Raw genomic sequence first — 72089 nt, 5'->3', positions numbered from 1 at the left:
TTCAGAAGGAAAATATTTCCCCTGATGAGTCTCACCCCATGGATACAGCTTCAAATTCCTTAGGGTTGGGGACAGACATCAGTTGTTAATTTCTTGATGTCCGGCAATGCTATTATGTTATGGGATGATGACCTCAATGGCTTTAAATCTTACATCAAAATTGTGTTTATCTCCTTATGCCCAGCAATGCTATTTATGATTATGTAGTGGGGATCTAAACTGTTTTCAAACACATTTCTCCTATTGAGCCCCTCCCCTTCTGTCCTAGGGGGCCCGAGATCCACCATTTTTAAAAATTGATTCCCCTTCACCAAAACATAATTCACATCAAATTTGGACAAAGTCCAATCATTCCTACAGTAAGAGTAGGATTTCCCGGAATTTGCCGTATTTCCCCTATTGGATCCTGCCCCTCCAGCTCCATGGAGCCAGATCTCTTTACCTAAAGATGCTTCAGAAAAAATTTGGGTAAAATGCAATCATTTCTATAGGAGTAGGATTTTAAAGAACTTACATAATTTCCCCTATTGGGCCCCGCCCCTCAGACCATGGAAGCTATTTATGCAAAATGTTTCTATTTCCCTCAAAATCCCCTGTCGTAATGACTAGTAGTGTTTTGTAGAAAAAGTTGACAGACGGATGCTGCATTATCCCTATAGCTCACTTGGTCCTTCGAGCCAGGTGAGCTAAAAATTTAACTCTCGCTTGGTCCTTTGAGTCAGGTGAGCTAAAAATTTAACTCTCGCTTGGTCCTTTGAGTCAGGTGAGCTAAAAATTTAACTCTCGCTTGGTCCTTTGAGTCAGGTGAGCTAAACATTTAACTCTCGCTTGGCCCTTCCAGTCAGGTGAGCTAAAAATTTAACTCCATGAAAATTCTGGAACAACAAAAGCAAGGAACAACATATTATGAAAATTTATGTCTTTATAACAAATATAACAATTACATGGTACAGTGAAATACTTTCTTTGACAACTTCAAAACTATTGGGGCTAAATACAAAATGGTTTACGCATGTAGTCATGATGGGAGTCTATCACAATAGGTACACACAAGTAAGCCATCCTAACGCAATTTATCTCAATAATCTTCTGAACTGAAATACACAGTATTTACCATGTAAATACCAGTATAACCAAACATCTACAACTTCTCAAACACCTCTCTCAGCATTGTACAGCCCAGATATTGGTTTCCAAAGTTTCAGTGTACTGTTTCATGTTGAACTTTATTTATATGTAAACCATACTTAAGTTTCAATGCTGAATGTTTTCATAAAAACTTGATATCTTTTTGTAAAATTAAGTGAAATCAACTGAATAATGCATGTGAACAAAATTTTGTACGATAAATACTGTATCAATTAAATTTAATGCTTATGTGGTCAGTCCTATAATAAACCTTGATTGCTGAGAGTCTATTGACTTTTGACGAGGTTCACAATGATATACCATGCATTATGAAAAATTCTTTACAAGTTGTTTGTAGATTGACATCTGTTTTCTAACCAGACACTTGTTCTGTACTAGCCTAAATACAAGCACTAGAGTTAAGTGTACAATCATCATTATCATTCTGTACAAGCTATACATAGATACAAGAACACCCAACAGAATACACAATGATTAAACATGATTTCTACGATGAACACCATCACCTCTTGTCCTGTTCAAAATTGTTCCATTCATTGTACAATAACAATGCTTTATGTCTCATTATATACACATTTTATATTATCACATATTTTACTCTTTTGCACTTTTCTCTCCAACTCCACTCATGTATTATACTATCAAATTCAACTCTACACATTTTTTTCTCTTTCGACTCTTATACTTTTCTCTCAAACTCCACTCAAGTATTTTTCAGACTCTTGTCCCTTGTCTTCCTCAGCCTCTTTGCCTCTCTCACTGGAGTGTTTTCACCATGCCTGGCCAACACTCCATGTTGTGTTATAAATGTTTACCCACAGATGAAGTGTTTGAGTGAGCAACCTGACTGGAAGAGGGGATCAAATTACAAGAGTCCAGAACACAGTAGCTACTACTAGTAGTAAGAGATTCAGAAATATCACCGAAGCTCACAGATTGTGTGAACTGAGCATCGGATATCACAGTGCAGTTCATAGATTGTGTTGATGAAACTCCGTCAAAGCTGTGTGGTGGAGTTAGAGAGTCTAAAGAAGTGGTGGGAAGAATCTGATAAAGATCTGGTAAATTATAGTCCTGTACATCAACCTGTTTAGCTAGACTGTCAAGAAGACTGTCGGACAGCATGTGGTCTATGGTGAGTTGACTAGATATAGAATTCTCACTTTCGGCCATGATACTATCCACAATGATGGTAGAGGTGTCAAGCTGCTCATCAGATTGATGCAAGGAAGTCCACAAATCCATACTATCATCTGTGCTGGCCTCGTGGGCTGGCAGGATGGGAGAGTGGGGGACCACAGAAGGGCCAGGGGATACTGCAGGACTTGAAACTGATGCTGGTATCTGTGGTGATGTTGGGCTTGGTGGTGCAGGAAAGGGGAATGCCTGGGTATTAGATAATGCCTCCTCTTGCAGACATTCTGGTTTGGTCATGATGCTGGTCTTTTTACACAGTGATGTCAACGAATCAAGCATTCCTAAACAAAACGATACATGTCAGTTAAAAAAAACAGCGACTGAATTCTAAAATTTCAACAAAAGATGATCAGCAATAGATAAATTGGCATTAAAACTCAATATATGAAATATCAATCAAATACAACTAGTTAAGAGACTTGTGTAACATTTCCATGACTTCTGTGGCTATACTGACCTGGACGGAGACTTGTGAGAGACAAGTGATCAGCTGCCCACTGCAGCACTGATTTGACCAGGTTATCTCTTGTGGCTGAGGCTGTCAGACATTTGTATGCCTTGTACATTGGATTCATCAGGAAGCTGAACTAAGTCTACTTAAGGAAAGCAAAAGTTTAATGGAAATGTCCATCCCCTTCTGGTCACATCAAATATTTTAGAATATTATCCATCCTCTCCCAACTTTATATAAGTGCTGAATTCATGCACATTTCATTTTTACCATCAGAAATAAAATCATACATCTGAAATTGTGTTGGTTTATTTCTACCCTCAAATATTTCAAATTGTGGAAAAATGTCTAAATATAAACAATGAACAGCAAAACAAAAGATTATGTAGAATGATTTACCGTCATGTATCTGATAAGGAGGTGGGGAATGATTTACCGTCATGTATCTGATAAAGATGTGGGGAATGATTTACCGTCATATATCAGATAAAGATGTGTGGAATGATGAAAAATGATCAACACCACAGTGGAATCGAAAATTGTTTGGGATGGGGAGTTCTTAAATAAAGTTTTCAAATTTTAAGATAAAAAGGTTGGGAAGTAGTAAAAAAAGTTATTGTCCCCTCACCCTACCCACTGCTGATTCCTTTATCGTGTTTAGACAAGAACAAATGTTTTAGCATCCACTCTTTTGTTTCACCTAGACAAGAGTGAATACCATTTAGCATCCACTCTTTTGTTTCACCTAGACAAGAGTGAATACCATTTAGCATCCACTCTTTTGTTTCACCTAGACAAGAGTGAATACCATTTAGCATCCACTCTTTTGTTTCACCTAGACAAGAGTGCATTTAGGGTCTGCTCCTTTGTTTACCAATAAAAAAGAGTACATACTTTATAGCATCTGCTCCTATGTCACGACTAGACAAGTTATCATCAGTAGCCTCTGCTTTTTGTTGCAGCTAGGTTGCTCCTATACATGACAGGGTTCTCACACCCCATTATGGGACTGGGGCCCGGGGCCCTTAGAATTGGGAAAACTTGGGGTCTGAATTGGGAAAAGATACTATTTTTGCATTGGGATTCGGCCCCAAATCTGGCAGATCGAGAGCCCTTCATGAATAAATATCTTGCAGAAAATTGATTTCACTTAGACATCTGGAGTAATTTTCTACATAGCAAGTCCTCAAAGGCATTCTCTTCTCCTGTAGAATTGTGTGACTTAAAGCAAGGATACAATCCAAAATTTCCAATTATTTGAGGTACGTTCACGGACGTAGTCTGCATACAGCTTGTCAAGATCATACTGAGACTTGTCCTGGCTCTTTATTCCAGATGCAGGCAGTTGACTCTGCAGCATACTACAAAACAATGATAGTAAATGTTTTACATTTGAACAATTCCAATATATCCTTTAACATGTTTACAAATATTCTGTACGGTGTACCCTGATGACAATAATACTAGCCTCAAAACTTTCAGTCAATTTCTACAAAACCTTCTTATCCCTGACTGCAATAATTTTTGAGCAATTTGTACAGAATATTCACTAGTAGAAGAAGTGATTCCTCATCTTTTCCCATAGTTGTTTACATGAAAATTTTAGTTTTGTACTTATCTCAAATCCATTGTATACTGTACATAAAGTACATATGTATTCCAAACAATATGGCAGATGAGGAATCATTAAGGTAGAGAGTTACCAAAGTGTTGGATATGTGGACTGACAGGCAAAACTGTGGTAGGGTTTCCATAAAACTACAAAGCTTCAAAGCAAAACAGATATATATATATATATACAAGCCATATCTCTAGAGCAAGAATTTGCCCATTAAACAAACATTTTGAAAGGATATATCTTTATTCTGAAAAGAAGATGGAAATATGAAATGCCAATGCTTAATTAATGATTGAATTACAAATTATAATATACAAAATACCTATTAAAAAGAAACAAATATTAACACATATAAATTACCACACTTGTTTCCAGAAGAATCTGCAAGTAAATCAGAAAGATTAATCAAGAAAAGCATGTGCAAAAACTAGACCTACATATCAGAAACATACCACAGTTTGAGAATACTAATATTGCCTGTCAGCCCTTCAAATCAAACTGAAAATAAATTAACTTATCATTAAATAGCATGCATGCCATTACTTAAATGCAAAATATAAATGAGCACCTGAATTTGAATTCAAACTTTAAAAGTGAATATTAATACTTCATCCAATCAAATCCAACACTTTGATAGGATTCGCCTGAAAGTGACAAGAAATTGACAAAATATTAATCAACAATTAAGAGTACACTATAGAAGTTACATAACTAGAGAACTGACGACTTATGGCTAACAACAAACTTTACACGTTATTGATAAAGTTTCAGGACTTACTGAATGTCAGACCCCAAGGCTTGTATTTCTTGCCGAAGGACACTGATCTCGTCTTGTCGAGCCTTAGACTCGGCCTTACCCTGGCAGCAATGCACGGCAGCTACAATATGGAGATGTGTCAGAAATTTGGGTGAGGGCACCCCCCACACAATCAGGGGGGCGTCGACCTATAGCTAGACTAATAAACAACACATACAGTTCTCTTTCCACAAGTCAACACAGCACTTATGCCATTCTGCAGGGCAAAAACCTTGTCATAAATGACAATTTGTCAGAGATCTCTCCCATCCTTGATATGGTTTAGGAACTTTCATGCAGGCGTGAGGTATGGAAAGAGGATTGCAATAATTGTATTGTTGGTTCCCTAACAGACCCTACTCTAGGGAAACAGGAAAACTTACTGACTAATCATACATTAATGTAAGTAGGAAAAGTAGCAAGGGTACCTACTTTTGCACAGCATAGCCGACTTGCTTTCTTTTGGGGAACAATCTTCTAGTGCCGGTACCAATTCTCTCAGGGTATCAAAGCCTTTCTGCAAGAAAGAGCAACTAACAGATGAACAAAAATAGTAACTCAAATAAAACATTTATTCTGGAAGAAATGAACATGGTCAGTACCATCAGCTCATCATGCTATATAGACAGTAGACAACCACACTTTCCTGCACAAAACAATCTACAGTGACTTGTAAAATATACACCACGAGTAATTTTGCATCAACTAATAATTTGACAAGATTTTCAGTGTTATAGTCAAATTACTTAAGAATATTTAATAATACCATGAAGGATATTATTTACTTCATAAGGAAATTAAAAAGTTATTATAGGCATAAAAAAATGACTTGTGTGGATAAGGTTCACTGTAAACCATTGTGAAATTAACATTTCTTCTGGAATAGTTTTTAACAGGTCCGTGTTTTTGAATCTTAAATAGAAATAGACAAGAGTCTATTTAAATCTACTTAATAAGATACATTAGTCATTTATTAACTAAAGATGTGACCTTTCAAATAATAAAATAAGCAGTCTTTCAGCAGCTGACCCACCTGTTGTATCCATCTTACCTGGAAGACCCATCGTTTAATTGTCATTTCTTACAAAGGATAACAGGCTCATGGACTACTGACCATATCTATTATCATTCCGGGAAAGGTCAAATTCCTGTTTGCATTGCCCAATGGCTGGAAAATGAGCTAATCTGTTTATAAATGACAACCACTCTTAACCATTGAAATACAGGTACTAAAACCCAATAACATTAACAAATAATTTGCAGATAAATTTTGTAACTATCGGCCAAATCGGCACGATGCAAACCTGTATTTTGTCACGGCGTTTGTATTCTGCCTTGATGTGAGAATCTCTCTTGTGCCTGGGAACTGGGTTTGCAGGACGACCACATTTGCGACCTTGTTTTGGCGAAGTTCCAGAGGAGGAACAGTTGCCATCCGAATTCTGTCTCGAGTTTCGATCATAGTGACCATTATTCACCTAGGACAAACAGAAACCAACATAAACATCCAATAGTTATATCACAGTATATATTGTAGTAATTTATTTCAAATTGACCATCCATCAAGGATTGTCCAGCCCTAAAATACCAAACACACTTTCAGACGAAAGGTATTTTATATATCATAACATGATTACCTTGTGATAATTTTCAATCAAACAAATCCTTTGAAAGGTGAAAGTCTTGTACACTAATACCATCGGCAAATATGGTAGAATTAAGTGAGTTAATTAGTGTTTAAATAATTCTTCAAGTTAAATTTAAACAATTACTATTCAAATGAAATGCATCTATACCTTATTTAGATTCAAACATGTCTATTTACTGCTATTAATACTGTTTATCACAAAGAATTTTGACACACTTGTGACAGTGACGATTTCTTTTCATTCTAATTGCTAAATGAACACAGAATATTGAGAGCCACTAACGTTTTCTCTTTGAATGATGTGTAGTGGACCGAATCTGCTTACGTTCTAGATAAAGGTCCAATTCAAGTTATAACAAAAATAGCAACTCCTATTAAGTTGAGTTGTTTCCCTTGTTCTATAATACATTAAATAAACAAGAACTCTGAAATAGGCTATATACCGCTTCGTGAGTCATAGAGTTTTCTGAAAAACACTTTAAGCTTATAAAGACATTTCATTGGTGGCTCCGAAACATCCATGCATTTCATTGGCCGACCTATTTATCGCGCGATGATGTCATACCTAGGTATAAAAGCTTTTGCACACAATATTTAATTTCTTGCCAGTTCAGCCGTCGATAGGAACGCACCCTCATGTGATCGTTCCATGTGCTTCAATCGCTGTGATTGTGCAAATTATGCTAACTGCATAGTTATTCCAATATTTGGATACTTTACAGTGACAGTGGTTGTCAATGACAAAAATCGCAGTGTTTTGATGAAGAATAACAAAGTAATTCAAAGAAGTCTTGTTGAATGTAGAACAATTGACCTGGACACAAAATTGCCGACAAGGAACCTGATCTTAAAATTTGCTAAATTCAAAGAAATCAAAAAAAGAAACATTACTTGAAGAAAAATAATAAATTAAATACCTTTAACTTTGTTGATATCTCCTTATCAAGCTGTGTAATGACATCGTTAATGGTATAAGTTGTTTCGTAATCGTCGACAACCTTCATCGTGGCTGTTGGTTCGCCTGATTGATACCGCGCGGGGCATATATATACCCATATCCCACAATGCATCGGCGATGGCTAAATTTAGCGTTGAACCCAAAGTAGATTTCCCACGAAATTGAACATTTTTTAAGTAAATGTTTTGAAAACATTGTCAGTTACTCGTAAATGAAGTTATATAACAATGCCATAATTACATTTCAGAAAATAGCAACGGAAAGAATGCTTATTTTGCCCCAACAAGCTGTGTTGTTGTAATGTAGTTCAAGATGGTGGACACGGTAAATGTTTGTTAGCAAGTTAAACCAAATATATAACTGATGATTGCACGAGCTGCTTATGTAACTAGTGTCGTAATATTTGAAATACTGTAGGACATCAGCATACAATTAACACCTGCTTAACGTGTATTAGATCTATAAAGCAGGAATACAGGTCAGGTAGACACTGACCATGTAACTAGCTAGAATATAGGTAGCCAGAATGAAGGAAATGTCGATTCTTCATTTTATTTACTCGTGCAAATATAAATAAGCAATGTTGACTGTGAAACTGGCAAAAGTGATGCGGAGAACTCAGTTAAATCGCCTCGTTCCTCATGACGTTATGTAATGAGTCGGACCGATGACCATTCGATCGGACGTCACGGTCGCTCCATAATTCCAGTGCTAGCTGGTTCGAGCCGGTTTTACCGAGTCAAATGTAAGCGTGCCTGTGTGTTGCACACACATTTTAAAGATGTATGTATACTCGGTTGGTAAATTATAGAAATAATTAAATGAAATGAAGAACAATTTTAAAGCAAACTTTACTTTCTCGAGATATTTATTTACCCTGTCTACCACAAATCGCGCGTCATCTTGGTTCACTACATTTAGTGGCCTAGAAACCATGAGTATTTTTAACGGAAATTAAACAGTCAAAAACAAGCCATATGCCTAATAATAATGAATTCACAGAGAGTTATCTATCTCATCTACACCTTCCTTTCCTATGATCACAGAATCATTCATCAGAGATCATTAACAGTGAACTTTAACTTCGGGTTTGTTTTTGTGTGTTTTCCTTGTTACAGACCTTTGCCCATTCCAGTGCCACATAAACAGACCACATCGACATGCTGCAATATAATTATATATTGTCCGAATGCCCTACTAAAAATGGACAAAATACAATCAAGTATATCAAACTTATCATACAGTGTAATAAAATATATACTGTAGTACAACACACTAGTGTTATATATACTGTTGTACAACACACTAGTGTTATATATACTGTACACAACACACTAGTGTTATAGATACTGTAGACAACACACTAGTGTTATATATACTGTACACAACACACTAGTGTTATAGATACTGTAAACAACACACTGGTGTTATATACACTGTAGTACAACACACTAGTGTTATAGATACTGTAGACAACACACTGGTGTTATATATACTGTAGTACAACACACTAGTGTTATATATACTGTAGACAACACACTAGTGTTATATATACTGTACACAACACACTAGTGTTATAGATAATGTAAACAACACACTAGTGTTATATATACACAACACACTGTGTTATAGATACAACACACACTAGTGTTATATATACTGTACACAACACACTACTGTGTTATATACACTGTAGTACAACAGACTGGTGTTATATATACTGTAGTACAACACACTAGTGTTATATATACTGTAGTACAACACACTAGTGTTATATATACTGTAGTACAACAGACTGGTGTTATATATACTGTAGTACAACACACTAGTGTTGTATATACTGTAGTACAACACATTAGTGTTATATATACTATAGTACAACACACTAGTGGTATATATACTGTTGTACAACACATTAGTTTTATATACAACACATTAGTGTTATATATACTATAGTACAACACACTAGTGGTATATATACTGTTGTACAACACATTAGTTTTATATACACTGTAGTACAACACACTAGCGTTATATATACTGAAGACAACACATTTGTGTTATATATACTGTTGTACATCACACTAGTGTTATATACACTGTAGTACAACACACTAGTTTTATATATACTGTAGACAACACACTAGTGTTATATATACTGTTGTACAACACATTAGTGTTATATACACTGTAGTACAACACACTAGTGTTATATATACTGTAGACAACACATTAGTGTTATATACACTGTAGTACAACACACTAGTGTTATATATACTGTAGACAACACACTTATGTTATATATACTGTAGTACAACACATTAGTGTTATATACACTGTAGTACAACACACTAGCGTTATATATACTGTTGTACAACACATTAGTGTTATATATACTGTTGTACAACACATTAGTGTTATATACACTGTAGTACAACACACTGGTGTTATGTATACTGTAGTACAACACACTAGTGTTATATACACTGTAGTACAACAGACTGGTGTTATATATACTGTAGTACAACACCCTTGTGTTATATATACTGTTGTACAACACATTAGTGTTATATACACTGTAGTACAACAGACTGGTGTTATATATACTGTAGTACAACACACTAGTGTTATATATACTGTTGTACAACACACTGGTGTTATATACACTGTAGTACAACACACTAGTGTTATAGGTACTGTAGACAACACACTGGTGTTATATATAATGTAGTACAACACACTAATGTTATATATACTGAAGTACAACACATTAGTGTCATATACACTGCAGTACAACACACTAATGTTATATAATACTGAAGTACAACACATTAGTGTCATATACACTGCAGTACAACACACTAATGTTATATATACTGTAGTACAACACACTTGTGTTATATATACTGTACTCTACTGACACAACCGTATGTTAGGGCTCACACTGTCCTCCTTTTCGTCAGATCACAAGCTATGATTCCTATGTTTTGTTATATCACCGTTTTTCTCTGGCTGTATCATAATTAACGAATATTTCTATTTATTATTGGATTCGGTACATCACTTCCTCCTTTGTTGACAATAGATTTTGTTTACATACATTTGTTTTCTTTGTGTTCTGTTCTTATTTACCTAATTTTGTTTACATTTATTTTCCTTTGTTATTTATTTATGTTACTTCTATTTTTAGCTTGAAAGGAAAATTCCGGTTTTAGTAAACCTGTTGTTTTAAAGGAAACTAACACTTGACCCTTACTAATGGAATTAGATCAAGGCCATTTAATCTCCTTTGTGTTAAGGTGTATGTTTTGATTAGCTGTGTTAACGATACTGTTAGTTTTGTCTTTCTGTTGTTTTTATCAGTGAACGTGGAGGTATATTTTGACTTTGTCTATTGAACGGGTGGTTTATTGTCTTTTTTATTGTATAAATTTTACTTAAAGGCCTCTTGACAACAGAATGTTCTCAAAAGAATTGGAGTTTTTTTTAACAAAGCAAGGTAGACGGGTCATAAACAATTCATTTATTATATCCAGTTTTCATTTGTGTCCTTTAGTTTGGCATTTTACAAGTATGAAAAGTGTGAGAGAGATGGAAAACATTCAGAAGGGTGCACTGAGATGTGTTGCGTGTGGTTTTTATCTCACCTGTTAATCCTCTTTTAAAAACTTTAAATACTACTCTTTTTCATGTCAAGAGTCTGAGAGATATGGATGATAAAGCTTCAAAATACTACCAAAGCTATCCCCTGAATACACACACGATTTAGTAAGATTTTTGAAAAAATCTGCTTATGATTTCAGGAGAGACTACACAGTCAGCATTTCTTGTATCAACACTTCAAGGTATGGACAGAACTCGTTCTCTTATGAGCCTGTCGGGGTGTGGAACAGCCTCCCAAATGAATTGCGGAGATGTGAATACTTCCCAGAATTCCGGAGTCTGATCCACACCTAGGAGGGTTCCATTTGCCCTCTCGGTACAAAGATAAATTGGTTGATCACTTTTCGCTGTTATACTTAAAATTGTTTTTAATGCTGCTTAGTCTGGTCAAGGATTTTAGTCGGTAGGGAGTGGCCCAACCACCTGTTCTTTGACCTTCAGTAATATTGTTGTTTTACTAAGATGTGTTTTCACTATTGTACCTCTCTTGCTTTATGTGTTTTAAAACTAGGTTTTTTTTTATTTTTCTTACTCAAAACTCTTTTTACTTCCAAAACAAGTTCTTGGTTATTTCCTGATTTTTGCCAAAATCAATTTCTAAATGAAGTGTTTTGTGATTACAATTTAATCTTGTATCACCGTGTCTTGTTTCCCCGTGTCTTGTATCTTGTTTCCCCGTGTCTTGTATCTTGTATCCCCGTGTCTTGTATCTTGTATCCCCGTGTCTTGTATCTTGTGTCCCCGTATCTTGTATCTAGTATCCCCGTGTCTTGTATCTCCGTATCTTGTATCCCCGTGTCTTATATCTTGTATCCCCGTGTCTTGTATCTTGTATCCCTGTGTCTTGTATCTTGTTTCTCCGTGTCTTGAATCCCCGTGTCTTGTATCTTGTATCCCCGTGTCTTGTATCCCCGTGTCTTGTATCCCCGTGTCTTGTATCCCCGTGTCTTGGATCTTGTATCCCCGTGTCTTGTATCTTGTATCCCTGTGTCCTGTATCCTCGTGTCTTGTATCTTGTATCCCCGTGTCTTGTATCTTGTATCCCCGTGTCATGTATCTTGTATCCCCGTGTCTTGTATCCCCGTGTCTTGTATCTTGTATCCCCGTGTCTTGTATCCCCGTGTCTTGTATCTTGTATCCCTGTGTCCTGTATCCCCGTGTCTTGTATCTTGTATCCCCGTGTCTTGGATCTTGTATCCCCGTGTCTTGTATCCCCGTGTCTTGTATCTTGTATCCCTGTGTCCTGTATCCCCGTGTCTTGTATCTTGTATCCCCGTGTCTTTATCCCCGTGTCCCGTGTCTTGTATCCCCGTGTCTTTTATCCCCGTGTCCCGTGTCTTGTATCCCCGTGTCTTGTATCTTGTATCCCCGTGTCTTGTATATAGTCACTGGTGTTCTGATGTAAATATTGCCTCTATGTGTGAAAGCTGTTTTATGTTGTTCTATGTAGACACACTATAGTTTCCTACACGTAGTGTATGTAGTCAGATGTACTGTCGCTATGTCACTACGCCAAACAAATTGCTGGACGGGCCAATGCTAGGTAAAGAACTACCCGTCACTTCTGCCAACACTCATGGTAATACAAGCTAGTTACGATCTAGGTCACCAGTGTAGTAGTATATTAGAATCCCCAACTTCCTGTTGTAATACAAATAACTTGGCTTTTTCTCAACCGCATAATAGTTTTGCTTACTACATATAGCAACAGTGACGTATCTAATAAGATCAGATTATAATTATAGAATATAGTGACTTTGTATGTCCCTGATGTCTATTTATAGAGAGAAACAAAAACATTACCATGGCACTTCTTTGGGGATTCTTGTTTGCCAAGAATGGCAGTAACCTTCAGAAGTAACTTTAAAGTAAAACCTCACGGAATCCCGGATGTATCGTCCATGAGTGAATATCAGAATTTAAAAAAATATATTTGTATGTCACTGCTGACTATTTCTATCACACACAGTAACTGTTTACGTCAATACTGATTACTTCTATCACACACAGTAACTTTGTATACTATCAATTTTGACTATATCAAACATCTGACTGACTTAGTATGTCACTGCTGACTATTTCTATCACACACAGTAACTGTTTATGTTAAAACTTACTATTTCTATCACACACGGTAACTTTGTATACTATCAATGTTGACTATATCAAACTTCTGTCTGACTTAGTACGTCACTGCTGACTATTTCTATCACACACGGTAACTATCAATGTTGACTATATCAAACATCTGACTGACTTAGTACGTCACTGCTGACTATTTCTATCACACACGGTAACTTTGTATACTATCAATGTTGACTATATCAAACATCTGTCTGACTTAGTATGTCACTGCTGACTATTTCTATCACACACAGTAACTGTTTATGTCAATACTGATTACTTCTATCACACACAGTAACTTTGTATACTATCAATTTTGACTATATCAAACATCTGACTGACTTAGTATGTCACTGCTGACTATTTCTATCACACACGGTAACTTTGTATACTATCAATGTTGACTATATCAAACATCTGACTGACTTAGTATGTCACTGCTGACTATTTCTATCACACACGGTAACTTTGTATACTATCAACGTTGACTATATCAAATATCTGTCTGACTTAGTACGTCACTGCTGACTATTTCTATCACACACGGTAACTTTGTATACTATCAATGTTGACTATATCAAACATCTGACTGACTTAGTATGTCACTGCTGACTATTTCTATCACACACGGTAACTTTGTATACTATCAACGTTGACTATATCAAATATCTGTCTGACTTAGTACGTCACTGCTGACTATTTCTATCACACACGGTAACTATCAATGTTGACTATATCAAACATCTGTCTGACTTAGTACGTCACTGCTGACTATTTCTATCACACACGGTAACTTTGTATACTATCAATGTTGACTATATCAAACATCTGACTGACTTAGTACGTCACTGCTGACTATTTCTATCACACACGGTAACTATCAATGTTGACTATATCAAACATCTGACTGACTTAGTATGTCACTGCTGACTATTTCTATCACACACGATAACTATCAATGTTGACTATATCAAACATCTGACTGACTTAGTACGTCACTGCTGACTATTTCTATCACACACGGTAACTATCAATGTTGACTATATCAAACATCTGACTGACTTAGTACGTCACTGCTGACTATTTCTCTCACACACGGTAACTTTGTATACTATCAATGTTGACTATATCAAACATCTGACTGACTTAGTACGTCACTGCTGACTATTTCTCTCACACACGGTAACTTTGTATACTATCAATGTTGACTATATCAAACATCTGACTGACTTAGTACGTCACTGCTGACTATTTCTATCACACACGGTAACTTTGTATACTATCAATGTTGACTATATCAAACATCTGACTGACTTAGTACGTCACTGCTGACTATTTCTATCACACACGGTAACTATCAATGTTGACTATATCAAACATCTGACTGACTTAGTATGTCACTGCTGACTATTTCTATCACACACGGTAACTTTGTATACTATCAATGTTGACTATATCAAACATCTGTCTGACTTAGTATGTCACTGCTGACTATTTCTATCACACACGGTAACTTTGTATACTATCAATGTTGACTATATCAAACATCTGACTGACTTAGTATGTCACTGCTGACTATTTCTATCACACACGGTAACTATCAATGTTGACTATATCAAACATCTGTCTGACTTAGTATGTCACTGCTGACTATTTCTATCACACACAACTTTGTATACTATCAATGTTGACTATATCAAACATGTAACTTAGTACGTCACTGCTGTTTATGTTACTATTTCTATCTCACACACGGTAACTTTGTATACTATCAATGTTGACTATATCAAACATCTGTCTGACTTAGTATGTCACTGCTGACTATTTCTATCACACACGGTAACTATCAATGTTGACTATATCAAACATCTGACTGACTTAGTACGTCACTGCTGACTATTTCTATCACACACGGTAACTTTGTATACTATCAATGTTGACTATATCAAACATCTGACTGACTTAGTACGTCACTGCTGACTATTTCTATCACACACTATTTCTAACTATCAATGTTGACTATATCAAACATCTGACTGACTTAGTACGTCACTGCTGACTATTTCTATCACACACGGTAACTTTGTATACTATCAATGTTGACTATATCAAACATCTGACTGACTTAGTAGTAACTTTCACGTCACTGCTGACTATTTCTATCACACACGGTAACTGCTGACTATTTCTATCACACACGGTAACTATCAATGTTGACTATATCAAACATCTGACTGACTTAGTACGTCACTGCTGACTATTTCTATCACACACGGTAACTATCAATGTTGACTATATCAAACATCTGACTGACTTAGTACGTCACTGCTGACTATTTCTATCACACACGGTAACTATCAATGTTGACTATATCAAACATCTGACTGACTTAGTACGTCACTGCTGACTATTTCTATCACACACGGTAACTTTGTATACTATCAATGTTGACTATATCAAACATCTGACTGACTTAGTACGTCACTGCTGACTATTTCTATCACACATGGTAACTTTGTATACTATCAATGTTGACTATATCAAACATCTGTCTGACTAGTACACTGCTGACTATTTCTATCACACACGGTAACTGTAACTGTTGACTATATCAAACATCTGACTACTTAGTACGTCACTGCTGACTATTTCTATCACACACGGTAACTTTGTATACTATCAATGTTGACTATATCAAACATCTGACTGACTTAGTACGTCACTGTCACTGCTGAAACAACTATTTCTCTCACACACGGTAACTTTGTATACTATCAATGTTGACTATATCAAACTTCTGTCTGACTTAGTATGTCACTGCTGACTATTTCTCTCACACACGGTAACTTTGTATACTATCAATGTTGACTATATCTATCAAACATTTTGGGAGTGATTATTTGATGACCACTCTGTATTAAAATATGATTTGTTTGGTGATAGCAACCGAGTGTAGTCATCGTCATATACAATTAACCTGTCGTGACTTACCACTGGTGGTGATATGTATTCCTCTATGTCTGTCTGTCCGTCCGGCTGTCTCGCCGTCCGTCCGTCTGTCTCTGTCTCTCTGTCCGTCTGTCTGTCTGTCAGTCCGTCCGCCTCTCTGTCTCTGTCTGTCTGTCTTTCTTTCTCTAACTATCTTTGTGTGAGCATTCCGACATGATGTATACAAATGGAACTAAAAAAAGTACATGTATTGTGAAAAAACCTATCGTGCAGTTTGTGTCTATGTGACGTAGGTAAATTCGCCGCAATATATATCATACAGACATTGAACACAATGACATGTAACTTTTCTGATATTAAGTAACACTTTAAAACATGTTTATTTTGTGTTATATACGTCAGAAGAAAAATGTACATCGTCGTGAACCATTCTAGATAATTAACCACTCACAACTGAACAACCCGGAACTATACATAAAGAACGATAAAAAATCAATATTGTTAAATAATTGCGTCGATATCAAATACAGGATCATCAAAATACGTACCGTCCGTCACGTGTCTTCTGTCCGGTGTACCATCCATTGTTTTGTTTTGTCATTTTGGACACAGGACGCAGGTGCATCAACACAAAATCGTTGTTTTATTTACTATATTATATAAGCAATGCATTACTGCTTGGTTAATCTGGGCTTAAAGAGAAGTGTATTTTTTATATCAAGATTTCAATTACGAAGCAAGTGTGTATGACCACAAGACAGTAAACATCTTTGTGAGATGTATATGACAGATTGATCTGAGTCTATCACTAATGCTGCACTCGTGACTCACTGATGACACCTGAGATCCCTTACCAAGACTTACGTTATAAAACAGTGGTAAGGGGCCAGACGTATCATCATCAGCTCCTCACTAATCTATCACACATCACGTGGTCCTAGTTCCATTCAGAAAGAACTAACATCAAGGTCAGTGCTGCGTGATCAGATAATATGGGTATGTGCAGGTAGATATCTAATGATAGATCGCGTGAATGTGTTCATTCAACTTAACACATCATCAATTTATCATTCGCTGATCGATATAAAAAGAAAACAATCTGTGACAGCAAAAAATATGAACACGAAAGTCGCACGAAATGTCTTTTAGTTAAACATGGAACATATGTCTGGGTCCACACCAGTGTCCTTGTTGTGACGTATAACGGTGTGGTGTCATTTCTGTTCTCTTAGGTCACAGTTTACCTCACCAGAGGGTCTTTTGGCATCTTTTTCAAATATAGCTATGACTTATATAACTGTCTCCAGATTATTGAAGAAGTCTGTCCATATGTGCTCCAGAAGTCCTGTTTATAGTATTGTGTTCCTTCCGTGACTATGTAAACTATTTAAACATTTCATATAGTGATGTGTTCCTACCGTGATATATGTAAACTATTTAAACATTTCATATAGTGATGTGTTCCTACCGTGACATATGTAAACTATTTAAACATTTCATATAGTAATGTGTTCCTACCGTGACATATGTAAACTATTTAAACTATTTAAACAGTTCATATTGTGTTCCTACCGTGACATATGTAAACTATTTAAACATTTCATATTGTGTTCCTACCGTGACATATGTAAACTATTTAAACATTTCATATAGTGTTCCTACCGTGACATATGTAAACTATTCAAACATTTCATATTGTGTTCCTACCGTGACATATGTAAACTATTTAAACATTTCATATAGTGTTCCTACCGTGACATATGTAAACTATTTAAACAGTTCATATAGTGTTTCCTACCGTGACATATGTAAACTATTTAAACATTTAAACAGTTCATATTGTAAACCTAAACATTTCATATTGTGTTCCTACCGTGACATATGTAAACTATTTAAACATTTCATATAGTGATGTGTTCCTACCGTGACATATGTAAACTATTTAAACATTTCATATAGTAATGTGTTCCTACCGTGACATATGTAAACTATTTAGACTATTTAAACAGTTCATATTGTGTTCCTACCGTGACATATGTAAACTATTTAAACATTTCATATTGTGTTCCTACCGTGACATATGTAAACTATTTAAACATTTCATATAGTGTTCCTACCGTGACATATGTAAACTATTCAAACATTTCATATTGTGTTCCTACCGTGACATATGTAAACTATTTAAACATTTCATATAGTGTTCCTACCGTGATATATGTAAACTATTTAAACAGTTCATATTGTGTTCCTACCGTGACATATATAAACTATTTAAACATTTCATATAGTGTTCCTACCGTGACATATGTAAACTATTTAAACATTTCATATAGTGTTCCTACCGTGACATATGTAAACTATTCAAACATTTCATATTGTGTTCCTACCGTGACATATGTAAACTATTTAAACAGTTCATATTGTGTTCCTACCGTGACATATGTAAACTATTAAAACATTTCATATTGTGTTCCTACCGTGACATATGTAAACTATTTAAACAGTTCATATTGTGTTCCTACCGTGACATATGTAAACTATTTAAACAGTTCATATTGTGTTCCTACCGTGACATATGTAAACTATTTAAACATTTCATATAGTAATGTGTTCCTACCGTGATATATGTAAACTATTTAAACAGTTCATATTGTGTTCCTACCGTGACATATGTAAACTATTTAAACTATTTAAACAGTTCATATTGTGTTCCTACCGTGATATATGTAAACTATTTAAACATTTCATATAGTGATGTGTTCCTACCGTGACATATGTAAACTATTTAAACATTTCATATAGTAATGTGTTCCTACCGTGACATATATAAACTATTTAAACAGTTCATATTGTGTTCCTACCGTGACATATGTAAACTATTTAAACATTTCATATAGTAATGTGTTCCTACCGTGACATATATAAACTATTTAAACAGTTCATATTGTGTTCCTACCGTGACATATATAAACTATTTAAACAGTTCATATAGTGTTCCTACCGTGACATATGTAAACTATTTAAACATTTCATATAGTAATGTGTTCCTACCGTGACATATATAAACTATTTAAACAGTTCATATTGTGTTCCTACCGTGACATATGTAAACTATTTAAACATTTCATATTATGTTCCTACCTTGACATATGTAAACTATTCAAACATTTCATATAGTGTTCCTACCGTGACATATGGAAACTATTCAAACATTTCATATTGTGTTCCTACCGTGACATATGTAAACTATTTAAACATTTCATATAGTGTTCCTACCGTGACATATGTAAACTATTTAAACAGTTCATATTGTGTTCCTACCGTGACATATGTAAACTATTTAAACATTTCATATAGTGTTCCTACCGTGATATATGTAAACTATTTAAACAATTCATATTGTGTTCCTACCGTGACATATGTAAACTATCTAAACATTTCATATTGTGTTCCTACCGTGATACATGTAAACTATTTAAACAATTCATATTGTGTTCCTACCGTGACATATGTAAACTATTTAAACAGTTCATATTGTGTTCCTACCGTGACATATGTAAACTATTTAAACATTTCCTATAGTAATGTGTTCCTACCGTGACATATGTAAACTATTTAAACATTTCATATAGTGATGTGTTCCTATCGTGACATATGTAAACTATTTAAACAGTTCATATTGTGTTCCTACCGTGACATATGTAAACTATTTAAACATTTCATATAGTAATGTGTTCCTACCGTGACATATGTAAACTATTTAAACAGTTCATATAGTGATGTGTTCCTACCGTGACATATGTAAACTATTTAAACAGTTCATACAGTGTTCCTACCGTGATATATGTAAACTATTTAAACAGTTCATATTGTGTTCCTACCGTGATATATGTAAACTATTTAAACATTTCATATAGTGTTCCTACCGTGATATATGTAACTATTTAAACAGTTCATATTGTGTTCCTATCGTGACATATGTAAACTATTTAAACATTTCATATAGTAATGTGTTCCTACCGTGACATATGTAAACTATTTAAACAGTTGATATTGTGTTCCTACCGTGATATATGTAAACTATTTAAACATTTCATATAGTAATGTGTTCCTACCGTGACATATGTAAACTATTTAAACAGTTCATATTGTGTTCCTACCGTGACATATGTAAACTATTTAAACAGTTCATATAGTGTTCCTACCGTGACATATGTAAACTATTTAAACATTTCATATTGTGTTCCTACCGTGACATATGTAAACTATTTAAACAGTTCATATAGTGTTCCTACCGTGACATATGTAAACTATTTAAACAGTTGATATTGTGTTCCTACCGTGATATATGTAAACTATTTAAACATTTCATATAGTGATGTGTTCCTACCGTGACATATGTAAACTATTTAAACTATTTAAACAGTTCATATTGTGTTCCTACCGTGATATATGTAAACTATTTAAACATTTCATATAGTGATGTGTTCCTACCGTGACATATGTAAACTATTTAAACAGTTCATATTGTGTTCCTACCGTGACATATGTAAACTATTTAAACATTTCATATAGTAATGTGTTCCTACCGTGACATATGTAAACTATTTAGACATTTCATATAGTGTTCCTACCGTGACATATGTAAACTATTTAAACAGTTCATATAGTGTTCCTACCGTGATATATGTAAACTATTTAAACAGTTCATATTGTGTTCCTACCGTGATATATGTAAACTATTTAAACATTTCATATAGTGATGTGTTCCTACCGTGACATATGTAAACTATTAAAACATTTCATATAGTGTTCCTACCGTGACATATGTAAACTATTCAAACACCGTGACATATGTAAACTATTTAAACAGTTCATATTGTGTTCCTACCGTGACATATGTAAACTATTAAAACATTTCATATTGTGTTCCTACCGTGACATATGTAAACTATTTAAACAGTTCATATTGTGTTCCTACCGTGACATATGTAAACTATTTAAACATTTCATATAGTAATGTGTTCCTACCGTGACATATGTAAACTATTTAAACAGTTCATATTGTGTTCCTACCGTGACATATGTAAACTATTTAAACATTTCATATAGTGATGTGTTCCTACCGTGATATATGTAAACTATTTAAACATTTCATATTGTGTTCCTACCGTGATATATGTAAACTATTTAAACATTTCATATAATGTGTTCCTACCGTGACATATGTAAACTATTTAAACATTTCATATAGTGTTCCTACCGTGACATATGTAAACTATTTAAACAGTTCATATTGTGTTCCTACCGTGACATATGTAAACTATTTAAACAGTTCATATTGTGTTCCTACCGTGATATATGTAAACTATTTAAACAGTTCATATAGTAATGTGTTCCTACCGTGACATATGTAAACTATTTAAACTATTTAAACAGTTCATATTGTGTTCCTACCGTGATATATGTAAACTATCTAAACAGTTCATATAGTGATGTGTTCCTACCGTGATATATGTAAACTATTTAAACATTTCATATAGTAATGTGTTCCTACCGTGACATATGTAAACTATTCAAACATTTCATATTGTGTTCCTACCGTGACATATGTAAACTATTTAAACAGTTCATATTGTGTTCCTACCGTGACATATGTAAACTATTTAAACAGTTCATATTGTGTTCCTACCGTGATATATGTAAACTATTTAAACAGTTCATATAGTAATGTGTTCCTACCGTGACATATGTAAACTATTTAAACTATTTAAACAGTTCATATTGTGTTCCTACCGTGATATATGTAAACTATTTAAACATTTCATATAGTGTTCCTACCGTGATATATGTAACTATTTAAACAGTTCATATTGTGTTCCTACCGTGACATATGTAAACTATTTAAATATTCCATTTGTATTGCCCCTAAGAAATAATCCATTAAATAAAATAAAATGAAAGTAACTTCCTGTGTATCACTAGGAATGTGTTTTACCAATACTGAAAACACACTAGTGAAGTCATTACATATAGCAGTAATACAGCGTACCATTAAGAAAACTTCACTCAAAATGGAGTTTAGTGACGTGAACCAAATGCTGTCATTTAACGTTGATTTGGTGATGATGATTTATATGTTTCAGATTCAAGCAAGGGTACCCTAGACCTTGACATCAAATATATTGGTCTCAATTGAAGAGTAATGACTGGCAATTGTCCACAAACAAGAACGATATACAATGATTTTAACATTTCTATGGGACGTTTTTACAAAATATTTGCCTACGTGTGCCATATTTTACAGAACGTCAGAACCTGTATGTATCATGTTTTACACATTGTCGGGGACCAAATGTGTCATATCTTACACCATATTTCACAATAAGTCGGGGACCACACGTGTCATATTTCACAATAAGTCGGGGACTACACGTGCCATATTTCGCAATAAGTCGGGGACCACACGTGTCATAATTTACATAAAGTTTGACGGGGACTTAATGATTCGTGTTTAACACAATGAAGGGACTTGATGTTTCGTGTTTTACATAATGACGGGGACTTGATGTTTCGAGTTTTATACAACGACGGGGACTTGATGTTTCGTGTTTTATACAATGACGGGGATTTGATGTTTCGTGTTTTACACAATGACAGGGACTTGATGTTTCGTGTTTTACACAGTGACGGGAACTTGATGTTTCGTGTTTTACACAACGACGGGGACTTGATGTTTCGTGTTTAACACAATGACGGGGACTTGATGTTTCGTGTTTTACACAATGACGGGGACTTGATGTTTCGTGTTTTACACAATGACGGGGACTTGATGTTTCGTGTTTTACACAGTGACGGGGACTTGATGTTTCGTGTTTTACACAATGACGGGGATTTGATGTTTCGTGTTTATAACAATGACGGGGACTTGATGTTTCGTGTTTAACACAATGACGGGGACTTGATGTTTCGTGTTTTACACAGTGACGGGGATTTGATGCCGGAGCCTGCATGCCAGATTGGGCTTTATACATTGTTAGGGCCTACATGCGCCATGTTATACACAAAGTTGGGCCTGCATGTCAGGTTGGGCTTTATACATTGTTAGGGCCTACATGCGCCATGTTATACACAATGTCGGGCCTGCATGTCAGGTTGGACTTTATACATTGTTAGGGCCTACATGCGCCATGTTATACACAATGTCGGGCCTGCATGTCAGATTGGGCTTTATACATTGTTAAGGCCTAAGTGTGACATTTTTCTGGATGATGAGAGACAATATCACCAGCATTACCCCTGCCACACGTTTGTTTGTGTACACGTGTACTGTACTGACTATATCTTCTGTTTCTTTCCTATTTCCTGACTCGACTCTGTAAGTTTAATTACTATAAATGTACCCATATTTCAGTCCTAGAGTGTAACAAACCCTCCTATACCTCGTGTTATTTCTTTGTTACACAGGCTGTCAAAATTATAGGTTCCCTTTCCACATAATCAACAATAATCATATTTTGATTAATTCTACAACGATGACATCAATAAGTACAGAGGGAAATCGTTTTATTTATTTATTTGTTTACTTACTCGTTGTATATTTTTTATTTTTTCTACTTTTTAAAAATACTTAACAAGTACATCAAAAATACATCAACACATATTCACAGGTATGGCAAATCATCATCATCATCATCGTCGTCATCATCATCATCATCATCATCATCATCATCATCATCATCATCGTCGTCGTCGTCGTCGTCGTCATCATCATCATCATCATCATCGGCGGCGTCATCATCACCGTCGTCATCATCACCATCATCGTCGGCGTCGTCATCATCATCGTCGTCATCGTCGTCGTCATCATCATCACCATCATCATCATCACCATCATCATCATCATCATCATCACCATCATCATTATCATCATCGTCGTCGTCATCATCATCATCATCATCATCATCATCACTATCATCGTCGTCGTCGTCGTCATCATCATCATCATCGTCGTCGTCGTCATCATCATCATCGTCGTCATCATCATCATCATCATCATCGTCGTCGTCGTCGTCATCATTATCATCATCATGTGGATGCATTCACCATCAATATCACTTAGCGTCTTACTTTCCTTAGCATCATCATCAATTTCATCCCGATGGAAATTTAGCAGCAGCTAAAAAGTAAGTATTGTAAAGAAGGTGGCCCAGATTAGATTTCGTAATTACTCGAAAAATAAGACCACATGGTCAGGACACTCACATGATCATCACAGGTTCGTTTCAGATGAATCCCACTGGTAGAACTTGAGCATTTTACGGTAAGTAGTTGTTCAGGGAAAGCCATATTGAACTTTCGGCGAGGCAGTAATTTTGAGGTGGAAGAAGTTATTTTTTTTTCAAGATGGCGGTCGTGATGGATTTGGGAATGACCCAAAAAATAACATCGCTTGGTCGAGAAGTTTTATATGTATTGTTCAGGAAAACCATAATTGTGTTTTCATATTGCTTTATCTGCCATGTTGAACTTTCGTGGAAATAACTGTACTTTTTTGCTTTCTTTTCATAATATTCCCTTCAATGTTTAGCTCCATGGCACCAGTAAAGCTTCTGCAATATAGTGGCCATATTGAATTTCCTAACTGATCCAGAAAATAACAACACTTGATAAAAAAATAACAACACTCGACCAAGACCATTTCAGAGACATTTTTAAGAAAACATTAAACCGAATCTCATTGATGGAACATGAAAAGTTTGAAACATGAGTTTGAGGACACGACGCCAGAAGAAACACGCTAGTCACCCAGATCTTACATGTATATGATCTGGATATAAATTCACCGATACAGGGGTGATTGAGAGTTAAATTTTAATCTGTTTATTTCAAGGATAAGTTGGTTGATAACTTATAGAGTGAGAGTAACATAGGTCATTGATATCCGCTCCTCGATCGGCTCATCGTTTCAATTTGACCGTGGTGGTGTTTTGACATAAATATCATCATGGACAGATATTGTACACATCAAATCCACATCAATATTCATGGAACTTTCGAAGTTTGACAACTGATCGTGACACGGCCTAAACATCACAAACATCGCCTACACAGCCAGTGTATCGTTAACAATAGACACAGCTGTACTGGAGTATTGTTACACAACACTGACTCCATATCACCGACGCCTGGTCTAATCCTCAACCTAATCTTCAGAACAGTGTTAGGTTGACATGTAACAATGTTATATAATAATACAAGTGCACGCGCTTACTACAAATGGTATCAGCTTGGTTACCACTCTGATATAACTAATTATCTAACACCCACCTATGTAAGTAACAAGGTATTTATTACACTGTACCGAAAGTCTATATGACAAATTAATTATCTGTGATGAAATCACCCGTAACTACCTGTCACATCTAAATTCATATACATTTACGTGAGTTTTATTTATTAATTTATCTTATTTTTTTTTATTAATTTAATTATTATAGATAAAGATTACAAATTACATACTTAGTGATTTTTAGTGGTAGGACAGCTTCCGATCTTGTAAAAGACATCAATTTTGACTGATGCTCTATAAATAAGCCCTTAGCACCCCTGTGGAGTCGTGATATGACGAAATAGCAGTATGACGTAGTTTAATTATTTGGATCTACAGTATATAATTCTAACTTTGCAGGGATTTTCACTGGTGTCGTGTGCACGATCTCTATGTGTAACCTAAAAAACATTAGGCTGTTCATCGATACGTGTTATCGAGCATTGTAAAATTTTCTATCAATACAGATCAAATCTACACGTTAAAATAAAATGTTCTTTAATACTTTAAATAAGTGGTATGTTGAAGTTGAGTTAATGGCTACGTTAGGTCACAGGTCAAACTGAGATCTGTTCACTGTCGTGTCGTATGTCTGGCCACAACAGAGGTTAGCATATATGTCAGGCGTAGAATCCGTTACACTGTTCAAAAATCAACGTAAAAGTTCCGTTGGTAGATCTAATAACGCTGTAACATCACATCAATTAACATTTATTTAACGGAAAGTCACAGGTCAAGTAGTTGGTGGTGGATCCCCGACATGTACAGCTAGTGTGTTGTATTATGATATACTACTGCCGTAGGCTGACAAACTAACGAACAGCAGAGGCAGGCACATGTCTAAACATGTGCATTCCAGAGCGCACAGCCTGGATATTTTTAGATTCTCTAATTGATATGTGACATCTGACATAGACGGATAAAAAGGACATTCCGTTTATCTTAGGTAACATTGAGAAAGTCATAACTATCTCATACTACATTACAATTGTGGACAGTCTGTAAAATATCTTACCAAGAATACATCGTGTTCGACACTCAGAATTCTACACAAATATCTGACCCAGAATACCTGATGTTCGACACTCAGAATTCTATACAAATATCTGACCCAGAATACCTGGTGTTCGACACTCAGAATTCTATACAAATATCTAACCCAGAACACCTGGTGTTCATTAATCAGAATTCTATACAAATATCTGACCCAGAATACCTGGCGTTCGACACTCAGAATTCTATACAAATATCTTACCCAGAATACCTAGTGTTTGACACTCAGAATTCTATACAAATATCTGACCCAGAATACCTGGTGTTCGGCACTCAGAATTCTATACAAATATCTGACCCATAATACCTGGCCCCACTTGTATAAAATATCTCAATTTCAGATTTCCTCAAGCCCAGATTTTCCTCAGCGAATATCTCCTTGAAAATATCTTGTATGAAAATTCCTCAAGGAATTTCAGGACATCCTAGCCGAGGACTTCCTCCTGTTCCTTAAGAAAATTTTATACAAGCCGTTTTTGAGGAGATATTAGCAGACGAAAATCTCGACTTGAGGAAATCTCAAGTTGAGATGTTTTAAACAAGTGGGGCCAGGTGTTCGACAATCATAATTCTATACAAAAAGGAAAAGTCACAGACTGTTCTGAATTGTCATTTAACTGTTTTCATTTTTGTGCCCAGTTTTTTTCCTTCTAGTGGTCAATATTTCTTTAAACAAAACAGATGCTTTCAAATGTCTATAAGGTCACTTGCATTTTAATGGATACAGTTCGTGATGCCATTGTTAAATTGACAGAGCTTCTGTACAAAAGTCGAGAAAATGACAATCTGTGTTTGAGAATATAAAAAAAATCGAATTTTTGGATAAGAGTTTGAAATCGGACTTTATTTCATGTCAATTTGTTGGAAATCTTACTGCACTTTTAACATCTCTATTCTTATATATCAATAATAAAGCAAACACTCGAGTGTTTAAATAGACCTGGCCGTCTAGGTAGGCCTAGCCACTATTTTCTTTACTCTAGGTTACATGTAGGTCATCCCGATACAAATATATTCTATATATACATGGCAGTGGTGGTCTATGACCTTCGACAATATAATGGCCATTCTGTTTACATATTTATTTTTAAAAAACTGTGAAAAACGTACGACCCAACTAGCGCTGTACAGGGTGAACAGAGTGGAGTCGGTACACGGCATCTGTTTGGGTCCGAGGTCGATGTAAAGACAGCATCCGTTAATCACAGATATAATGTTTCATATCATATCATTCACGAATCACATGCAGAATACCTGTGACGGTCAAGGTCACACTAAACTTACGTAAAGACTGTCCTATAATGGCCATGGTGAATGCAAATGAGGCTCGAAGCCGGCAAACATATCAATCCCACCACTGTGGTGTAGATTCCAACTCACTGCTGAAATTACATACAATATTGAAAATAGTTTCGCAATAGTGCAAAAGTCAGGTAGAAATACCCTGTTATGAATGTGTTTCTTTCACGTGCACCAGATTTTGTTACCGAAGACTAGACAAAGTGATTCTTGTAACGTTAGAGGTTTGAAGTTATTATCCGTCATGTCTACAAGTGAGGTCTGAAGTTGATATCCCTGTTGTCTACAAGTGAGGGCTGGTATCCCTGTGACATCAGAAGTTTGAAGTTGATAGCCCTAATGTCTACAAGTGAGGGCTGGTATCTCTGTGACATCAGAGGTTTGAAGTTGATATCCCTGATGTCCAGAAGTGAGGGCTGGTATCTCTGTGACATCAGAGGTTTGAAGTTGATATCCGTGATGTCTAGAAGTGGAGCTGGTATCTCTGTGACATCAATGGTTTGAAGTTGATATCCCTGATGTCTAGAAGTGAGGGCTGGTATCTCTGTGACATCAGAGGTTTGAAGTTAATATCACTGATGTCTAGAAGTGAGAGCTGGTATCCCTGTGACATCAGAGGTTTGAAGTTGATATCACTGATGTCTAGAAGTGAGAGCTGGTATCCTTGTGACATCAGGGGTTTGAAGAAGTTGACATCCCTGATGTCTAGAAGTGAGGGCTGGTATCTCTGTGACATCAATGGTTTGAAGTTGATATCCCTGATGTCCAGAAGTGAGGGCTGGTATCTCTGTGACATCAGAGGTTTGAAGTTGATATCCGTGATGTCTAGAAGTGAGGGCTGGTATCTCTGTGACATCAATGGTTTGAAGTTGATATCACTGATGTCTGGAAGTGAGGGCTGGTATCTCTGTGACATCAGAGGTTTGAAGTTGACATCCCTGATGTCTAGAAGTGAGGGCTGGTATCCCTGTGACATCAGAGGTTTGAAGTTGATATACCTGATGTCTAGAAGTGAGGGCTGGTATCCCTGTGACATCAGAGGTTTGAAGTTGATATACCTGATGTCTAGAAGTGAGAGCTGGTATCTCTGTGACATCAATGGTTTGAAGTTGATATCACTGATGTCTGGAAGTGAGGGCTGGTATCTCTTTGACATCAGAGGTTTGAAGTTGATATCACTGATGTCTGGAAGTGAGGGCTGGTATCCCTGTGACATCAGAGGTTTGAAGTTGATATCCTTGAAGACTTGAGTAACACAAGATTGAACAAAAATCAGTTATGTGTCAACAAAGAATAAGGGATAACACAGGACTAAATAAAACATGTTAATGAAGACTAAAGAATGACAGTATGAAATACAGTGACACAGAACATCATAATAGTCAGTGATGTGTTTATATAGAATACAGAGTGACACAGGATGACACAATAGTCAGTAATGTGTTTATATAGAATACAGTGACACACTACGACACTATAGATAAAAGTGTGTTTATATAGAATACAGAGTGACACAGGATGACACAATAGTCAGTAATGTGTTTATATAGAATACAGTGACACACTACGACACTATAGATAGAAGTTTGTTTGTAAAGAATACAGAGCGACACAAGACAACACAATAGTCAATAGTGTTTATATAGAATACAGAGTGACACAGAACATCATAATAGCCAGTGATGTGTTTATATAGAATACAGAGTGACACAGGACGACACAGTAGTCAGTAATGTGTTTATATAGAATACAGTGACACACTACGACACTATAGATAGAAGCTTGTATAGAATACAGAGTGACACAAGACAACACAATAGTCAATAGTGTGTTTATATAGAATACAGAGTGACACAGAACATCATAATAGTCAGTGATGTATTTATATAGAATACAGAGTGGCACAGGATGACACAATAGTCAGTAATGTGTTTATATAGAATACAGTGACACACTACGACACTATAGATAAAAGTGTGTTTATATAGAATACAGAGTGACACAGGATGACACAGTAGTCAGTAATGTGTTTATATAGAATACAGTGACACACTATGACACTACAGATAAAAGTGTGTTTATATAGAATACAAAGTGACACAGTACGACACAGTAGTCAGTAATGTGTTTATATAGAATACAGTGACACACTACGACACTATAGATAGAAGTGTGTTTGTACAGAATGCAGAGTGACACAGGATGACACAATAGTCAGTAATGAGTTTATATAGAATACAGAGTGACACAGGACGACACAATAGTCAGTGATATGTTTATATAGAATACAGAGTGACACAGGACGACACAATAGTCAGTAATGTGTTTATATAGAATACAGAGTGACACAGGACGACACAATAGTCAGTAATGTGTTTATATAGAATACAGAGTGACACAGGACGACACAATAGTCAGTTATGTGTTTATATAGAATACAGAGTGACACAGGACGACACAATAGTCAGTTATGTATTTATATAGAATACAGTGACACACTACGACACTATAGATAGAAGTGTGTTTGTACAGAATGCAGAGTGACACAGGATTTATATATAGAATACAGAGTGACACAGGACGACACAATAGTCAGTGATATGTTTATATAGAATACAGAGTGACACAGGACGACACAATAGTCAGTAATGTGTTTATATAGAATACAGAGTGACACAGGACGACACAATAGTCAGTAATGTGTTTATATAGAATACAGAGTGACACAGGACGACACAATAGTCAGTTATGTGTTTATATAGAATACAGAGTGACACAGGACGACACAATAGTCAGTTATGTATTTATATAGAATACAGTGACACAGGATGAAAATCAGTAATGTGTCAATGAAGAGTGGTAGAACTTGTCTTTGATACAAGAGAGCAGTGTGTAGTTGGTTACATCTCAATTAAGAACTGCAGAGTTATTTCCCTTGATTGCAGTCAACCGACTGTGAGTTTCATAACCTATACATGCTCGGACAATAAAACAATTCTGATGAATAGTTATCAGATTGTCTTTAACACTTGAATATGTAATAAATTAAATAGTTTGCTAGTGGTAGGATTGTCTACAGGAGATCCAGGGGCTAAGATGGCCGTCTGAATCAACTATAAAGGTGTATGTGCAACACTGGTATTATGGTAGGAACAATTAGGAAGCCATCAAAATCAATCTGAGATTTCAGAAGCAGTATTTTACAACAAAATGTTTGATCTTTCCTCTGGTAACTTTCCCTTAGGGTAGATCAAATCTTCATTGTTGTTGGTTTGTGTAGTACTTTAAGGGAACTATCAAATTCCTGTCATTGTATTTCAGTATCATTTGGGTGGGAATGACATTTCTGGTTGATAAGAATATAGCAATTTCACATTTAATATGTGAACAAAATTATGGTTGTAAGGTGTTTCTTATTAACTACATATTGTTTCCTCATGGAAACAGACCCTTAGTACTTATCAAGTTGTCAGTTATCAGTATTGATATTTCTAGTCGTTGAGAAGAAACTTAGAATGTTTTGACCCATTTGAGGCTCTAAACTGGTTCCTTTGGGGCAGCCAGACCCATAGATTTCACAATATTGACCTTCTTTGTCCCATGATGCTTGGCAAAATAATGCACGATGTTAAATATTATTAAAATCAGCCTACAAGTTTTTAAGGAGATGTTGAAATTAAAAGTTGATGTTCATCTGCCTGCCATGCCTCTATGGGGTTTGAGATAGAAGAAACAGGATCTCCATAAAGATTTAATTTCCCTCATTCCACATTAAAAAAAAAAACCCACACAAATTCAGTAACAATTTTAATATAGAAAAGAAGGAAAGAAAGTGCTGAGAAGAATCCAATTTGACAGAACACAAAGAATTAGAAATCAAATCTGGAATCAGGAGCTACAATCTCTTTGATATTTACATGTTTTTATTGAAGGATAATGTAGTAATTTATATTGCCAATTCTTAAAAAACAACACAATTCCATACGAGTATTCCAAACCTCCAGATATGTCCTGATTAGTGTTGTACAAACTTACTCATTACTTAAGTCACTTGCTGTATAAATTCTTCAGTAAATATGCCCAAATAACACACTTAAAAAAAAATTCTTACAAAAACATGATAAGCACTATTCACCAGAACAAGGCATTTTCATGAAAGTTCCTATAAAATTTATAGTAAAGTTAACCTCATCCCAAGAGAGAAGTGCGAGACCCGTTTTGGTAAAGCACCTTAAAATGCTTCCATCCTTGAAGAGCAATTAATTCAAACATATATGGGTGTTAAGAAGCAGATATTTGAAATAAGAGTCGATTTGACCCATTTTGACCCTGCTCATCAGCCCCTGGGGGTCAGCCAAGATCAAAATGGGCATATCATTTAACTGTCATCCTTCGTTCATAACTCTAACCAAGTATTTCAAATGGGAATGAAACTAAAGTAAACTTGACCCCCTCCCTACGGAGAAATGTATCTGTATCTGGGGCCATGAAATTTCCAATTTAGAAAAAGCATCCTAAGATACTTCTATCCATGAAGAGCATTTGATTCTACCATATCTGGCTTCTGAGAAGAAAATTCTTGAAATCCAAGTCAATTTGACCCCTTTTGGCCCCACCCATCAGTCCCTGGGGCTCAGGAAGGATCAATATGGGCATGCCATCAAGCTTTGCTCATAGTTCTAACCAAGTTTGAAATATTTCCAATGGAACTGAACCAAATTATGCTCAAAAATCTATTTTTTTCAATATCAACTATAGTTAAATTTACCACCTCCCTACGGATAAATGTGAGACCCTGGGGGCATGAAATTCAAAATCTTTGTAAAGCACCTCAAGATTCTTCCATCCATGAAGAGCATCAGATTCTACCATATCTAGGTGTTCAAAATGTTTTAAAATTTGAGTCAATCTGACTCTTTTGGCCTGCCCCTCAGGCCTCTGAGGGGTGGAGACCGTGTAATTCATTATTTTACTTCATCCTTTGGTCAGGGAAGGTTTCTGCAAATTTTTTAAAAATTAGTTCCAAGGAGAAGCCAAAAATGTTAAAAGATGGAAGCATGATGATAGACAAAGATGATTGCAACAAGTCACCATGAGACTTTGTCTCAGGTTACCTAAAAAATACACTTAGTCCTTAAAGTATCTGAGTATCTAATTTAAAAGTTCCTGAGAATTATTTCTTTTGTCTGATATAAGATGACCATGTATAAATAAACTACCAACTAATGACAATATGTCACATGACTTATAAGTACCAAATGACAACAATATGTCACATGACTTATAAGTACCAAATGACAACAATATGTCACACGACTTGTTTATGAAGTAAAAAATAATGACAATATGTCACATGACATGTAAGTACCAAATGACAACAATATGTCACATGACATAAGTACCAAATGACAACAATATGTCACATGACATATAAGTACCAAATGACAACAATATGTCACATGACATGTAAGTACCAAATGACAACAATATGTCACATGACATGTAAGTACCAAATGACAATATGTCACATGACTTGTTTATGAAGTACAAAATAATGACAATATGTCACATGACATATGTAAAGTATCAAATGTTAATGATATGTCACATGACATGTACTGGTATACAAAGTGTTATATGGTGAAAAGATGTCACATGACATGTACTGGTATACAAAGTGTTATATGGTGAAAAGATGTCACATGACATGTACTGGTATACAAAGTGTCATATGGTGAAAAGATGTCACATGACATGTACTGGTATACAAAGTGTTATATGATGAAAAGATGTCACATGACATGTACTGGTATACAAAGTGTCATATGGTGAGAAGATGTCACATGACATGTACTGGTATACAAAGTGTCATATGGTGAAAAGATGTCACATGACATGTACTGGTATACAAAGTGTCATATGGTGAAAAGATGTCACATGACATGTACTGGTATACAAAGTGTTATATGGTGAAAAGATGTCACATGACATGTATATAAAGTACCAAATGATGACAATAATACATTGTCCTATGCCAAGGTTTACAAAAACAGAAACTTCCACGACTGGTATTATAAAATCTCATATGACATGAAAACTCATTTAAGATCCTGTAAACTGTCTTCTATATCCTTTATACCATGAAATTTTTCAGCCACGTTATTTTAGCCCTTGTAGTATGACATATCAATTCACCTCATGTTCATTTCACCCTCGGAGGATTATATGAAAAATTACATTAGTGTAACAAATTTTTTACCTCATCTTAAATGAGCTTCCTTGCTCATGGACGAAAATGGCAAAAATTAAACGAGGGCAAAATTTCCCGATATACTGTGTATGAATTACATCACTTCACAGTGGGTTTACAAATCACTGTAAAAAAATGTGATAAATATAAGCTTTAATAAGGTATACTTAACTATATCAGTTTTTGGCTATGTACATAATTGATGATTTAAATAAAAGTAATATATATTTCAAGAATTTACAAACCAAAATGGCAATGTTGTAATATAGAGTAGTTAAAATAACATTATACAAGAATTTCGTCTTTTCCTTCACTCTCCAAATATCAAATATATATAAACTTTAACTCAGAAAAACCTGTACCTGTGTAGGAGTATATATATGTTAAAGGACTGTACAAAACACATATGACAGAATAGCACTTTCAAATACAAAGAAGCGTTAGATAGCCAAATAATGAATTAAACTGCATTCTACAGTTGTTTCGTCCTTCTAGGACTGGTCAAGACTGTTCAGGACTGGTCAGTGACACTAATGACCTGAAGTGTTGAAATCTAGGTAGCAACTTAGGAAAATAAAAATTGATAAAAAAAAAAAGAAAAAAATTAAGAAAAATAAAATTGGAGAAGGAGATGAATTAGAACCATAAGCAATAAAATCTATAATTTTCAAATATCAGATGATTTTCAAAAAATGTAACATCAAAATTTTAAGTAAATCTGAAAATTCATGATGTTCTTGCTAAATTTCCAGTTATACATAATATTATATGTTTTCAGCTGATCAAACAGATTTGAATATTTCAAGCCTTTATTATTTGACCTGATTAAATAATACATCATCTCATGAGCATTATATTTGGTACTTGTATTTTCTGAGAAACTTGAACACAACTGGCATAAGCATTGATGCAGACGTCTACAGAATACCACTGTCTGTTTCTACTCCTTCTAAATGATGTGACAACAATTACTATAGGTACAATGTATATATCTTATATATATATCAACAATATACAAAGGGTATAAATATGACAAAACAATAGTTACATCCCCTGTTTAACAAAACGCTGAACCAATTTGTGATATCAGTCAAAAGTACATAATAACCACATCCTACCTCTTGATGAGGGATAATAGTTAAAAAAAAAAAACAAATAAATGAAGGAATGATTATCATATCAGGATCATGGAAGTCAAAGATAACAAACTACAAAAGGCTTGATAATCCAGCACTTGATATTTAGACACCCTTAAGGAGTATTTCAGAAATACACACTAAGATATATATATACACCCTTGAGAAGTATTCCAGAAATACACACTAAGATATATATATACACCCTTGAGAAGTATTCCAGAAATACACACTAAGATATATACACCCTTGAGAAGTATTCTAGAAATACACACTAAGATATATATATACACCCTTGAGAAGTATTCCAGAAATACACACTAAGATATATATATATACACCCTTGAGAAGTATTCCAGAAATACACACTAAGATATATATATATACACCCTTGAGAGGAGATATATATATACACCCTTGAGAAATACACACTAAGATATATATATACACCCTTGAGAAGTACACACTAAGATATATATATACACCCTTACGGAGTATTCCAGAGAATACACACTATACACACTAAGATATATATATATACACCCTTATTTAGGAAGTATTCTAGATATACACACTAAGATATATATATACACCCTTGACACACACTTATATATATACACCCTTGAGGAGTATTCAGAAATACACACTAAGATATATATATACACCCTTATATATATATACACCCTTAAGAAGTATTCTAGAAATACACACTAAGATATATATGCACCCTTACGGAGTATTCCAGAAATACACACTAAGATATATATATACACCCTTAAGGAGTATTCTAGAAATACACACTATATATATATATAGACATATATATATATATACACCCTTAAGGAGTATTCTAGATATACACAATAAGATATAGATATATATATACACCCTTAAGGAGTATTCTAGATATACACAATAAGATATATATATACACCCTTAAGGAGTATTCTAGAAATACACACTAAGACATATATAAGCATGCCTTGTAAGTATTCAGATTACTTTACATTTATAACTTTTATAAATACACCAGCAGCTCCTTATCATTATCATATCAACTGTTTATTACCAAATGATGGTCTCTGAAGACTCAGCTCTCTTTAGTTTCCCTTCTACATGTTTGTTAGGTGATCCCTGGAGTTCAGATTTCCCGAGTGTCTGTCTGTCAGGTAATCCGTGGAAGTTAGGTTTCCCCTGTGTGTGTTTGTCAGGTGAGATCTGTTGTTTGGATTTCCTAGGAACCTGTTTGTCAGGCAAGCTGTGGCTAGATATAAACACACTATCAATATCAGTCTCCAGCACTTTTGTCCCATCGTCCATAGCATTCCTCTGACAAAAAGTCTCAGAGTTTGGTTTACTCAGCTGGTTTGGAGCACCAGGTACCTGGGGGGAAATGGGTTGACTCTGACTGTCTTGAGTTTTATAATTATTCTTTCCAGAAACTTTTGATGATATGCGATCTCGGAAGTTCTGTAACTTTCGTGGACTCTGGGTGAGCAGTGGGAGAGAGCAGGGTGTCATTGTCTGTGGTGAATGAGGACCTGACAATAAGGGATTTCTCAGATGATCCTGTTGAACTGGTGGACATTGTCTTTTAATGTTATTTGATAATTTATTTTGCTCAAGAGCTGATACTACTGGATTTTTCACCTGATTAATTTTACTTGGTAGGTCAGGATTATGTAAGGAATGCCCATTGCTAGGGACCCATTTAGGTGCTGATACAGAGGCGTTTCTCATATGGCCACTTTTTCTTGGTGGATCTGAATTGTGTTGTGAGTTTACATTACTCTTGACTGACAAAGAAACTGAAGTACCTGTTTCACCTGAAATTACACTTTTGCCTGCATTACTGTTGCTTGAAGGGTAAAACCTAGCTTGATTCACTCTCGGAGAACTCTTTTGGTTTGTGCTAAGTGACCTTGGTGCCTGCTGGTCTGTGTTGAGTGACCTTGATATTTGCTTGTCTGTGCTAATAGATCCTGATGTTTGCTGGTCTGTGTTAATTAACCCTGATGTTTGCTGGTCTGTGTTAATTAACCCTGATGTTTGCTGATCTGTGCTAATTAACCCTGATGTTTGCTGATCTGTGTTAATTAACCCTGATGTTTGCTGGTCTGTGTTAATTAACCCTGATGTTTGCAGATCTGTGTTAATTAACCTTGATGTTTGCTGGTCTGTGCTAATCAACCCTGATGTTTGCTGATCTGTGTTAATTAACCCTGATGTTTGCTGATCTGTGTTAATTAACCCTGATGTTTGCTGATCTGTGTTAATTAACCCTGATGTTTGCTGGTCTGTGCTAATTAACCCTGATGTTTGCTGGTCTGTGTTAATTAACCTTGATGTTTGCTGGTCTGTGCTAATTAACCCTGATGTTTGCTGGTCTGTGTTAATTAACCCTGATGTTTGCTGGTCTGTGTTAATTAACCTTGATGTTTGCTGGTCTGTGCTAATTAACCCTGATGTTTGCTGGTCTGTGTTAATTAACCCTGATGTTTGTTGGTCTGTGCTAATTAACACTGATGTTTGTTGGTCTGTGTTAATTAACCCTGATGTTTGCTGGTCTGTGCTAAGTGACCTTGGTGATTGCATGTTTGTGCTTAGTGATCCCTGACTATTCACTATTCCATGTAACTGCTGTTCTGTACAGCATTGTTTTGCACCAATAGATGATAATGCTGATTTTGACGCAGTATTTGGTAAATCCTTCAGGATGTTCAGCTTACAATACTCTCCATCTTTTCTCATATCATTAAGTGGATTTTCTCGAGTTACCAGGTGATGTTTCTGTTGAAGCAAAGCACTCCTACACTTCTGCACATCAACGGAATATGTTTCTGATGTAGAATATGACTTTTCAGAATGGTGTCTATTGTTCACGTCAGTAACCATATCAATCTTTCTTTGCTTTTCCATGGGTGTGAAAAGTCCCTCTACTTGAGACAACTTTGTGGATGTGAGGGGTCCCTCTGTCTGGGGCATATCACCTGTCGCTTTATCTCTTGACAAGTTGAGTTCCTCCAGTGTAGGACAGCTGTCCATTGTAAAGTCGCTGCCCTGCTTCAGTGTCTTGCGTCGTCTGCCCCGTCTGGTTGTTACATTAGGGCTGACCTCTATATCAGCTTCTCTATGTATATTGCCAGTAAAGCCAGGAGAGTCCTTGACCTCTTGACCCCTCATTTCCATACTTCTGTTATCAGACACACTGGACACCGTTTCTGTGCTCTGCCCTGGGATAGAAGGCAGAGACACTTCCTCAGTACACATCAGTGGGTTAGAGGCAGCAACACCATCAGGACACACGGTCCGAATACTGTCTAGTTCTATGTAACCAGGGGACACAACTCCATCCTCATTCCCTGTATTTGTAGTACATTGGCTGTCCTGTCTATCAGCAATCTTTTCAACAGTTGTGTTTTTGATTCTGTCCATTTCCATGTAACCTGGGGACACAACTCCATCACCATTTCCTGTATTTGTGGTACCACGGTTGTCCGGTCCATTAGCAATCTTTTCTACAGTTGTGTTTTTGATTCTGTCCATTTCCATGTAACCTGGGGACACAACTCCATCATCATTCCCTGTATTTGTGGTACATTGGCTGTCCTGTCTATCAGCAATATTTTCAACAGTTGTGTTTTCCTGTCTAGTAATGTGACTTACAGCTTGTTCCACTTCTCCATAGTTCATTAGATACTTGTTTGTTGAGATCTTATATGGCATACCAAGCTCCCTTTTTTGGCCCACCTGTGACCTTTGACCCTGTAATGGTATGCTGGTACTTTCTGTGCCTTGGAGCAAGACTTTGGACACAGTACGTGATGGAGCTGAGTAGGGTTTAGCTGTCACAGCACGACACCATCCCAGACTGCCTTTTTGTGGACTGGCCAGTGAGGAGAGCTGGATGCCTCCTATTTGGGGAGGGTTGACTGAAGAACTGCCCGTGTGATTTTCAGTCTTGCATTTTGTCCTTTCAAAATTATTCTTTATGTTGACATCCATCGACACATTAGTGACTTGATGCTGTGGATCCATCAGTTCAAAAGGGACACTTGGAAATTCTGGGCAGCTGTTGGTGTGAGGGGAGTCTGGGGGAGGAGGTAGGTCTGACTGTGTGTAGTCCAGGAGAACTGATGGTAACTCTGGAGGTGGAGGTAATGGTAGGTCTTCATCACTCTCTATAACACAACAGGACTTGGTACTGCTGTCATCTGGACGAGATAGGTTAGCATGTAAGCCAGGATCTGATTCAAAAGAGTTCAGACTGATGGAGTCCATGGTTGGGTAAACATTTCTTTGACCAGGATCAGATATTGATGACCTGTTGCTATGGAAATCTACCAAAGACCCTGGTCTTACGTCAGACTCTCCAGATTGGTCAGAGTCAATACTAAGGGAGTCTGGAGCTGACCTTGGGTAAATAACACTATAACCAGAGTTGGAATCAACAGAGGAGCAGTAATTTACTAATCCAGAACGAGGCTTCGGAGGAACTGGAGGAGGCCGCGAGGACTTCTTCACTTGTACAACACTTTTCTTGGTCTGAGTTTTTCGTGGCAGAGCATATACTACAGAAGTAACTGGAGCTGTCATTTTGGAGTGATCTTCGTCATCAGTAATCTCTGATTTTACAGAAGATGTGTCGCTGTCCGTAACCCATGGTAACGGTGTCACAGAGTATGGTCGGATCAGACTGTAATGTTAAATAAACATACCATTAATTGACAGCTACATTGTATCAAGTGAAGACCAGTATAAGTTTATTAAGGTTTTTGTCTCATGAAAACGAAACAATAGAAATATAGATACAGCTTAGATGTAGGTGTATGTTTTAGATGACAGAGTGAATGAGTTGGTGTGTCAGATATGTGAATTGATCTCTTGATGGGAAGTAATTTGTTTGTTTATTAAGTTGTGTATGTGGAGTAGTATCAGGGGTTGTGATATTTCGTACCTGCCTCCAGTCACACAACTAACATCCTCGCTGCTGCTGAGTGAGGGAACACGGACAGAATTGAGGGGGATTTGGTATTCACTCAATTCCTGCAAAACAATATAAATAACGTATTTGAGGTGATACAGAGTACTTCAGTATATCACTTCAATATAGCTTACATAATTTCATCTTTTTTATCAGTGACAGTGTTCACTCCATCTGAGTCAATTTATGTCTGATGCCCTCTCAACCACTCTTTATCTGTCTGTCACTCCATTTGAGTCAATTTATGTCTGATACCCTCTCAACCATTCTTTATCTGTTGTTTACTCCATCTGAGTCAATATATGTTTGATACCCTCTCAACCAGTACATGTACTCTTTATCTGTCTGTCACTCCATCTGAGTCAATTAATGTCTGATACCCTCTCAACCACTCTTTATCTGTCTGTCACTCCATCTGAGTCAATTTATGTCTGATACCCTCTCAACCATTCTTTATCTGTTGTTTACTCCATCTGAGTCCATTTATGTCTGATACCCTCTCAACCAGTACATGTACTCTTTATCTGTCTGTCACTCCATCTGAGTCAATTTATGTCTGATACCCTCTCAACCACTCTTTATCTGTCTGTCACTCCATCTGAGTCAATTTATGTCTGATACCCTCTCAACCATTCTTTATCTGTTGTTTACTCCATCTGAGTCCATTTATGTCTGATACCCTCTCAACCACTCTTTCTCTATCTTCCACCACTGAAAGTCATCCATCATTTTAACATATGAGGTAGAAATATTTTTTACAGAAACATACCAGAATAGGTGACACGTGGCTGTTCTTGTTGGTTTTAACTTGAGGTGATGCAAATGTATGGATAGGTCTCTGCAATTTTAAAAAGATTTATCTTAGAAACCATACAGTGTAATATACATGTTCATTTTTAAAAGTTTAGACATTTTACAGTAAATGGCTTCTCCAAGTTACATTCAGAGTGTTCGACTTTTCATTTCTTTGGTCCACATTTGTTTCTCTTCAAGATAACTTATTTTCTTAACCTGCAGATATTTAAACTAGAAACATGATTGTAATAATGTATTCCTCATGTTTGAAGGAAAATTTAGCAAAAGTTTATTACATGTCAATTGAAACAAAAATAAAAAGTGGACAAAATTGAGGACAAAATCATTTTATATTCTGACTGCACAGTATTGATGTTTGACATCAAATAAAGATTTATATAAACTATTAACATCCAATCACTATCAGTGAGTACCTAACTGACCAACTTCTCTACTGTGATGGACTGAAGGGATGGACAGACCCATATATGGACAGAAAAATGACAACTATTCACATCTGCAACTGATTTATGTTAAAGCATTAAAATATGCTCTCAATGTATTCAAATGAAGAAACGGGCTAGGACTAGATATCATTTCACAATATTTCAATATTTCAATAATGTACAGCTTGCTAGAAGTAAGCCTACAGCCAACAGCTACACTTCTAAGTTAGAAGATAAAAACAGTCATCAATAATTAAATATCCAGACACATCCCATGTTTATACTGACTAAACAACCCATCAACAGGTCACAAACACCTGTCAATAGGTCACCAACACCTGTCAACAGTTATCAACACCTGTCAACAGATATCAACACCTGTAAACAATTACCAACACCTGTCAACAGGTCACCAACACCTGTCAACAATTATCAACACCTGTAAACAATTACCAACACCCGTCAACAGGTCACCAACACCCGTCAACAGTTACCAACAATTAAATATCCAGACACATCCCATGTTTATACTGACTAAATAACCCATCAACAGTTATCAACACCTGTCAACAGGTCACCAACACCTGTCAACAATTATCAACACCTGTATCAACACCTGTAAACAATTACCAACACCTGTCAACAGGTCACCAACACCTGTCAACAGTTACCAACACCTGTCAACAGGTCACCAACACCTGACAACAGTTACCAACAATTAAATATCCAGACACATCCCATGTTTATACTGACTAAACAACCCATCAACAGGTCACAAACACCTGTCAACAGGTCACCAACACCTGTCAACAGTTACCAACACCTGTCAACAGATATCAACACCTGTAAACAATTACCAACACCTGTCAACAGGTCACCAACACCTGTCAACAGTTACCAACAATTAAATATCCAGACACATCCCATGTTTATACTGACTAAATAACCCATCAACAGTTATCAACACCTGTCAACAGGTCACCAACACCTGACAACAGTTACCAACAATTAAATATCCAGACACATCCCATGTTTATACTGACTAAACAACCCATCAACAGGTCACTAACACCTGTCAACAGTTACCAACAATTAAATATCCAGAAACATTCCATGTTTATACTGACTAAATAACCCATCAACAGTTACCAACACCTGTCAACAGGTCACTAACACCTGTCAACAGGTCACCAACACCTGTCAACAGGTCACTAACACCTGTCAACAGTTACCAACAATTAAATATCCAGACACATCCCATGTTTATACTGACTAAACAACCCATCAACAGGTCACTAACACCTGTCAACAGTTACCAACACCTGTCAACAGGTCACCAACACCTGTCATCAGGTCACCAACACCTGTCAACAGTTACCAACATTTAAATATCCAGACACATCCCATGTTTATACTGACTAAATAACCCATCAACAGGTCACAAACACCTGTCAACAGATGCTGCAAACACAAAGTAGAGTCTGAATAAAGGAGCCTCAAACATCATCTTAAGTCTGGATTATAATTCTAAATGGGGTAAGAATGCTAAGTTTGATCACCAATATTGCACAGTTACAGCTTCAGCATAGTTATATGTATGTAGATAATTTAACACTACATTGTAATTTACATACCAAGGGTGTACAGTTTTCCTTGTCAAAACTGTCTTGATGCTGCAGTTTAGGAGGTGTCTTCCCAAAAGTCGAGAAAGGTGAATCAAGAAATCCACCATTTTCCACAGAGAGTCGCTTTGACTTGGGTCGTTTGATGGCGGTAAGGTGTGAAAATTCATCTGGCTCATCAAACACATTAAAGTTGACGTTGTTCTGTGATAGGTGTGGGCTCTGAATCTCTTCTGATCCCCTGTAATATTTCTGTCAGGCAGTTTGGTTCAGTTAGACGTATTACAGCATATAAATTTGCATGGCCATGTGTTTTTATACAATCAAATTTCAAAAAAGTGTTCAAGTCTAATTCAAAAATCAGAACAGACATGAAAACAAAGAAACATCCTTGCATTAATATATAGCAGTATAACTGTTGAACTATGAATAACATTATCCTTACTTGTCAAACAAAGAACAAACCTGAGGCAGTTTTCTTTTGTTCCAAAGCTTCATAAACGTCCTAAAGTAAATCTTCTTCTTGGGTGAAGATATCTGATTGTAAGTCTTATGTTTCTGACAAAATAAAAAAAGCACATATATAAGAATAGATCCCATATTGTGTTCACTATGATACAGTTGTCTCCCTTCATCAGCAACAGAACACATTCATCACTATAACCAGAACACTCATAGTGATCACCATAAATCAATCTCCATCTAAGTAATTATCAAAGTTGATACTGTAAAATTATGTTTTTTTGTGGGCGTAAAATTTTGTGGTTCCCTAGCATTGGATTTTGTGGATAAAACAAGCTCACAAAATCCACTAGTACTATAATCCATGTCTACTTAATGTTTATCATTTCTTGTTCATATCAAATTTACCGTAGCAATTATTTTACTTATTAACATTTACATTCATCTTTGTTATGCTAAATGTATATTAAATGGAAAGCACTTCAGACTTAATTGGATCTTTATAGACTGATCACCACTACATAAATCCTATCACCGCTACTTAAAACCTAACACAAGGAACGATTAACACACAAACAAGAGGTCTAAAGGTCTTGACGGTCACCTGAGATAAGTAATATTAAATATAAAGGTCAAAGGATATTAATCAAGTGTTAGTGCCAGTATCAATACATGCATACCATCAAAACTGTCATCCTATACTGATGATTCTTATAAAATTATTTCCAGTAGGATATAACCAAGGTTATGCTCAAAAATGCTATTTTCAATGAAAATTACAGTAAATTCTAAAAACCTTATTCCACCCCTGGAAGAAATGTAAGATTCATTTTGGTAATTGAAGCACCTTAAGATGCTTCCATTCATGAAGAGCATTTGATTATACCACATCTGGGTCTTGAGAAGATTTTTGAAATTTCAGTCAATTTTACTCCTTTTGACCCCGCCCTTCAGTCCCTGGGGGTCAGTCAGGACCAAAATCGGCATACCATCAAGCTGTCACCCTCCACTTATAATTCTATCAAAGTGTGAAATATTTCCAATGGAAATTAAAGAAATTATGCTCAAAAATCTAGTTTTCTATAAAAACTAGTTAATTTTACCCCCTCCCCACAGGGAAATGTTAAACCCTGGGGCCATGAAATTCACAATTTTGGTAAAGCACCTTAAAATGCTTCCATTAATGAAGAGTATTTGATTGTACCATATCTAGGTTTTGAGAAGAAGATTTTTGAAATCCAAGTCAATTTTGACCCCTTTTGGCCCTGCTTCCAGGCCCCTGGAGGGTGAAGACTTTATAATTCACAATTTTGGTTCATCTTAAACCTGGGGAGGTTTCACTGAAATCAGATCAGGGATTTTTGAGAAGAAGTTGAAAGTGTTAAATTATCTATGGATGCAGACACCGTGTGAAGGATATTAAGGTACTAACAAGGAACGATAAACACACTCAAGGCAATATGATGAACATATACAAGGAATGATAAACACACAAGGAATGATGAACCAGGGTTTTCCATAATTTTGTTAGTAGTAGGCTGTGTAGTGAAAGTAGGAGGCTGGCGAAGCAAGCTCACCCCAGCCGCAACACGGCGAGGTGGGGGTAGCCTGCCTTGTACGTGTAGTCGTGTACGGAACATTATTACGGAAATGGATTGGTGTAGGCAGCCAAATGATCAAAGTAGCTGGTTAAATTGGCCGGCGACCGACTCTTATGGAAAACCCTGATGAACACACACGAGGAATGATGAATACACATGAGGAATGATGAATCGAGGAATGATGAACACAGACACAATGATCTCAATATTTAATCTATGTTAAGTTTCTTACCTAAATTATGACTTATAGTCATAAAAATCAATAACATCAGTATTAAACTGGGGATATGTTGGGTTTTTTAGACTGTATTACATAGCTGTGTCTGTTGAAACTTAAATGTTTAAATACCCTAAAATGTCAGAAGATTGTATTGAGTTTGCATAGAATTATTCTCTCTTTCAACCTTTACTGAGTATTGAGTTTGCATAGAATTATTCTCTCTTTCAACCTTTACTGAGTATTGAGTTTGTGTAGAATTATTCTCTTTTTCACCCTTTACTGAGTATTGAGTTTGCATAGAATTATTCTCTCTTTCAACCTTTACTGAGTATTGAGTTTGCATAGAATTATTCTCTCTTTCAACCTTTACTGAGTATTAAGTTGGTGTAGATTTATTCTCTTTTTCACCCTTTACTGAGTATTGAGTTTGTGTAGAATTATTCTCTTTTTCACCCTTTACTGAGTATTGAGTTTGTGTAGAATTATTCTCTTTTTCACCCTTTACTGAGTATTAAGTTTGTGTAGAATTATTCTCTTTTTCACCCTTTACTGAGTATTAAGTTTGTGTAGAATTATTCCCTCTTTCAACCTTTACTGAGTATTAAGTTTGTGTAGAATTATTCTCTTTTTCACCCTTTACTGAGTATTAAGTTTGTGTAGAATTATTCCCTCTTTCAACCTTTACTGAGTATTAAGTTTGTGTAGAATTATTCTCTTTTTCACCCTTTACTGAGTATTAAGTTTGTGTAGAATTATTCTCTTTTTCACCCTTTACTGAGTATTAAGTTTGTGTAGAATTATTCCCTCTTTCAACCTTTACTGAGTATTAAGTTTGTGTAGAATTATTCTCTTTTTCACCCTTTACTGAGTATTAAGTTTGTGTAGAATTATTCCCTCTTTCACCCTTTACTGAGTATTGAGTTTGCATAGAATTATTCTCTCTTTCAACCTTTACTGAGTATTGAGTTGGTGTAGATTTATTCTCTTTTTCACCCTTTACTGAGTATTGAGTTTGCATAGAATTATTCTCTCTTTCAACCTTTACTGAGTATTAAGTTTGTGTAGAATTATTCCCTCTTTCAACCTTTACTGAGTATTGAGTTTGTGTAGAATTATTCCCTCTTTCACCCTTTACTGAGTATTGAGTTTGCATAGAATTATTCTCTCTTTCAACCTTTACTGAGTATTAAGTTTGTGTAGAATTATTCCCTCTTTCAACCTTTACTGAGTATTGAGTTTGTGTAGAATTATTCTCTTTTTCACCCTTTACTGAGTATTGAGTTTGTGTAGAATTATTCCCTCTTTCACCCTTTACTGAGTATTGAGTTTGCATAGAATTATTCTCTCTTTCACCCTTTACTGAGTATTAAGTTTGTGTAGAATTATTCTCCTCTTTCAACCTTTACTGAGTATTGAGTTTGTGTAGAATTATTCCCTCTTTCACCCTTTACTGAGTATTGAGTTTGCATAGAATTATTCTCTCTTTCAACCTTTACTGAGTATTGAGTTTGTGTAGAATTATTCTCTTTTTCACCCTTTACTGAGTATTGAGTTTGCATAGAATTATTCTCTCTTTCACCCTTTACTGAGTATTGAGTTTGTGTAGAATTATTCTCTTTTTCACCCTTTACTGAGTATTGAGTTTGTGTAGAATTATTCCCTCTTTCACCCTTTACTGAGTATTGAGTTTGCATAGAATTATTCTCTCTTTCAACCTTTACTGAGTATTAAGTTTGTGTAGAATTATTCCCTCTTTCAACCTTTACTGAGTATTGAGTTTGTGTAGAATTATTCTCTTTTTCACCCTTTACTGAGTATTGAGTTTGTGTAGAATTATTCTCTTTTTCACCCTTTACTGAGTATTGAGTTTGCATAGAATTATTCTCTCTTTCACCCTTTACTGAGTATTAAGTTTGTGTAGAATTATTCCCTCTTTCAACCTTTACTGAGTATTGAGTTTGTGTAGAATTATTCCCTCTTTCACCCTTTACTGAGTATTGAGTTTGCATAGAATTATTCTCTCTTTCAACCTTTACTGAGTATTGAGTTTGTGTAGAATTATTCTCTTTTTCACCCTTTACTGAGTATTGAGTTTGTGTAGAATTGTTTTCTTTTTCACCCTTTATGTAGATATGTCCTGCAAAGGTTTTCCACGTTTTAACAGAAGTTCTAGTATCCATTGTATAGCTGTCATTCTACTTGTTTGATCAGGTGATATTCACTATAACTATAACTTATCTGCCTGTCCTTACCTCCTCCTCTATCCATGTGTGAAACTCTACTTGTTTGATCAGGTGATATTCACTATAACTTATCTGCCTGTCCTTACCTCCTCCTCTATCCATGTGTGAAACTCTACTTGTTTGATCAGGTGATATTCACTATAACTATAAGTTATCTGCCTGTCCTTACCTCCTCCTCTATCCATGTGTGAAACTCTACTTGTTTGATCAGGTGATATTCACTATAACTATAACTTATCTGCCTGTCCTTACCTCCTCCTCTATCCATGTGTGAAACTCTACTTGTTTGATCAGGTGATATTCACTATAACTATAACTTATCTGCCTGTCCTTACCTCCTCCTCTATCCATGTGTGAAACTCTACTTGTTTGATCAGGTGATATTCACTATAACTATAACTTATCTGCCTGTCCTTACCTCCTCCTCTATCCATGTGTGAAACTCTACTTGTTTGATCAGGTGATATTCACTATAACTATAACTTATCTGCCTGTCCTTACCTCCTCCTCTATCCATGTGTGAAACTCTACTTGTTTGATCAGGTGATATTCACTATAACTATAACTTATCTGCCTGTCCTTACCTCCTCCTCTATCCACGTGTGAAACTCTACTTGTTTGATCAGGTGATATTCACTATAACTATAACTTATCTGCCTGTCCTTACCTCCTCCTCTATCCATGTGTGAAACTCTACTTGTTTGATCAGGTGATATTCACTATAACTATAACTCTGCCTGTCCTTACCTCCTCCTCTATCCATGTGTGAAACTCTACAGGTGATATTCACTATAACTATAACTTATCTGCCTGTCCTTACCTCCTCCTCTATCCATGTGTGAAACTCTACTTGTTTGATCAGGTGATATTCACTATAACTATAACTTATCTGCCTGTCCTTACCTCCTCCTCTATCCATGTGTGAAACTCTACTTGTTTGATCAGGTGATATTCACTATAACTATAACTTATCTGCCTGTCCTTACCTCCTCCTCTATCCATGTGTGAAACTCTACTTGTTTGATCAGGTGATATTCACTATAACTATAACTTATCTGCCTGTCCTTACCTCCTCCTCTATCCATGTGTGAAACTCTACTTGTTTGATCAGGTGATATTCACTATAACTATAACTTATCTGCCTGTCCTTACCTCCTCCTCTATCCATGTGTGAAACTCTACTTGTTTGATCAGGTGATATTCACTATAACTATAACTTATCTGCCTGTCCTTACCTCCTCCTCTATCCATGTGTGAAACTCTACTTGTTTGATCAGGTGATATTCACTATAACTATAACTTATCTGCCTGTCCTTACCTCCTCCTCTATCCATGTGTGAAACTCTACTTGTTTGATCAGGTGATATTCACTATAACTATAACTTATCTGCCTGTCCTTACCTCCTCCTCTATCCATGTGTGAAACTCTACTTGTTTGATCAGGTGATATTCACTATAACTATAACTTATCTGCCTGTCCTTACCTCCTCCTCTATCCATGTGTGAAACTCTACTTGTTTGATCAGGTGATATTCACTATAACTATAACTTATCTGCCTGTCCTTACCTCCTCTATCCATGTGTGAAACTCTACTTGTTTGATCAGGTGATATTCACTATAACTATAACTTATCTGCCTGTCCTTACCTCCTCCTCTATCCATGTGTGAAACTCTACTTGTTTGATCAGGTGATATTCACTATAACTATAACTTATCTGCCTGTCCTTACCTCCTCCTCTATCCATGTGTGAAACTCTACTTGTTTGATCAGGTGATATTCACTATAACTATAACTTATCTGCCTGTCCTTACCTCCTCCTCTATCCATGTGTGAAACTCTACTTGTTTGATCAGGTGATATTCACTATAACTATAACTTATCTGCCTGTCCTTACCTCCTCTATCCATGTGTGAAACTCTACGTGTTTGATCAGGTGATATTCACTATAACTATAACTTATCTGCCTGTCCTTACCTCCTCCTCTATCCATGTGTGAAACTCTACTTGTTTGTTCAGAAAATCATCCATGGATATCTTGTCTGTAAAATAAAAAGATATTAAAGTGATTTTTTAAAATTCAGCACAAAAATTTGCACTAAATGTCTCTCTGTGTAGTAATGATAAACTGCGGCTCATATAGTAAGAACAGAATTTCAAACCACAGATGACAAGTATGATAACAATCTGCTGCATGATTTTACCATCATTGTACATGTATGTAAACACGCACCTTTCCTTTAACATTTGACATTGGGCAAAAAGTCTTAAACAAATTAAATAAGATTAATCAACCAAAAAGTCATATCAAAATATCTTTATTTTAGAAACTTTTATTTTTCACTAACATGTTACACCATCTCATACAAATCACTTTTATGATGGATTTGCCCCAAGGGTAACAGTGTGGGAGGAAATGTACTGTTGAACCTGAGAAAATAAAACTCAGGTGCTCCAGAATGTGATACCATGACTTTTCATGTTGGACTAAACCTTGGTTGTCAAAGTGAAACTGCACCACCTGGCCACTGTCGCAGTGGAATGTGGTAACATGAAAACATGTTATATTTTGCATCGTTATATATCATTTGTGTTTCATAGAATATCTAGTAAATCAGTCAAAGAATTGTTCACTTAAGCTCCCCAGGGGCTCACTGGATATTTTAGCTCCCCAGAGGATCACTAGATATTTTAGATCCCCAGAGGCTCATTATAGATTTTAGCTCCCCAGAGGCTCACTAGATATTTTAGCTCCCCAGGGGCTCACTAGATATTTTAGCTCCCCAGAGGCTCACTAGATATTTTAGCTCCCCAGAGGCTCACTAGATATTTTAGCTCCCCAGAGGCTCAATAGATATTCTAAATCCCGAGAGGCTCACTTGATATTTTAGCTCCCCAGGGGCTCATTATAGATTTTAGCTCCCCAGAGGCTCACTAGATATTCTAACTCCCCAGAGGCTCATTATAGATTTTAGCTCCCCAGGGGCTCATTATAGATTTTAGCTCCCCAGGGGCTCATTATAGATTTTAGCTCCCAAGAGGCTCACTAGATATTTTAGCTCCCCAGAGGCTCACTAGATATTTTAGCTCCCCAGAGGCTCAATAGATATTCTAAATCCCCAGAGGTTCACTTGATATTTTAGCTCCCCAGGGGCTCATTATAGATTTTAGCTCCCCAGAGGCTCACTAGATATTTTAGCTCCCCAGGGGCTCACTAGATATTTTAGCTCCCCAGAGGCTCACTAGATATTCTAAATCCCCAGAGGCTCACTAGATATTTTAGCTCCCCAGGGGTTCACTAGATATTTTTCGCTGTGACTTTTATTTTCCCTAGAAGAAGAAAAATAAATGTAAGATTTTTGTCACTCAAGTGGAACAGCTTTTAGGTGGTCAGGTGGTACAGTGGAGAGTGTCCTCTCTAAACATCCAGATTCCCCTTCCTTTAGTATAAAGCTGCTATAGCAGTTGTAAAAGTATTGTTCCTCATTTACAAAAGTTGTTTTACAGTCATACTTTGTTCCTTCTTTTTCCTGATGAGCTCTTCACGTTGCTTCTCTCTACGGGTGAGTCGGCGGGCCAGTGTCTGTTGTGTGTGAGTGGCCGGATTCATGTCATCCCCAGAGGAATCTATGTACAAAAGAGGTAAACAAGGTAAACAAGGTCAGTGTTACACCAGTCACATAAACTAAGCCAGTGTTACACCAGCCACATAAACTAGGCCAGTGTTACACCAGTCACATAAACTAGGTCAGTGTTACACCAGTAACATAAACTAGGCCAGTGTTACACCAGTAACATAAACTAGACCAGTGTTACACCAGTCACATAAACTAGGCCAGTGTTACACCAGCCACATAAACTAGGCCAGTGTTACACCAGTCACATAAACTAGGTCAGTGTTACACCAGCCACATAAACTAGGCCAGTGTTACATCAGTGAACATAAACTAGGCCAGTGTTACATCAGTAACATAAACTAGGCCAGTGTTACACCAGACACATAAACAAGGTCAGTGTTACACCAGCCACATAAACTAGGCCAGTGTTACACCAGCCACATAAACTAGGCCAGTGTGACCACAGTAACATAAACTAGGTCAGTGTTACACCAGTGAACATAAACTAGGCAAGTGTTACACCAGTAACATAATCTAGGTCAGTGTTACACCGGTAACATAAACTAGGTCAGTGTTACACCAGTAACATAAACTAGGTCAGTGTTACACCAGTAACATAAACTAGGCAGGTGTTACACCAGTAACATAAACTAGGCCAGTGTTACACCAGTGAACTTAAACAAGGCCAGTGTTACACTAATGGAAAATAAATAGGAATGTGACATCATTTTGCTATTTTACAGTATAAAAATGATCACTGGTGAACTTTAAACAAAAGGTTTATTTGAAAATTAATAAATTACTTTAAAATTTGTTTCTAAAAATCTTGTGCTCTCTTTTACATACCAGGTATTAGATGATGACAAAGTTCATATAAAGTAAACATTATAAATATGTAGCAGCCAGTATTGATGGGCAAAACCTATCATCATATCAATCACAACAGAAGTATATATTGAAACTGCTATTTAATTATGTATCAGCTGGAGAGCTGTATAATTACACATAACTGATTCTGTACCTGTTTCCACCTCACTGCTTGGCTGGGAGTCTGAACTACACACACACTCCTCATCACTGTATTGATAATGTAATTCCTTCTTTGTTTTTGCTGGGACAATACCAGATGAAGCATCTTTTTTCTTTTTATGATTCTTCGGAGATTGTGAGTGTTCATCTGCTACGGAGAAAACTGTTCTCTTCTTATTCCTAAACAATATCAAAATTTAGAAAATAGGAAAAGATATATACCAGGGAACAGAGATAAGGAAATGCTTTACTTTATCTAAAGGTATCCAAGATGAGGAAACAGGTATACCTATATATTCTCAGTTGACAGGATGCATAAGAGTAGAGTAAATATCTATATTCTCAGCTGAGAGGGATGTTGGAGATGAGGGTATATCTATATTCTCAGCTGAGAGGGATGTTGGAGATGAGGGTATATCTATATTCTCAGCTGAGGGCAATGCTTGACATGAGGGTATATCTATATTATCACTTGAGAGGGATGCTTGAGATGAGGGTGTATCTATATTCTCATTTGAAAGGGATGTTTGAGATGAAGGTATATCTATATAATCAGTAGAGAAGGATGCTTGAGATGAGGGTATATCTATATTCTAAGCTGAGAGGGATGCTTGAGATGAGGGTATATCTATATAATCAGTGGAGAGGGATGCTTGAGATGAGGGTTTATCTATATTATCAGCTGAGAGGGATGTTTGAGATGCGGGTATAAATATATTATCAGCTGAGAGGGATGTTTGAGATGAGGGTATAAATATATTATCAACTGAGAGGGATGTTTGAGATGAGGGTATATCTATATTCTCAGTTGAGAGGTATGCTTGAAATGAGGGTTTATCTATATTATCAGCTGAAAGGGATTCATAAACCATTCAATTCTAGCATGTCTGCTGGTCATAAAATAAAAAATGACCATAACTACTAGCTCCAAAATGCTGATGAAGCAGAAGCACCTAGCCAGAATTTGAAAGTCTGTGATGATGGTCAGCTTTAGAATAAGAGAGTGAATCCTTTCAATGATGTTTTTTGCCAGCATATTCAGCATGACAGGCAATTTTTGCTTGTGTAAAGGTCTCTAATTATACAAATAATCAATTTCTTCATTCATTGAAATTGATTGAGAAAAGGAATGTTAACAGTTATGTACAGTATGGCACCAGATTATATATCAAATGAAGAACAGTGAAGGGTGTTCTAAAAATTTGGTAATACATTTATAGAACATGCTATACTAACCCAACGGGACCATTGCTCAAACACTTGTTATGCTTTCACTTCTCATTCCACAAAGTAACCTATTTGTCCACTCATGATGCATGATGATTATAGGATGTATAGACATATCTCTACCTCTGTAAAGAAAAGCTCCCCAGCTACCATGGTAATCTGAATCCAGCAGACAACTGCAGCCAAAAGTATTGTATACCAAAACTGTCAAAATAAACATTGGTTCCCAAAAAGAATACATACCTACTTCCTTTTTTTGCTCGTTCTTAAATAATCATACTGAAATGTCCTATTTAACAGAAAAGTGGATTTGACATATTTTACAAACTATAGTACAATCCAAAATAGTAGTCAACATTTCCCCTCATAGAAATGCATGCTGATCTGTGATTTTGCTCACTGATTAATGTAAAATTGCTTCATTTATCTTGTGTATTTTTACAACATTATTCATCTAGAAAATAGTCTTTTTTGTTTTTGTGTCTTGAGGTTGGAATATTGTTATATAGAACGGCACCACAACAATATTGTATATATTTGATATTCTAATAGGGTGTTTGAACATAGGTTCAAATTAAATTCCATCAATATCCGTTATCACCATAGTGTGGTTTTACCAACTGTTGAAAACTTAACAACAACTGTATATGATTTTAATACAGCTAAAATGTTCTTGACACATCTCTTTTAACTTTATACACAAACATAATTTATATTATTGACAAGTATTCAGATTAAAAAAACAATAAACTGTGTTTTGTGTTCGAGCATTGGTCAGAATATCACCATATCAGCTTAATTTATTTTTAATTTTTATATCTTCGTTTTTCATACTATTAGATATTGCACATCACAGTCACGCGTATAGTAATATTGGCATATCTGCTGCCATTTTGTATTTCAAGTAGGCTATACAATCGCAACACATTCATTCTTTAACGAATGTCTATGGTGAATATTCCATTTGAATATCATCATCAATACATTTCTTATGAAATGATTATTACATCGTTATCACGAAAAGCACCTGTCCAATCAATAAGTAAATTAATGTTAAGAATAAGGAATATACAGTTTATTATCTTTTACAATAACGTAAATTATATATGCTGTGTGCTGATTTGTTTGGATTTTTTTCAAAACAATACCTGAAAATATCCATGAATCATTTGCTCTTCAATCAAAACAAACTGAATATATTCAATTTGGCCGCCTCATCTTTTTAAACTGAAAGTGGTCACAACAACGCTTGATTCCTAAATTTACAACGTTGTATTTTTCAAGTATATAAATGATGACGATCGATGAAAAACAATATATTTTACGAATCTGTTTCGTTGGATTTAACCGGAGAGAATACAGGCAACGGCATTTTATCAATTGTTGAAGATACAAAAATAAATTCACATGTAAAGTTATCAAGTAATGTGAAATGATTATTTTGTTGTTAATGTACAGACATAGATAATTTACATTTTAATGTAACACTTTTACAGCATTTTCGTTTTCATGTAATGGTCCACTATTCTGGAATTTAGTTAAACACAAGTTTATTTACTAAATATCATCGAAGTAAATGCATCATCCGCCACATCAGTTTCTTTGCAGCACTCTCTGTTTTGGATTGGTAACATTGTGATAAACTAACAGTGGTGAGTCCAGTTCGTCTTGGATATGAAGCTCCGGATGACCCCGAGGTCACCCCTATTAAGGATGTGCTGGGATTTTACGGCACAGTGCAAGATATGGACTGGACTTCATGCAAATAAGAATGATGCACGTCAAAATCCGTTCCAAATTCGCCCACATGGAACGGACACGTCAATTATCCGCCCTCTGACTCTCAACAATGTAGAAAAGTTCCTTCAGACATACGATACTTTCATGTTGGATTGTGACGGGACACTGTATGGTACGGATCATGTGAGCAGTATACCAAATGTGCCGGAGGCAATATCTAAATTACGGAATATCGGCAAGCATCTGTTATATGTGACAAATAACAGTATGCATTCAAACGAAAGATATGTCAATAAATTCAGAGAAGTTGGATTTGAAGCACATGAATCCGATATTTTTGGTGTGGCAAATGCAGCTGCAGTGTATTTGCGAGACATTGCTAATATTGATGGAAAGGTATACCTTGTTGGCGGGCAGGGTATGAAACAAGAACTAGACAAACACCATCTTGTGAATTTCGGAGTTGGACCAGATCCAGACCAGGCATCCTGGGACCCAAAGCAATTACTTCAGATGGAATTTAGAGACAATGTAGAAGCAGTATTAGTTGGTTTTGATGAACACTTTCACTACAATAAGATCTATAAAGCTGTGAGCTATCTTTGTAATCCAAATTGTCTCTTTGTAGCCACCAATATAGTGGAAACAAATGTTAAGATAGGAGAGGGACGCATGCAGCCCACCACAGGTGCCTTGATACAGGCAATATCTGTACCAGCAAAACGTGAACCATTAGTGATCGGTAAGCCAGGCACACTTTTACTTGATTGTATCAGACATAAGCATCCCAGTATCGACCTCAAACGAACAGTGTTCATTGGTGATGGCCTCCGATCTGACATTGCTTTCGCAAACAACATTGGTGTTGACTCTGTCCTGGTGCTCACAGGGTCTGGAGCCCTAGACAAAATAGATAGCCCAGAGGTCACACCGACATATGTAATGGACTCTTTTGAACTGTTTGCAAACATATGATTAAGTATGTTTCAAGAGTTATGCAATAATGCTGAATTTTGTGTTCCTTCAAAAGTCACCACAATTGGTACTGACATGCATGCAGACGTATTGAAAAAAATTCCCAAAAAACCGAAATTAAAGATATTAATAAAAAAAAGATAGAAAATAAAAACATGGATATTTGAATAAACTCTATGAAAATCAATGGAATCATTTACATATACTCCTCTTGTATAACAAATAAAAGTGTTAACAACATTAGTGTTTGTCTAATACAGTAGTAATATTCATTTAACACACACATACAGCAATGGAACTAATCAAATATCACAGAGCACCAGAGATACAATGCTAATAAAGACCAAGCAAATGTAAAAAAAATGCTACTACAGAAAGTCTTGATTTCCTATCTCCATGCCATATTTTGCTGGTTTGATGACTTGGCACAGTGGTAGTAGTGTGATGTATTTTAAAATTCATTAAAATCTCGGAGATTAACAGCAAATTCAATTCAAAACTATAGGAATAGGAATATACTGCAGTTACAATTACGCTACTTGTGGAATCTAAGTCATGGAAAATCAGTGTTTGAAATCTCCTTTCAAGCGAAAATTATGTCAAACTTGATGGCGAATCACTTCTTCAAAAACAGGAACAACAACCTTCCAATATAAAAGTTCAATACATCAGATGGTGACTATAATAAAATCTGATGAACCTCAACATGTGGAAGGCAGAATTTGGACAAATACTAACAAATGCTGAAGGAGATCACATCTGAAGTTCTCCAGTGTTAACAAACCTGATCACACCAGTTCTCCTGCATAAGAACCTACATTCAGATCCTAATGTCTTGTCACTTACAGGTAGCTAAGTAACAAAGTACATACAGATCCTAATGTCCCATCACTTACAGGTAGCTAAGTAACATGGTACCTACATACAGATCCTAATGTCCCATCACTTACAGGTAGCTAAGTAACATGGTACCTACATACAGATCCTAATGTCCCATCACTTACAGGTAGCTAAGTAACAAAGTACATACAAATCCTAATGTCCCATTACTTACAGGTAGCTAAGTAACAAAGTACCTACAGATCCTAATGTCCCATCACTTACAGGTAGCTAAGTAACAAAGTACCTACATACAGATCCTAATGTCCCATCACTTACAGGTAGCTAAGTAACAAAGTACATACAAATCCTAATGTCCCATTACTTACAGGTAGCTAAGTAACAAAGTACCTACTTACAGATCCTAATGTCCAATCACTTACAGGTAGCTAAGTAACAAAGTACATACAAATCCTAATGTCCCATTACTTACAGGTAGCTAAGTAACAAAGTACCTACAGAACCTAATTTCACATTACTTACAGGTAGCTAAGTAACAAAGTACCTACATACAGATCCTAATGTCCCATCACTTACAGGTAGCTAAGTAACAAAGTACATACAGATCCTAATGTCCCATTACTTACAGGTAGCTAAGTAACAAAGTACCTACAGATCCTAATTTCACATCACTTACAGGTAGCTAAGTAACAAAGTACCTACATACAGATCCTAATGTCCCATCACTTACAGGTAGCTAAGTAACAAAGTACCTACAGATCCTAATGTCCCATCACTTACAGGTAGCTAAGTAACAAAGTACATACAGATCCTAATGTCCCATCACTTACAGGTAGCTGAGTAACAAAGTACCTACATACAGATCCTAATGTCCCATCACTTACAGGTAGCTAAGTAACAAAGTACCTACAGATCCTAATGTCCCATCACTTACAGGTAGCTAAGTAACAAAGTACATACAGATCCTAATGTCCCATCACTTACAGGTAGCTGAGTAACAAAGTACCTACAGATCCTAATGTCCCATCACTTACAGTTAGCTAAGTAACAAAGTACATACAGTACATACAGATCCTAATGTCCCATCACTTACAGGTAGCTAAGTAACAAAGTACATACAGATCCTAATGTCCCATCACTTACAGGTAGCTAAGTAACAAAGTACATACAGATCCTAATGTCCCATCACTTACAGGTAGCTGAGTAACAAAGTACCTACAGATCCTAATGTCCCATCACTTACAGGTAGCTAAGTAACAAAGTACATACAGATCCTAATGTCCCATCACTTACAGGTAGCTAAGTAAGAAAGTACCTACAGATCCTAATGTTAGTTATTCCTGTCATGCTCCTGTTATTTGAAACATATGTTACTCTTTGTTTCCAACATTAAACAAAACATTAGGCCATTTCTTTAAAAACAAAATTTAATTCCAATAGACGATACATTACAGAGTTAAGGCAACACATTTTGAGAGAAATCCATGTGAACATAGTACTTATTATGTCCTCCACAAGCACTACTTACTAATAAAAAACAAACCCACGAAGTACTGTGTGACTGATGATGAATACGAGGAAGACATATTCCCTGTATGTCTTCCTGTGATATCAAAAAGGATAACTCTGGATTTCTTACATTTCAAAACATTAACAGAAATACATAAATTGTTTGGCACATAATCTCTGTTAAAGATTCTTCATGAAGGACAAGAGTATTAATAAAACATGCATTAAGTTCGCACATACACTTTACCAAGATAGCAAAATGTGCCACACATACTTTCAGGTCGTTGTGAACCATGAGATAGATGTTGTCAGATATTGGTCACTTATTTCAGGCTTTCACTTCACGTCATCATCGTATAAGACATTGCTACTGACGGTGATTGTGTATCTCAGAGGCCTGACAAGTTGGAACCTACTGTACTGTAGTGTCTTCTGGTGAGACATTTTACCTCAGTTGCTCAGAATAACAGATTGCAGGCTATTACTGTAAAATTGTTAATTCTTGTGGGGACTTATTTTTATTGATATCAAGGGTACTCTTAATCAACTAATTTTTATGTTCATTAATCAATGAGCTATATTCATCCACCGAATCAAGTGACAATGAAATTGGAAATTTTTGAAAAACAAAGAAAACTGATTTCCATGAAAATATATAACTTTACAGTACTAGGCCAAAGTAACTGCACCTCAAAATGTCCACTGGCTGTTGACTGGGCAATTAACCAGGCATACATAAATGCCTGTTACTGTAAGTGATGCCCAACTAATATTCCACATGCAACTTACAACAATATTTTTACAAATTTTGTGATCCAAAGAAATACATGTAAGTTAACTGTTGTAAACTAAAGTTGATTAAAAACAATTAACATTATATTGTATATAGTTCAGTACAATTTGTTCACATCAAGTAAATTACCATGCAAAAATAAAGAGGACTTTCAGTAAGTTGATCTAAACAGGAATGTTTAAAGTGTTTTAGTGGTACACACATAATAACATTGTCCTTTAATGTACATTCATTGACTTTGATCTTGAAACTTTGATCTTCAAAATGTATACATATGTGTCTACACAAAATTAGGGGAAAAAAACAAACAGAAAAAACAAAAATATGCACAACTAACAAACTAACAAATATTACAAAGCCATAAAATATTTGATGGAAAATGTCATTACATGAGTAATATAAAGAAGCACAAATAAACTTATATTATAAATCTATGTATTGCCTTTACGATTGTATTGCAGTACATACACACCAGAAATATGTGAAGCTTATGTAAACCTAGAAAGTGAAAACGGTACTAAGACTATTTGTTCCACACCACTTTGTTTTATCCTGATCACTGATAACAATACTGCTTCATTGTTGATACATGTATACCAGAAATTTCAGCACATACTTTAACAAATCATATCAAAACACTCATTTGCATATTAATGAGCTAATACTTTGCATATGTAAAAACTTCACAAAAAAGGAAAAACAGAGCAATATTTTATCAACTTTGAAATGACTTTTATCATCTTCACAGAGTCCGTAATTTAGGGAGCACTAAAAGTTCAATCTGACACTAACATTTCAATGTTGACAAATAACAGATTTCTGAAGGGAGCACTACACAAATCAACTCAAGTTCTAACATATATTCAATATGACACCAACATTTCAATACTGTCGACAAAAAACTTCACAGATTTCTGAAGGGAGCACTACACAAATCAACAGTCAAGTTCTGACATATATTCAATATGACACCAACATTTCAATACTGTCGACAAAAAACTTCACAGATTTCTGAAGGGAGCACTACACAAATCATCTCAAGTTCTGACATAAATTCAATCTGACACCAACATTTCAATACTGTTGACAACAAATTATTAAAGATCAATGTAAAATATATTTATAAACAACAAAACAATAGGCCACTGTGTTGTTTGTTTAGATTGATAACTTTCTCATAGTTATCTTTGTTTTTGTAGCAATAACAGGTATCACTTTCTGCAGGGAAACACAATAATTGATGAAATTCTAAATGAACAATATGCAATCTTCCAGTTTATTTGATATCTTGAGAAAAGACTAGGAACAGATGCTATTCCAGCCATCGGGTGGTCATCAGTAAGTTTATACATGGAATACTTACTTACATCAAGCTTCTATGAGGGTAACTGAACAAGTAAAAGTCAGAGATGCAAGGAGACAAAGAAGAATGCTGATATTCTCGTCTTATCTTAACTGAGCTAAATATTTTTTTTCTTCATACAAAGAAAATGTGCTGCAATGTCCGCCAGAAAATCTTCTAAAAATTGTGGTAGTCTTTCGGAGATGGATTCCTAATGGAATACAGAGTCCAGTTCCAAACAGAAATCAAAGTGAAAGGTAGATATGACAACATCTGTCAGAAGGTTCAGTAGTAAATAAATAAATCTATAAATAAATCCTGCTGAACCATGTGACTCTGGTCATATTTAACCTTTTATTTTAAGTCTGTGTATTGTGAAAATGGTCAAAAGCTTTAAAAGGTTAAGGTTTACTGTATGACCAATACATCATTGACAATCACACCTTCAATCCATTGTACCACATACAATCAAACAAGTAACACTTGCTAAACAACAAAGTGATTTCATAAATCCATGCTGCATTTATCTGTAATGTTTGGGACTAGAATGTCAATTATCACAAAATCAGCAAATCCAGGACAACAAACTATTCAGGGAATGATATAAGATAGTCACATGATCAAACACTTAACTGAAGTTGCCTCACGACACAACAATGGTACAGAGAAAAAGGAAACATGTTTGTCACCGTATCTTTGACCTTAATACCCATAAAACCTTCGCGTATGTGAGCAACTTCATAGAATTAAGGTCCAACCAATAGAACCAGGTCAGCAAGAGCTTACAATGATGTACTCAAGGTAAGCTTAACTTATGGAGTCTAACCTTTGAACCCTAAACCTCAATTAATGAATATTAAAATCAAAACTAATTGTTAAAATGAATATTAACTACATGTCACGGTATATATTGTAATATGAATGATTTTATTGTAGACAGAAGGACAGATGGACAGACAATACTATATATTCCACTCTACTAGATAAAGGATACACTACTAAGTACTATTGTATACAGCCTACATATATTGCACATTCTGTGATCTGGTTTGATTTAAATCCATTTCCTCATAAAGGATGATATTTATATGCTTTAAGATTCAATCACATTTCTGAATGTTAAATTTTATACAGCACATACTCCCACTATCAGTAACTAGAGCCTTTCAGTTGCTAAGAGAAAGTTTTTATAGGGAAAAGCTAAAGCTGGGTGCCACACCAAGGCATTAGTTCACTTATTCTTCAGGTGAGCTAAAATTGATCTATGAAAACCAGTAAAAATATCTGAAATATCACATCCTTCTTCAAACTCTGTTGAAAAAACAATTCAGACACCATTATAAAATACATACACTAAGAATGTAAAAAGGACAAACTTGTTCGATCAGCCAGTGTACACCAATCTGTTTATCAGAGGGAAAAGTTCAAATATCATTGTACACACAATGAATTAATTAAAACTCAAATCATGACTAAATTAAATCTGGCTTTAACTTCAGACAAATCTCAGTATCCCTTTCATTCAACACTGATCCAATAGTGGCTTCCTACATCCTCCAAACACATTTGCTGCAAGCTGCAATACATTCTTACACTCTGTCTCTCGCATGTACGTTTAAAATACCATTAGAAAAGATGTGGTAAAGCAAACAGAATGTTACAAGTGTGCAGGATCTGTAAGAACTGACAGTCTTCATGTATTTGGCCAGGTGTTTGTGGTACACTAGTACATGACAGTTTTACAGGTGTGTAGGGTCTGTAAGAACTGACAGTCTTCATGTATTTGGCCAGGTGTTTGTGGTACACTAGTACGTGACAGTTTTACAGGTGTGTAGGGTCTGTAAGAACTGACAGTCTTCATGTATTTGGCCAGGTGTTTGTGGTACACTAGTACGTGACAGTTTTACAGGTGTGTAGGGTCTGTAAGAACTGACAGTCTTCATGTATTTGGCCAGGTGTTTGTGGTACACTATTACATGAGTTTTACAGGTGTGTAGGATCTGTAAGAACTGACAGTCTTCATGTATTTGGCCAGGTGTTTGTGGTACACTATTACGTGAGTTTTACAGGTGTGTAGGGTCTGTAAGAACTGACAACCTTCATGTATTTGGCCAGGTGTTTGTGGTACACTAGTACATGACAGTTTTACAGGTGTGTAGGGTCTGTAAGAACTGACAATCTTCATGTATTTGGCTTAGTGTTTGTGGTACACTAGTACGTGACAGTTTTACAGGTGTGTAGGATCTGTAAGAACTGACAGCCTTCATGTATTTGGCCAGGTGTTTGTTGTACACTAGTACGTGACAGTTTTACAAGTGTGTAGGGTCTCTGAAAACTGACGATCCTCTATGTACTTAGCTGGGTGTTGGTGGTTATACCACTGAGACAGGGCCTGGTGAAGAGTGACGTTATTAACACTAACAGCCTGATGAGAGAACCACTTTGTCAGCAGTAAAGTATGTACAGGGCATGATGTAATGAACAGTCCATCATGAACAGATTGTTTCACTGGCTGGAGAGCTCGCACTATAGCAGATTTGTACTGATCTATCACAATAACATCCTGAGGCGGACACTTCCTTAATGGACAGGTGATGGCTAAAGCATGGTTGATGTACCAAGAATCGTGGAGAGAGCTGATCAGGAAAACTGGTGTGAATAAGTAGTTGTAGAAGTAAGTAGGGTCCAAACAGCGGTAACCAATAGATGACGTCAGACTTGAAGTACATTCTTGGATAGCTGGGGCATCTACAATAGATATTCATTAAAATGCTGAACTTAATTAACAGAGAACAAACTCTCACAAAAAGACAAATGTAATTGGTCATTCAGTGGGTACTGTTCCAATGTAAAGACTGATACAGACATACGTGTAGGTTTTATCATACAATTAATATACCAGGGGATCGATCTTCTAAACCATTGTCATATGGTGTATAAAATACAAATGTCAGACTTTAGTTGACGATGAAGTTTTCATTCCATATCATTATTCCCTGTATTCAATGTTTCTACATATATTCATTGATGTACCTGCGATTTTGTGAAGGTGGTAGACATTTTTCAAGGTTTCCTGCATGGTATGTTTTCCGTAGATGTTCTGACTGTCCACAAACAACATGCCATCAAGTAAGGCATGTATGGACTTGACTGACACTAATTTCTTACGCAGGTTGTCAACATTGATGAGAGCAGCTAAACCACCCGCTGGGAAATAAACAACACATATAACACTTATTCTGGGGTCAATATATAGCCTTGGTTTGTAGTGGGGAGGTAACATGTCTTTCTGTAGGAAAATACTTTAACATTTTTTTTATATTTCTTGTGAATCTGCAATACATCTCTGGGGAAAAGAAATGGGTAGGTGTGGAGGGGGGAGATTTGTGATTTTCAGGCAAGGGCATATTGCTTGATAATAATGGTACAATGTACTTGACAAGATCTGTCGTGTTGGACTAGAGTAACCAGTCACTGTTAATCATCACAAAGTCAACAAGATTGATAGCATGAGATTATTATGAAAAGGAGGTCATCAAGTCAATGAATTATTAGCAAATCATTAGCATTTGAAAAGTGACCATAACATGAGAATTTAACACTGTCATGTTTCACCTTTATCCCTGTTCTCTATCTTGTTAATATTGTTTTTGTTGACTTTCTGATGTCCCTTATTTGGATTGTAAGGCTATAAATAATATCAAGTCTTAAATAAAACATAATTTTATGCTAAGGTATAAAGATTTTCTCAACAGAAAACCTGATGATTTCCACACAATTCTAATTTCCTGCTTCATTTTTATTGCTGATAGAAAACTATCACATTCTGTGGCTTACATGAGGATCCAGCCAGGATGACCTTTTCAGCCGCCCCAAAGTTTGTATTGATCTGTAGGTAGTCTATAATGGCTGTAAACACCTGTGATCCCCGAAGATACAATGACTTGCCCTGGTGCACAAGGGGCTCTGGACGATTTCCTGTAGAACAAGACAACCTCAGTAATTTTATATGTTAATCAGTTGGCAACATCTTTATGTTTTGAACATCGCATAAGTTAAATTGTCATCAGATAAAACAGGATTATCACGATAAAAATATCTACCAAAAGGTCATGTTTTAACCTAACAGGTGTATTTTTGTAACCATAACAGTTATGTACTGATATAGAATGCAGAGATCTAAATTTCTTTGATAATCAATAACAGTTATGTACTGATACAGAATGTAGAGATCTAAATACCCTTGATAATCAATAACAGTTATGTACTGATATAGAATGCAGAGATCTAAATATCCTTGATAATCAATAACATATATACATATAGTTATAATTCTAAATATCCTTGATAATCAATAACAGTTATGTACTGATATAGAATGCAGAGATCTAAATATCCTTGATAATCAATAACAGTTATATACTGATATAGAATGTATAATTCTAAATATCCTTGATAATCAATAACAGTTATGTACTGATATAGAATGCAGAGATCTAAATATCCTTGATAATCAATAACAGTTATATACTGATATAGAATGTATAATTCTAAATATCCTTGATAATCAATAACAGTTATGTACTGATACAGAATGTAGAGATCTAAATACCCTTGATAATCAATAACAGTTATGTACTGATACAGAATGTAGAGATCTAAATATCCTTGATAATCAATAACAGTTATGTACTGATATAGAATGCAGAGATCTAAATATCCTTGATAATCAATAACAGTTATGTACTGATATAGAATGCAGAGATCTAAATATCCTTGATAATCAATAACAGTTATGTACTGATACAGAATGTAGAGATCTAAATATCCTTGATAATCAATAACAGTTATGTACTGATATAGAATGCAGAGATCTAAATATCCTTGATAATCAATAACAGTTATGTACTGATACAGAATGTAGAGATCTAAATATCCTTGATAATCAATAACAGTTATGTACTGATATAGAATGCAGAGATCTAAATATCCTTGATAATCAATAACAGTTATGTACTGATATAGAATGCAGAGATCTAAATATCCTTGATAATCAATAACAGTTATGTACTGATATAGAATGCAGAGATCTAAATATCCTTGATAATCAATAACAGTTATGTACTGATACAGAATGTAGAGATCTAAATATCCTTGATAATCAATAACAGTTATGTACTGATACAGAATGTAGAGATCTAAATATCCTTGATAATCAATAACAGTTATATACTGATATAGAATGCAGAGATCTAAATATCCTTGATAATCAATAACAGTTATGTACTGATATAGAATGCAGAGATCTAAATATCCTTGATAATCAATAACAGTTATATACTGATATAGAATGCAGAGATCTAAATATCCTTGATAATCAATAACAGTTATATACTGATACAGAATATCCTTGATAATCAATGTTTCTGTACCACTGACACTGAGAATCTCCATACACTACACCTACCTAGAAAAGAGCCACCATCACAGTATAGAACTTTAACCATGTTCCAACGGTAGAAATCTGGGTTTTCCTCCTCGCTGGCTGACAGGATTCCAGTAAAGGGAAAGAAGATTGGAGCTATGACACTTGATCCAACAGCAGTAAAACTTCTACAATGGAGAGACAAGCGAGAATAATCAGAAATCTACCATCATCATCAGTAACTTATGTCATGTACCAGTCTTTATTGGTGAGTGGCTTTCTTTCAGCTGTGTTTATCTGTTCCTTATTAGGACTTTATTTGCCTTCCAGTTGTTTTAAATATTAAGCTGTTATAACACTCAGCAGGTGTGTTTATATATTTACCTGTTATAACACTCAGCAGGTGTGTTTATTTATTTACCTGTTATAACACTCAGCAGGTGTGTTTATATATTTACCTGTTATAACAATCAGCAGGTGTGTTTATATATTTACCTGTTATAACACTCAGCAGGTGTGTTTATTTATTTACCTGTTATAACACTCAGCAGGTGTGTTTATATATTAAGCTGTTATAACAATCAGCAGGTGAGTTTATATATCTACCTGTTATAACACTCAGCAGGTGTGTTTATATATTTACCTGTTATAACACTCAGCAGGTGTGTTTATATATTTACCTGTTATAACACTCAGCAGGTGTGTTTATATATTTACATGTTATAACACTCAGCAGGTGTGTTTATATATTTACCTGTTATAACAATCAGCAGATGTGTTTATATATTTACCTGTTATAACACTCAGCAGGTGTGTTTATATATCTACCTGTTATAACACTCAGCAGGTGTGTTTATATATTTACCTGTTATAACACTCAGCAGGTGTGTTTATATATTTACCTGTTATAACACTCAGCAGGTGTGTTTATATATTTACCTGTTATAACACTCAGCAGGTGTGTTTATATATTTACCTGTTATAACACTAAGCAGGTGTTTAAATATTTACCTGTTATAACACTCAGCAGGTGTGTTTATATATTTACCTGTTATAACACTCAGCAGGTGTGCTACACCAGGCTCCTGGTGACAGGTATATAATCCAGTTTGTATTACCTGGAAACTGACCTGCAACATTGAAATGTGATCACTGAGACAGAGAACAAGAATGATTACTTACATCTTAGCCATTTGCTTATTCTAAGAAAATTCTCCATTTATATCAGTAGTATATTTGTATTGACTTTATTATTTCTTTCCATTTTTCATTCCATACATGTGCAAAAAATCTGATATTGATGATCTCTGGTGTATGCAAAAGGATACAATTTTTCTTTCTCTTTCCATCACTAGCCAATCTTTAATCAGAAAACATTTCCATTTTCTTTCAAATTTAAAAGCAGAAAAAAAATTAATTCTGGAAAACTTACCATATCGTATATAGTAGCCTGGAGCTGACCCATCCAGACAGAATGCTGAACGAGACTGAGCAAATCGTTGAGGCAGAACTACCAGTTCCCCGTCAGTGTCACTTGCTGTGTGATACTCCTCAAACATGACCCGCACATTGGAGATTGTCCGTATCAACACTAGTAACACAACAATAACCAGGAGCATACATATCTGCACATAGAAGCGGCGACACGTACAGGACAAGGGAGATAACTGGAATTTCTGTACATTCAGTCCTACTGGGACAAATGTCATGGCCCCTCGGGACTCGGTACCATGGTGTCGTACCATCTCCTCCTCCGATTCCTCACTTTTAGCTTTGCAGTTGTCTGACTGCATTGAGGTTCTCAAAATGCTTGCCCTCTTGTTGAAGGCGTCTCATAGCCCAAATCATCGACACATTCTGCAACAGATAAAAGCATGTCAACTTTCAATTTAGCAGTTGAATCATATTTAAACAGTAAAGCTAATAAGGACTGATATTTAATGTTGATGCATTTACCCCAATACATTAATAGAAACGGAATGCAATCCCAGATCATTAAATCTCAGGTAAACCCATTCTAATAAGTGGCCAGACAGCTGGCATACCACCAATATCATATCAAAATGTTGATAGTTATATACATCCAAGTTTGCATATCTGATCTTTTTTAACGGTAAAATTGAATCCATGTACCTTAGCATGGAAGTCAGCATGAGAATTAATGTTTATCTTTGTTTCTGTCAGAGTTCCCTCCCCTGTCACACTAAACGTTTAAGGATAATGTAAATATTGTACCGTAAGATGAATGTCCTTAGACCGAGCAAATCATGTGCCATATTTTCAATATCTATATATATTTGGATTTGTGATTGTTTAAGAGTTATATTTAAGGAAAACACATTTCTGAGTTCATCTTACTTGGGAATCATTCCAAAATAACTTCAGCTCCTTTAGCATTGGAGGCTGTTCAACACTTTATATAACAACGTAGCACGATATTTCTACAAAAAAAAATTAGATACTAAAAATGTCACCTGTCTCGACAAATACTGAAATGTAAAGCTGTGAAAACGTAAAGAATGCTCTCCATCTTATTAAACATACATTTGGAAGTGTTTAACCAATGGCTACCAAGCTTACGGGTTGTAAATCAAAACTGTGTCCATGTACCATGCATAGACAATACTGGGGGAAAATACAGGAAGATATTTACAAATCATGAGGCTTGACCATTATAATAAAAGATGCATAAACTCTCATTTGAGAGACGCGTTTGTAAATTAACATTAGATCATTAGTGTTTCAATGTATGTACAGTTCCCTACACGTAGGCAGTGCTGCAAGTATGTAGATGGCGATGCTGATCAACAGACGTTGGCAGTGTGATAGTAAAAACACATATTGATTTAAGATGGCTTACTTGTTTGTTCAGTGTTGTACGAAATGGCATATGCATGACAACACCAGGACACGTTACGTTATCTTCATTTCGTCACACTTCGAACACCTCCATATTCTTTCAAGGGAAGTAACTCGGGTAATATACCATTAGAGTAATATCTGAAAGAACACGTGATATATATCCGGATACGTTCATTGATTAAAAAATCTCTCTTCACCAAAATGCTTAATTTGATAACAAAAAATTAAAACGAATGAAATGATGAAATTAAAAATATAATTAAAAACAAATTAAAAAATAAATTCAAAAATGGCAATTGTATGTCCTGTCAACTTGATTGGAACTACCAAGTTTTATCCACAAAACATCGTAATTGAATACTTTCCAACGAGGTCACGACTGCGACCAGGAAATGTCCCTTAGTCATTTTCAACCTGGTCCTCTGGAAGCCACAGCATTCGCTTTATCGAGAAATTTCATAAATCCGAAATTGAATCATCACCCTTATTAGTTACGGATGGATGGAAAGTTATACCTGTATGTTTCGTTTTAGGTGAAGTTCGAGGTAACCGACTTCTGTAACAGTCTGTCGTGTCTTTGACCCAGTTATGATGACTATATAGTCTATATACTATACCAAGACATGTCTAGGTTACCGGTTTTGATGGGTTCTTCTATACATCTTGCTCAGCCTCATATGAAAACAAAAGTAATTCAGGCTTAGAGGGACACAGTTATTTCTCGTACTTACACCAATAGTCTAAAAGTCTATTTAATGAAATGATTGGGTCGAAAATAGGAAACCTACACTCAGTAAGGATTATGGTGATATCAAGTATCGAATATTGGTAATTATGGTTCAGTGATACTGAAATACTGCCAGTAGAATCTATAATTGTTTATTTCGCAGCTATATGTTTAAAATTGTGTTGGATAATTCTGGAACGTTTTCATATAATTTTTTCATTAATGTCACGATCGTACTTTTACTTTCTGTGACATAATTATAGCCTCTGTTCTGTTGGCTATAATGGGAGGGATTGACATTGAAAATGTGTGGTAACAGTTAACATTCATAACTATTTTTCATTCTAGATTTAATTGATATTGTTTGGTCGTAGTCAACATTCAGTATTATTTTTCATTCTATATCTAATTGATATTACCGGGCCATGGTCAGTGATCAATTCACACATCATCAGTCTTGGATTCCAGAAACTCATTCGCAGTGCTCTCCCTTCGATCAGTAAGGTTCCTCGACAAGTACACATTTTCACTTTGCGATTTTCAAGATATAGAAATATACGAGTGAAAGTACAATACATTCAAGGACTGTATATATAACCCACATTACAGACATACAGATTATACATGACTATATATTCACATACAGACAAGCGGTTCTGAATACCAGTCCTCCAGTAAACACACGGTACATACAGACAAACGGTCCAGAATACCAGCCCTCCTGTAAACACACGGTAAATACAGGCAAACGGACTACAATACCAGTCATCCTGTAAATACACGTTAGATACAGACAAACGGTCCAAAATACCAGCCCTCCTGTGAACACACGGTAAATACAGACAAACGGTCCAGAATACCAGCCGTCCTGTAAACACACGGTGCATATAGACAACCGGTCCAGAATACCAGCCCTCCGGTAAACACACGGTAAATACAGACAAACGGTCCAAAATACCAGCCCTGCTGTAAACACACGGTACATACAGGCAAACGGTCCAAAATACCAGCCCTCCTGTAAACACACGGTTAATACAGACAAACGGTCCAGAATACCAGCCCTCCTGTAAACACACGGTAAATACAGACAAACGGTCCAGAATACCAACCCTCCCGTAAACACACGATCAATACAGACAAACTGTCCAAAATACCAGCCCTCCTGTAAACAAACGGTACATACAGACAAACGGTTCAGAATACAAACCCTCCTGTAAACACACGGTAAATACAGACAAACGGTCCAGAATACCAGCCCTCCTGTAAACACACGGTAAATACAGACAAATGGTCCTAAATACCAGCCCTCCTGTAAACACACGGTACATACAGACAAGCGGTCCTGAAACCCTCCTGTACACACGGTAAATACAGACTCCTGTAAACACACACAGACAACCGGTCCTGAATACCAGACTGTAACACACGGTAAATACAGACAATACCCAGCCCTCCTGTAAACACACGGTAATACAGACAAACGGTTAGAATACCAACCCTCCTGTAAACACACGGTAAATACAGACAAACGGTCCAAAATACCAGCCCTCCTGTAAACACACGGTAAATACAGACAAACACACGGTCCAGACAAACCAGTTCCCTCCTGTAAACACACGGTAAATACAGACAAACGGTCCAGAATCCTGTACACAGCACACACGGTCGGTCCAAACAGACAAACGGTCCAAAATACCTCCTGTAAACACACGGTACATACAGACAAACGGTTCAGAATACCAGCCGTCCCGTAAACACACGGTAAATACAGACAAACGGTCCAAAATACCAGCCCTCCTGTAAACACACGGTACATACAGGCAAACGGTCCAAAATACCAGCCCTCCTGTAAACACACGGTAAATACAGGCAAACGGTCCACCAGCCCTCCTGTAAACACACGGTACATACAGACAAACGGTCCAGAATACCAACCCTCCTGTAAACACACGGTAAATACAGACAAACGGTACAGAATACCAGCCCTCCTGTAAACACACGGTAAATAC

At 35.9% G+C, this 72089-nt stretch overlaps 4 protein-coding genes across 5 annotated transcripts; 1 reads left to right on the top strand and 3 right to left on the bottom strand.

Moving 5' to 3' along the window:
• Positions 1–904: 904 nt before the first annotated feature.
• LOC132543722 (carbohydrate-responsive element-binding protein-like) lies at positions 905–7887 on the bottom strand. Its single transcript, XM_060207243.1, has 7 exons — positions 7777–7887; positions 6516–6689; positions 5644–5728; positions 5194–5293; positions 4035–4158; positions 2804–2933; positions 905–2627 (listed from the first exon to the last, which is right to left on the bottom strand). Exons 1-7 carry the CDS (start codon positions 7861–7863, stop codon positions 1951–1953), a joined length of 1377 nt encoding a protein of 458 aa, XP_060063226.1. The 5' UTR covers positions 7864–7887; the 3' UTR covers positions 905–1950.
• Positions 7888–36687: 28800 nt separating this feature from the next.
• On the bottom strand, positions 36688–52828 carry LOC132543736 (uncharacterized; the record flags this gene model as incomplete). The annotated part of the gene is made up of 8 exons (XM_060207259.1): positions 36688–40318; positions 40580–40668; positions 41376–41444; positions 43482–43721; positions 43935–44027; positions 49972–50036; positions 51508–51621; positions 52633–52828. Coding segments are annotated over 8 exons (4497 nt in total), but the record flags the coding sequence as incomplete, so codon positions are not given.
• A 2626-nt stretch (positions 52829–55454) lies between these two features.
• LOC132543767 (glycerol-3-phosphate phosphatase-like) lies at positions 55455–56787 on the top strand. Its single transcript, XM_060207288.1, has one exon. It carries the CDS (start codon positions 55542–55544, stop codon positions 56580–56582), a length of 1041 nt encoding a protein of 346 aa, XP_060063271.1. The 5' UTR covers positions 55455–55541; the 3' UTR covers positions 56583–56787.
• Positions 56788–58831: 2044 nt separating this feature from the next.
• LOC132543728 (uncharacterized) lies at positions 58832–69437 on the bottom strand. 2 transcript variants are annotated; one of them, XM_060207248.1, is made up of 7 exons: positions 69352–69437; positions 67924–68348; positions 67540–67621; positions 66534–66679; positions 64904–65044; positions 64100–64273; positions 58832–63814 (listed from the first exon to the last, which is right to left on the bottom strand). In XM_060207248.1, exons 2-7 carry the CDS (start codon positions 68282–68284, stop codon positions 63360–63362), a joined length of 1359 nt encoding a protein of 452 aa, XP_060063231.1. In that variant the 5' UTR covers positions 68285–68348; positions 69352–69437; the 3' UTR covers positions 58832–63359. The 2 variants fall into 2 exon arrangements, with proteins under 2 accessions (XP_060063231.1, XP_060063232.1); XM_060207249.1 differs by lacking the exon at positions 69352–69437 and adding an exon at positions 68850–68932.
• Positions 69438–72089: the final 2652 nt, after the last annotated feature.

This window comes from Ylistrum balloti, unplaced genomic scaffold (assembly GCF_031769215.1).
Source record: "Ylistrum balloti isolate Yb309-2 unplaced genomic scaffold, AGI_CSIRO_Ybal_v1 Utg369764, whole genome shotgun sequence".
NCBI classification, from domain to species: Eukaryota; Metazoa; Mollusca; class Bivalvia; order Pectinida; family Pectinidae; genus Ylistrum; species Ylistrum balloti.
Note: the sequence above shows the minus strand (reverse complement) of the source record. Positions and strands in the feature narration are given on the sequence as shown.

What these genes read in the sequence shown, in the direction of transcription:
- LOC132543722 (XM_060207243.1), bottom strand. Translation starts at nt 7,863, where the DNA reads ATGAAGGTTGTCGACGATTACGAAACAACTTATACCATTAACGATGTC. An exon ending in GTCGGCTATGCTGTGCAAAA is followed by an intron (nt 5,294 to 5,643) that starts GTAGGTACCCTT and finishes TCCATATTGTAG; the next exon opens with CTGCCGTGCATTGCTGCCAG. An exon ending in TCTCACAAGTCTCCGTCCAG is followed by an intron (nt 2,628 to 2,803) that starts GTCAGTATAGCC and finishes CGTTTTGTTTAG; the next exon opens with GAATGCTTGATTCGTTGACA.
- LOC132543767 (XM_060207288.1), top strand. Translation starts at nt 55,542, where the DNA reads ATGAAGCTCCGGATGACCCCGAGGTCACCCCTATTAAGGATGTGCTGG.
- LOC132543728 (XM_060207248.1), bottom strand. Translation starts at nt 68,284, where the DNA reads ATGCAGTCAGACAACTGCAAAGCTAAAAGTGAGGAATCGGAGGAGGAG. An exon ending in CATCCTGGCTGGATCCTCAT is followed by an intron (nt 64,274 to 64,903) that starts GTAAGCCACAGA and finishes TTTATTTCCCAG; the next exon opens with CGGGTGGTTTAGCTGCTCTC. An exon ending in CCACCTTCACAAAATCGCAG is followed by an intron (nt 63,815 to 64,099) that starts GTACATCAATGA and finishes TATCTATTGTAG; the next exon opens with ATGCCCCAGCTATCCAAGAA.